Source organism: Neomonachus schauinslandi, chromosome 5, assembly GCF_002201575.2.
Source record: "Neomonachus schauinslandi chromosome 5, ASM220157v2, whole genome shotgun sequence".
Lineage (NCBI taxonomy): Eukaryota > Metazoa > Chordata > Mammalia > Carnivora > Phocidae > Neomonachus > Neomonachus schauinslandi.
The window spans coordinates 10547159-10615560 of NC_058407.1; the positions used below are offsets into that span (position 1 = coordinate 10547159).

Below are 68402 nucleotides of genomic sequence, written 5' to 3' on the forward strand. Positions count from 1 at the left end.
TGGCTGGAGTGGGGGTTGGGGTGGGGGGTTAGTCTGCATAGCTGGGGGAGGAAGGCTGCAACCCACTCCCTCACCCCGGAGGAGGCGCTGGTCTGGGGTCTTCATGCCATCACTCAGCTAGAGGGACCCTTGGAGAAAGCTGCCTTAGGGCTGGGTTCTGGCAGCCTGCGGGGAGGGGGTGGCGGGGTGGGGGGGAGGCTAAGCTGCACAGGAATGCTGCTGCCGGCTAGGAGGTGCCTGGTATGACCACCCCCTCCCATCCTGGGCAGGAGGGCTAGGCCTTCCTGACTGGGGGAAGAGGGCACCCACTGGGGAGGGGGTGGGCAGCTGCAGAGAGAGGCCCTTTGGGCAGGACAGAGTCGCACCCACACTGTCCCTCACATCTAGGATTCTATGAGTTTGTTCTTTCCCCTCAGCCCCCTCTGCAAGGTACCCTATTCCGCCCTCCTCACCTAGGGGCAGGGGGAGAGGGTCTGTGGGCCTCTGTCCCAGGGTCTGGGAAGAAAGTCTAGCTTCCTCTAGCCTCTGTCACCCCCTGGACAAGGAGATATGATCTCCCCCAGGATGCCGTGACCCCGCATAGCGAAGGGGACTTACATCCTGCCCCTTCGGCCACACCACACTGGAATTCACAAAATGAGCATTCCAGAGTTGAGAGGGCCCACCCCAGGTCCTCCTGCCCAAGCCCCCCAGCAGTAGTAGAACAGCACCTGTTTCTCAAGGTGCCCGCCCTCCATCCCCAGGCCTTGTGCAAAGTGCTTCACACCCAGGACCTTGGCCAATCCCACACCCACTGAAGCAAGCATTATCATCCTCATCTGATAAGCAAAGAAACTAAGGCTCATAGAAGTGATTTGCCCATGGTCACACAGCTAGCCAGTAGCAGAGACTGGACTCTTCCCCCTCACTACACTGTTGCTCAGTTTGCATACCTCCAGCCCCAGGGAGCTCACCCCCTAAGGAGGCAGCCAGCTCTACCTGCAGACAGCTTTGATGATGAAAAAATTTTTTCTTTCCTTGAACTGAAGCTCTGTGTCCCTCAAAAGCTCTATTCCTGGGGCGCCTGGGTGGTTCATTCAGTTGAGCATCTGACCCTTGGTTTCGTCTCAGGTTGTGAGCTTCTCCTGACTCCTGGGGTCAAGCCCCAATCTTGGGCTCCTCAAGCAGAGTCTGCTTGTCCCTCCCCATCCCCCTCTAGCCCCCCCCCCCCGCCCTGTCGCTTGTGTGCTTGCACTTGCGCACTCTCTCTCTAGGATAAATGAATAAATCTTAAAAAAAAAAAAAAAAGAAGAAGAAGAAGAAAAAGCTCTATTCCTACTTTTAACTCCATCCTCAGGGTTGCCAGGAGCAGCAGGCTGATCCCTCCCACACCCCAGCCCCCGAGAGTTTAGGGAGAGAGGTCACAGCCTTCTGAGCCTGTGGTTCCTTGGGCCTCACTTCCGAGTTTGTAAATCAAAGAGCAAGCCCCTGCCCTGGGCCCTGCCTGCCCTCTGGGCTTGCCATCCCCGGACCTCATTTGTTTGAGGGCAGAGACTCACGCTGGCCCCTCTACTATCTCCCCCAACTGTACCACCCCAGGCTGCTGAACGAGAGTGACAAGCGCCCCTTCATTGAGGAGGCTGAGCGGCTCCGGATGCAGCACAAGAAGGACCACCCAGACTACAAGTACCAGCCCCGGCGGCGGAAGAATGGGAAGGCGGCCCAGGGGGAGTCAGAGTGTCCTGGCGGGGAGGCGGAGCAGGGCGGGGCTGCCGCCATCCAAGCCCACTACAAGAGCGCCCAGCTGGACCACCGGCACCCGGGAGAGGGCTCCCCCATGTCAGACGGGAACCCCGAGCACCCCTCAGGTGAGCGCTGGGCTGATGACGAGCTGTGGGTGGGGAGAGCCTGGGCACCGGGGAGAGGCGAGGGCTGGCTGCTGTGAGACCCGGACCCACAACCGGCCTGGGGGCTGGGGAGGCTGCCAGGCTGCACAGTAGCCCCAGCTGAGGTGCAGGGTCCCGGAGGGAGCTCAGTGGGAACTCAGACGCCAAAGGAAGTGGCTGGGCACGATGGCTCCGGCTGATGGAAGAGGGTGCAGCTGCTGAGTGAAGAGGCTAGTTAAGGAGGCCGTGGAGGCCAAGGGGTGAGTTACAACCGGAAAAGCAGAGACAGAATGATTTTGAGAAATGGGAGATCAAATGCAGGAGAGATCACTGCCGGCAGCCATGGCATGTGATGTTGAGCAAGTGCCACGGAAGCGCCAGACACAGGGCATCTCGTTGCATTTGCATTTATGAAAAGAGCACCTACTGTGTACCAGGCACCCTAATTGCCTTAGGTGTAATAACTCATTCAATCACTCTGAGCTGTGATGAGGCAGCCACACTGCCTGGGCTCAGACTTCAGCTGTGTGACAAGTGACTCCCATGTCCTAGATGAGAAAACGGGCACAGCTGAGTCTGAGCCCAGGCAGCTGGACTCTGGGGCCCCTGCCAGCACCACTGCTGCCCCGCTTACGCTCGTACAGCGTATAGAATATGCCATACGTGGGCTCGGGCACACAGGAAGTCTCCGTAAGCACAGCTCTGCCCTCAGGAGACATGCCCGAGCCCTCCTTTGTGCCAGACCTGGGAGCGGACACCAGGGGCACCAACAAGAGAAGCTCCCTGGTCTCGGAGGTCCACAGTCTAGAGGGAGGAACAGGGATGAAAACGAGTGAAGAAGAAACAAGTGTGCATGAAGCCTGTACCTCCAGAAGGAGGCCATGTCTGAGCCGCTCGGTATCGTCTCTGTTTTACTGATACGGAGACAGGTTAGAGAAGATGGGCATTTTCCCAGGATCACACAGTAAGTGATAGAACCAGGATTCAAGCGCAGGCGGCTCTCAAAATCCAGAGCACTTGGCCAGGGCAGGACCTGGCATTGCCTCTGGTCTTATGAGGGAGACACGGGCCGGCCCTCAAGGAGCCCCCAGTCTCACAGACCATGGACATGTTCTCTCCCCGATGGGATCCCCAGTCCGGCTGTCTCTCCCACACACTTACATACCCCATCTTCAGAGATTCAGGGACACACCACACACACACACACACACACAGAGCAGAAGACCCCAGACCACATACCATACAGCCACCTCAGAATATAACTGTGGGCATGGGCTTTTTCTCAGCCTTCAAGGCCAGCTCAGCTTCCTCTCCTCAGGGAGACCTTCCCCAGGTCCCCAGGACAGGGTGGGTGGCTTCCTCCTCTGGTCTCCTGAGCCCTCTGCATATCCTGTCACTTCTGATGCTGCCCTCCAGTTCTGTGTGTCTCTGGATCCTCCACCAAGACTCTTGAGCTTGTAAAGATAGGACCCATTTTATTTATGTTTGCATGCCCTGCACCTGGCACCGTGCCCCCTAAGCATTTGCTGAATGAATATGTGAACGAGAAAATAGAGGAACAGGGGTGGAGCAAGTCAGCTATCTAAGTGTCCTCCTGATCAAGCAAGGAAAAGCAGCTGGAAGGACGAGGGGCAGCACAGCTGAGCGAGAGGCCGGTGGGGCAGAGTCAGAGGGAAGGCTTCCTGGAGTGAGGGGCCCTTGAGCGGGCTTTGGGAGGACAGACGGGGCTAGAGGGGACACATGGCTGTTTGGGGGCCAAGGGCGGATGGGGTGGGGGTAGGAGGTACAGGCAAGCTAGCCAAAGTGAAGCAGTCAGTAGTGATGAGGGCAGGCGAGGTCAGCAGCAAGGAGAGCAGCGGGCAGAAGCCAAGCATGCGCTCAAGAGAACAGGCACGCACAGAGCGATGGGCCAGACCCATCAGGGCGGACAGCTAAGCGGCAGTGGGAGCAGGGAAGGAAGCCGACTTCAGCTGATCTGAGGAACAACTTCCCAACAGGGAAGGTTTTTCAAAATGCAGCACGCCTGTCTAGGAGGTGGGTGACAGAGGGAGTCCTGCTCTGGGGGAAGAGGCAGACGCACCCCTCAGAATGGGAAATTTCAGAAACAACTGGAGACCAGCCCTAGACCGTTACAGAATTAAGTGCCAACTCGGGCTGCCCAAACACGTAAAGCTTACAAGGTCATGCAGTGATCCATCCTCGGCCTCCTGGAGGCATCTTTTCTGATGGTGAACCTTCAGAATCCAGAAGCCTCTGACCTCGCTTCCCACTTTCTTTCTGTCTCCCTTTCACCCAGGCCAGAGCCATGGCCCACCTACCCCTCCGACCACCCCAAAGACAGAGCTGCAGTCGGGCAAGGCAGACCCCAAGCGGGATGGGCGCTCCATGGGGGAGGGCGGGAAGCCTCACATCGACTTCGGCAACGTGGACATCGGTGAGATCAGCCACGAGGTAATGTCCAACATGGAGACCTTTGATGTGGCTGAGTTGGACCAGTACCTGCCACCCAACGGGCACCCAGGCCACGTGGGCAGCTACTCGGCAGCCAGCTACGGGCTGGGCAGCGCCCTGGCTGTGGCCAGTGGACACTCCGCCTGGATCTCCAAGCCACCAGGCGTGGCTCTGCCCACGGTCTCGCCACCCGGTGTGGATGCCAAAGCCCAGGTGAAGACGGAGACCGCGGGGCCCCAGGGACCCCCACACTACACCGACCAGCCATCCACCTCACAGATCGCCTACACCTCCCTCAGCCTGCCCCACTACGGCTCCGCCTTTCCCTCCATCTCCCGCCCCCAGTTTGACTACTCTGACCATCAGCCCTCAGGACCCTATTATGGCCATTCAGGCCAGGCCTCTGGCCTCTATTCGGCCTTCTCCTACATGGGGCCCTCGCAGCGGCCCCTCTACACGGCCATCTCTGACCCCAGCCCCTCAGGGCCCCAGTCCCACAGCCCCACACACTGGGAGCAGCCGGTATATACGACGCTGTCCCGGCCTTAGAGCGAGCCCCGTCATCACCACCCTGCCCGGCCCCTCTGGGTAGCAAGCCCCTTCCCCCAGCCCTCGTGCCCTGTTCCTCACCCATCTCAGGCCTGCTGGTGGCTGTGGAGGAGGCTGCAGAGGCTGACAGCTGAGGGAAGGCTTTCTGTCTGGCTCACCACCTTTGATGACCCCACCCCGTCCTATCCAGGCTCCAGCCCAGGCAAAGCCCTGGGCTACTAGGCTGGGCAGAGGAGAAGGAGGTTGACTGTCGCCCCTAGAATGAACGATGAGGGGCTGCACCTTCCCCCCAGGAATGACCCTCATCCCAGGACCTGAGAAAGACCCGCTCACCCTCCTCTGGGAGTAGGGGAGGCATCCAGGGTCAGATGGGAATCGGAGGCCCTGCCACACCTGTGCCCGTGTTCGCGCTCTCGTGGAGAATGAGGGGTCTGACATAATCCGTGCCACTTGGGCCACGTGCCTAAGATCAAAGCCGGCCAGAGACCTGCATCAGTGCCTACAGTGGGCTACAACTGCCCCTCGGGGGCTGAGGACAGTTTTGAACAGCTTTGGGGGGGATCTCAGAGGGAGGGCTCCTCATCCCCTCAGGGCCCCCTCCCTTTCTGAACACAGGGAGGAATTGGCACAGAGGCCTCCAGATGCAATTCTGTGCCAATCACTTCATTCTTTGTCTAACGGAGAAAGAGCACCCCGGCCCTACTCCACTACAACCTCCCAGACCTTGAGGCACCTCCCGGATGAGGAGGCAGGGGCTCCAGGAAAGGATTCAGAGACAATTCACAGAGCCTTCCTCCCAGGCTCCCCGCCAATTCCCTCTCCCCTCACCAGGCTCTGCGGTCCCTGCTCTGTCAGCCCCAACTCCTCGGGCTTCCCAGAGCGTCATAGCTGCTCGGGCCCCAGCCCTCAGCTCCAGGAGGAGACACAGGGCCTGGCACCCAGGTTGCTGGCAGCAGGCTGAAGACACTAAACTCCTGACATGTACGTTCTGCCCTGGCCTTTTGCCCTTTGCCTCCCAGTGGTATTTGAATAAAGTATGTAGCTCTGTCTGCCCCCTATTTTCCTGTTCTGCAGCCCCCACAGTCCACATGTAACTCATTACTGCCCCCCTTATTTATCTCAGTAGAACCCTCTCCCCTCTCCCCTCCTCCTAGGTACTCCAGCCCCTATTAACTCTGCATTAAGCATTCCACATAATAAAATTAAAGGTTCCGGTTACCTGCTTGGTGGGCCTGACCTGGCCTGTCTCTTGGTCTCTTATCCCTGCACCTGTGCTTCCTCAGAATCTCTTTCTGGAAACAGCTAGGGGGTAGAATGCAAAGGACAGATAATGCAAAGGTCTCCTCTCTCCCGTGAGAAGGTGGGGGCCCTGCAGTGTGTTGGGACAACTAGCATCCCAATGGGGTCAGTGGGTGCCCAGGGTTGAGGCCTCCGCTGGGAGCTCTCTCCAAGCCCAGCTGTGCCCATACTGTAGGTGGGTCACTTGCTGTTCCAGCTGGAGCTCAGCAAGAGCACCTTCCGAGTAGCCCCTCTCACTTGCCCAGCAGAGGGGTGGGGCTTGAAAGAACTCAAGGCATACGTATTTGAAAGAGGTGGGTCAAGCCTGATGTCTGGCTGTCTGCAGCCAGCAGGCCTGTCCGTTAGGATGTGTGGACTCTCACTGCCCCCCTCTCTGTGCCTCCCCTCCTCCAGCACATATACACCCCTTGGTCTGCTCCGGGATCTAGCCAAGTCTTCCTGGCAGTTGCCTGTGTCTGGGTGTGAACCCAGGATGGCAGACATGCAACCTCATCCTTCAGTGCTCATTCCCTAAGAGCTCTCCCCTCAGTGGAATTCCAACCTGTGCTCAGGGGCAGAGGCCACTCCTCAGGGACAAGGGAAACCTCTTTACCGCCATGCTCCACTCATGGATGGCTCTGGGGTTGGAAGTCTCCCTTAGACCTGGCTCCTAATGACAGGAACAGCTCCCGTGCCCTGAGTGCTCCCTGACCAAGTGCTCTGTCGAGCGCTTTATTATCATTCAGGCCCAGGAGAGAGTGGGTCCACTCGTTATCCCTATTTTCCAAATGGGCAGCTAAAACTTTGAGAGGTTGATGCTAAGAAGCACTGGTACCAGAATCTGCAGCCAGCTGACTCCAAAGCTTGTCACCTCTTTCACCCTGCCCATGGCTTGCAAGCCTCACTTCTGCTTGTCATCGGGAGTGATGCTTCTTCCGCTGCTCCAGACCAGCATCCCCAGCTCCCTTATCCATTTCTTCCATCCGTGGGCTCCAGTCCCTCACCGCCTAGTCAGGACCTGGGGTTGGGCAGGGAGCACCAAGAACTAGCCCAGTCCCCCAGGCTGGCCACACTCCCGTCTGGAAGCTGCGTCATGTGGGCTCTTCTGCCAACTTCAGCCACAACCACTGGCTCCCATGAAGCTTAGTGGTAACTGCAAACCCCTGTTCTTATAGATATATCTGCTGCCAAGTCAGATCACCCCAAACTGTATAGAAACTATTTTCTGGTGTTTTCTTTCGTTGTGTTGTGGATAAAGGCAGGATTTTATACTGATTTTTAACAGATTTCATCTTGTTGGATTTGACCATTTTCCCACCTATACTCACTCTTGGAATTCTGAATCCAACTTACTGGCGCTCCTTCTGAGCTTTAAATATCTGCAAACTTGAATAACCTTATTCAAGTCACTAATAAAAAAAGGTTGAAATGAAGAGGACAGGCCCACATCCACAACTAAGTACTTCTCCATCATCAATTCTATTACCTACACTCTTAGGGAAAGACTGTCCAATCAATTTTGAATCTAACTATATCGCCACAAGTACAAACTTCTCCATCATAGCTACATGGAAAGACTGCCTGATGACTTGCTAAAATCAAGATTCGCTGCATCTGTCGCATTCCTCCAACCTACCAGACCAGACCTACCAGACTACTAACCTTTGAGAAAAGGAAATTTGATTCATGTGGCAATGTTCTTAGAAACTCTGCTAGCTCCTGGATCTCCTTTTTATTTACCTGTGTGTTCTCAAATACGCAACAACCTATTCTAGAATTTTGTTAGGGATCAAGGAGTACTAACCTTAGGTGCTCCTAATTTTTACGACCCACCCGTTCCCCTCTATTGCAAAGCAGGTTGTTAGTCCATTTCCAGGTGTTCACTGCTCCTGCTCTCAGTGGGGTTGTGGACACAGAGCCAGCAGGGCAGAAGGGAGGGGCTACATCAAGATGAAACCAACACTTCCAGGACCTGCGTCTTAAGAGATGGAGATGGGGATATGGGAGGAGGTAAAATGGCCCCAGAGAGGACAAATGACCTTGGAGAAGTCGGAAGACCTGGCTTGTGCTGACCCCTTTAGACCTAAGGTTCTGGATGTGCTTGGGCCTCAGTAAGGCAGTGGCTCCATGTGTGGAGAGATGGAGCCAGGTGTTTCTGGAAAGGATTAAAGAGGCTGTGCCCAGGCCTAGCCAGCTGAGCAGCAAGGGACTGACTCCATGAAAGAGCAGGATGGGACGGGAGAGATGGGAGGAAAGCCACCCCTTTCTCCATCTCCCCCACACCCTATCCCCTAAGGGTTAACCCCCTACTCCCTCTCTCAGCCCCTTCTCTCTTCCCCCGCCCAAACCCCATCTCCCTTTAATCACATCTGATACTGAGCGGCCCAGCAGGAACAAAGAGACCATTTAGAGAATCGGGGCCGAGAAAGTGACCCCGCACTCCGGGGCGGCCGGCTGGACGCCAGCACAAAGGCGGCATTTCAGAGCTGGAATTTCAGCACCCTACTTGATTAAAGGACTCCACAGGCTTGGAGGAGGGAGGAAGGGGGTGCAGAGTCCACTGCTCCCTGGATTAACCCTTCTCCAGAGCTGCAGACACCCCTCCCACTCCTGGGGACACTCGTCACTCCCACTCTGTCCACGGTGCGCCCACCCCGGAGGCCCTGCCTCTTGCAGAGGTCAGGCAAGCCCACTCCTCTTCTTCCTGGAAGGGAAGCCGGCAGCAGAATGGAGGTCAAGGCTGGAATATTCAGGGAGCCAACTTTGCCTCTATCTCTGTTGGTATCAATATACACCCTCTCCCTGTCCCCCCAAGGGAGGGAGAAAGCAATGGGATTGGTCTTACTAAGGGTTGGGTAAAGCAGGGTGAAGAGAGCAGGACCCAGAACCTAGGGCAGAGGAAGCGCCAGTCTCGACTTCATGTCACACCTGGAACCCGGGAGCCCTGTTTCCCTGCCCACCGTCATCCCAGTCAAGGCCTTGGAGGGGCACGGGCCCTACACAGAAGGGAAAGGACATCCTGCAGAGGTGGGGAAGGAGACGGGATGGGTGTGGCAGACCAGAAGACCATGAAGGACAGCGGCCTAAGGAGTGGGGACAGAGTGAGGACAGGTGTTCGGTCCTTGCTACAGCTGCTGCCTTGCCCAGCAGGGCTCTGCCTGGGGAGGGCGGGAGATCACTGCATCCCCAAGCTTCCTGCTGGGGCACTAGCTCCTGAAAGGGGATCCGAGCCCACGATAAGAGGCTCGAGGCAGGTCCTCAGGAAACAATGGGTGGCTTGATGAGACCTGCTCTGTGATACTCCTGAGAAGGGAGAAGCCCCTGCAGCCAGTCCCCACTGGAAAGGAAATTGGGGGTTTCCGTGGCAACCAGCTCCCTGGGCACAAAGACTCGTCTGTCTGCTGGGAAGGCAGCTGAGGTGTCTCCCTGCAGCAGCCTTTGCGCTGGTGAGCGGGGAGATGGAGGGAGGGATGCGGGGGATCCACAAGGAGTAAGGCCCCTGGTGCTCCTCAGTGCCGACGGTCACGGCGCCACACAAATGGCAGGCAGCGGGGCAGTAACAGGGAAGGAGCGAGTGGGCATCACAGAGAGCTGGAGGCAGAGCGGGGTGAAAGGTTGAACAGTTTATTATTTACATGTAGAAAGAATGTGAAAATAGAAATTAGGATGAGGCACAGGCAGGAAGATGATTCCAGCTCAGTCGGTGATGATGAGCTCGTCTACCCCCCAGTCTTCATAGCTCCCATCTGGCAGGTAGCGGCGAATGATGATGGGGATCTTTCGGGCCCTGTGGCGGGGAGAAGTCACAAGTATATGAGGGTTGATGACCCCAGTTCTACAGCAGATGGGACAGACTGTGTGCACAATGCCAAGAAAGAGAAGTCCTAGCAGCATCCTTTTGGGACTATGAGGGCACTCTGTGGGAAAGAAATTACAATAAAAAGAAAGTTCCTGCATCCCTGAGTGTGGGACAGTGGGTCCAGAAAGGCTCTGCCATCCTATGGCTTAAGGGAGAAAGAGGAAGCGGGGAGGGATACTGGTAAAGCCAAGGGCAGGAGGAAGAGGGAGATTTCGACAGACAGGAGAGGACCGTGTCTCATTAAAGCCCTCCCCCTTCACCTGCCCCTCCCACCCCTCTTCGTAGCGGGCCTCCTTAACAAACTAAGGACCGACAGGAACAAGAATCACACCTCCCCAGTCAGGGATGTGGGGGTGGGGGTGTGCAGCAGGGAGGCCAAGGGATGCCTCCCAGGGCTCTGAGGCAGTGAACCACGGTCTGGGCGACTTACTTGAGCTCTTTCATGGCGATGAGCAAGGGATCTGTCTCCCCCTCCAGCTCCACCATCACAGGGGCACACATCCTGTAGGTATAGGGACACATGTTGGGGGAGAAGGGCCCAGCAGGAAGACGGGGAGGGGTGCTCACTTCACAAACAGGATCAGATCAGCACCCCAGTCCTCCCTGAGAAAGGTCACCTTCTAGGGAGGCAGGCAAGCGTGGGGGGTGGGAAGGGGTTCGGGGGCACTGCCGTAGTGACTATAAGCAAGTGGGAGCCAGAATACTGGATTTAAATTTTGCCTCCAGAGACACTGAATTTCTCTCCAAATTTCAGTATCCTCACTCAAAAATGGGAGACAAAGAGCCCTGACTTGCCTACAATGACATGAAAACACTACTGACTAACCTAGTCCCATATGCTGTTCTCAGCTCTTTCCATAGAGGATCTCATTTGAGGTGAGGACTGCTGTAATTTCCATTTTACTGAGGAGGAAACTAAGGAACAGAGATCAGTGATTTGCCCAACTCACAGAGCCAGTAAGTGGCAGAGCCAAGACCGGAATCCCATATGCTCCTACCCACTATGCTGTAACACCTCCCATTAATAAAGATCCATCAACTTGGGGGCGCCTGGGGGGCTCAGTCGTTTAAGTGTCTGCCTTCGGCTCAGGTCATGATCCCAGGGTCCTGGGATTGAGTCCCGCATGGGGCTCCCTGCTCATCAGGGGGCCTGCTTCTCCCTCTCCCTCTGCCACTCCCCCTGCTTGTGCGTGCACTCTCTCTCTGTCAAATAAATAAATAAAATCTTTAAAAAATAAAAATAAAGATCCATAAACTTAAGAAAGGTACTGTGAACAGGACGCATGTAGGCTTTCAACACTGGGCCATATGACATTCTTCTTGTCAGCTCCCTTGCTTGCCAAGGGCCTTCCACAGACTCCTGAGCCTGGCCCCCACAGCAGAGTATTCCAGCACAAAGGATTGGCCATGCAGAGGCTAGCTCTAACCCAACTCCTCAGGCCTGCCTCAGGGCCCAGCCAGAGCTCATTTTCCTCCTCTATCCAGGCAACACCCCTCAGGGTCTTGGTCTTCCAACCTCCACACAGGGCCTGTGGTCAGGTGCTCACCTCTTTACAACCCTTCCACGACACCCCACGGCCATCAGGCAGAAGCCAGTCTGCTCACCTTTCTGGTAGCACCTTCTCATGCTACTTGCCTATACTTATCCCATGTTCCCACCATACCAAACCCCCAAGGTTCCCCGGACACACCCTGCTGGCTCCCTTCTGCATCCTCTTATAAGCTCTTCCTCTCCTTACAAGCCTGGGAGAAGCTCACATTTCTCTACTCTGGCAATCTCTGCCCTGGAAATCCCTACTCTGGCAATGCTCAGCGCCCTGACACATTTCACATAAGCTTCTCAATCTCCCTGTACTGTAGTTGCTTATTTGAAGTCTTCTGCATTAGACCATGAGCACCTGGTGGCCCGGGACCACACGCCCTAATACAACACTCGGCCCGCAGCAGAGGCTCTCAAAATGAACAGGAGGAATGCCAATTCTAGGCCTACCTCCTCTAGGAAGCCACCATTCATGATTTCAACACAAGTTTACACGAATGGATCCCAAACCCGACAATCATCAGAATTACTAGGAGAACATGCTAAAAATACAGGCTCTCAGGTCCTGCTCCAGACTCTCTGAATAGAAATTCTAGTGAAGCCTGAGAACCTGCATTTGAAAGCTCACCAGGTGATTGTGATCATAGCCAGTCTGAAAGCCACCAGTTTACACAATGTAATTTACTAATTTTATTATTATTTTGATTTCTGTTACTCCCAAAAGCCTGAAAATTTCCCAGGGGCAGAGACCAAATGTTTAACTTTCCCCATATCCCCTCTCAAGTATTTAAATTTAAAGCTTTAAAGAATGTAGCGTATACCTTATTTTCCTGATCTGAGTACACCTTATTTCTTTCAAGATATAAATAATTTCCTGATCTGCGTACACCTTATTTCTTTCAAGATATAAATAATTCAAGTCCATTCATCCAGCCTTGTGCATACAATGTGGGAACCATGAGTGTGCCCTTGGGTATTTTGTCCTGCACCAGGGACCCCACAAACTTGGCAATGATCCTCAGGAAATGGCTGTGGTAAACACCAGCCGCCAGGTGGTGCTAATGAACCAGAGTGAGACTTCAAAAAAAATCCAAGAAATGTCTGTTCAGCACCTACAAGGTGCAGGGTCCCATGCCTGGTACTAGGTGACAAGATACAGCCCTGGCTGTCCGAGGGCCTACAGCAATCGGGGACCACCAGACAGCGTCCTAGCCCTTACATAGAAGGAGCACAATAGACCCAACTAAGCTGAACCAAGCTTCTCTCTCAAAACAAAGCAGGACACTGGGACTTGGTAGTGTACTGAATGTCTGCCTCCCAACTTTTGAGTGCCCCACACTGCCCACCAAATGCACGCTGATCTTCTGAACTTGTCACTCAAGGCACCAGTGACATCTTTTCCAGTCTTCTCCAGCCCAGCTACTTGCCATTCCCCCACCACAATCCATGCCTTGCCTGCCCCTCCTTGTGCTGTCTCTGGCACCTGGTATACCCTCAAAACCACCGGCCTTTACCCATCCTGGGCTCTCCCAGGCACCCCTACAGTGACTCCCTTCCCTCCTTCCTCGTGCCTTCTCTAAAGCACAGCGCCCGTCTGCTGTGGGTTCTGGTTCTTTGTGAGCCATCTCCCCCCAGCAGGCGGCGAACACCTGGAGGCCTGGGGGCCTGGGGCCATCTGTAGTCAGCTTCACCTCCGCAACAGGTGCAAGCACAGTACCTCACTCAATGCTGAAAGACTTTAAGCTTGCAGAGAATCATTCACTTGTTTGAAAAATAATTTAGAAGTTATTCTTTCTGCTGGATCATTTTTAGCCTGGACAAGCGCTGCCCACTGGAATGTTCTGCAATGATGGAAATGTCCTCTATCAGCACTATCCATTATGGAGCCGCTAGCCACATGTGGCTACTGAGCACCTGAAATGTGGCTAATTAGACTGAAAATCTGAACTTTTAGGGGCGCCTGGGTGGCTCAGTCGGTTGGGCATCTGCCTTAAGCTCAGGTCATGATCCCAGGGCCTGGGATCGAGCCCCACATCAGGCTCCCTGCTCGGTGGGGAGCCTGCTTCTCCCTCTGCCTGCTGTTCCCTCTGCTTATGCTCGCTCTCTCGCTCTCGCTCTCTCTGACAAATAAATAAATAAAATCCTTAAAAAAAATTTTTACTTAACTTAAATGGCCACATGTAGCTAGTGGCTACCATAATTGATGGTACAGACCCAGAGGATCCTGACCCAAAAATTATCAAAATTATCATAGTGAGTGCAGCTCTAATTCCACCCAGACCAGCCAGGAGTACCACCAGGCTAGAGAGGTCTACTACTTTGAAGATGAGGAACAGTGTTGCCCACCCATAAAATCCTGTTCAAAGTGGATACGGTGGTCATCTTTACCCCGTAGGACTAGGGAGGATAAAGCCCAATGCTGTTTGAAAACAAAGAAGGGAACACAGATTAGAATCTCCTCCAGCATGCAGGACTCCACAGAGCTGACCCCAGCTTTTCTTTCTAGCCAATTTTCCACTATTCCCTACTTAAAGCACCCATTCCTCCAGATACCCACCATTTCTCACACCAGCTTATAAGATGTTTGGGGTGGGGGTTCATTTCCTCAGCCTGTGTTTCCCTGGGGAGGACATTCTATTAGAGTAACCAATAACACTTCTGCCCCCTCTCTATCCCCCGACTCACTCCTCCCCAGGAAGGAGGAATAACTCCCAAGAGGAGATTCTGGGAGAAAAAGCTGTTACCTGTAGCTCAGCATCGACAGTCCCCGCTTTCTCAAAGCCACCTGCCTACAAGGGAGGGTGTTTTCAGGTCTGTTCACCCACAACCTTGGCTTGGCAGACACAGCTCCTGGATGCCTGCACTGGCTATGGCTGACAGGGTGAATATGCAATCATCGGACATTTTGATCTCTGTCTACTGGCTAGTTCCTAAATCTTGTTATTCTTCACCTGGCTCCAAACTTGGGAAGAAAGGAACGGTCTGATCTGCCTCTACGTGGAGGGGATCCCCACTCCTCGGGGCTGGCCACAGTCTACCTCGAGTCAAGAACCACCTTAAGCCAGACAGGTGCTGCCACAGCCCCCTTGACTAACCAGCCCACAAGGGTCTATGGCTCCCTGTATTCACACTTCTTTCTTTCTTTGTTTTGCTTCACTAACCTGACAGGCACTCAAGTTCTGTATTTTTATGTTCCTACTATACTGTTATCTGGCTTCTCAGATGGTCATGTTCTATTTCTCCCATTGGATCACAAACTCCCTGAGGGCAGGAGTGTAATATAGTGCCTGGCACACAGAGACAGCACCAGCCTTGTTTAGCACATGAGAGCAGGGAGAGTGTTTTCAGGTGTCTGCTGGGCCACATCAATAGCTCGGAAGCTCACCATGGCCTGACCGACGGAAAAGACCATGAAGGGACATACACTCACGCGATCTGGAGGGCGCGGGTGCCGAGTACACGCGCTCGCTCATACTTCGTCATATACGGTGTGGTGATTCGCTTCTGGTTGGCCTGTGGTCGCTCTCCAGAGGGGAGGATCTCAACATTCTCCTGGCCCTCCTGGACACCAAGACAGAAAAGACGGAAAGTCTCAGGGAGTATGTTCTGGGTTGAGGGGGAGGATGATGATGACAACGATGACAATCACCGCTACCATGATCGCTTATTACATGCCAGCGCTCACGCTGCTGTAGTTAGTGACACCTCATTTACTCCTCACAGTAACGTTACACGGTATGGTGACAGTGCCCATTTCAGAGGCTCAGAGTGGAAGCTAACTTGGCCAGAGTCTCAGACCTAGTGAAAGAGAAGAACCATGATTGGGATTCCAGAGCCAGCTGCCTCATCCAGAAGAGAGAAGCAGACAGCCTGGAGATGGGGTGGTCCCAGAACATTAGCTGTATGCAAAGTCCTTGAGCACAGACAACAAATCTCTCTAAGCAGGAGGCAAGGAGAAAGCACTCCATCTTTCAGACAGGTAACTGAATCAATAGGTCAAGTGGCTAAAAAGTCAAAGTGACGGCAGAAATATACACACATTCACATGCATTCAACAATTACCTATCAAGCATTTGTCATGTGCCAAACATCATCATAATGGGTGATAAGAGAGCAAGCTAAGCAGTTCTGCTCTCAAAGAATTCAGTCAGAGGGGGGCCTGGGTGGCTCAGCTGGTTAGGCGACTGCCTTCAGCTCAGGTCATGATCCCGGGGTCCTGGGATCCATCGGGCTCCCTGCTCGGCGGGAGGCCTGCTTCTCCCTCTCCCACTCCCCCTGTTTGTGTTACCTCTCTCACTGTCTCTCCCTCTCTGTCAATTAAATAAATAAAATCTTTAAAAAAAAAAAAAAAGAATTCAGTCAGGAGAGGAGACGTGCGTAAACAAAACAGCAGGTGCTACAAAGGGATGCAAGTGTGCAACAAAATTAACAAGAAGCTGGGGGTTAGAAAGACAGTCCAGAGATGAGACTTGAGCTACTTAAGAAGAATGAGTAGGAGCTGCCAAGCCAATGAGGAAGAGAAGAGCATTCTAGGCAGGCCAAGTTGCATGCATAAAAGCACAGGGGTGGGAGAGAATGTACTAGTTGTGAAGTATGATTAGAGCAAAAGGTGAGCATAGCGTTTTAGGCAGGAGAGTAAATTCTATAATAAATAATTAGGGGCACTTGGCTGGTTTGGTGGGTAGAACATGTGACTTTTGATCCTGGGGTCCTGAGTTAGAGCCCCACGTTGGGTGTAGAGATTACTAAAATAAATAGATAAACTTTTAAAAATAACAAAGAATTAAGTCAACAAATATTGAGTACTTACTGCATGTCAGATAGTGTTCTAAGTGCTTGAAATAGAAGAGTAAGACAAATAAAAATTCTTTCCCCTATAGAGCTGATGTTATGAGAAGAAATAACAAAATTAACAAGTAAAATATGTAGTATAAAAACAAAAGAAAAAATAAGTAAAATTAAAAACAAACAGAAAAAAAGACAGGGAGTGCCAGAATGGGTGTGTTGGAGGGGGAGCACATTGCCACTTTAAATAAGATGGTCATGGAAGGGGCGCCTGGGTGGCTCAGATGGTTAAGCGTCTGCCTTCGGCTCAGGTCATGATCCTAGGGTCCTGGGATCGAGCCCCACATCGGGCTCCTGGCTCGGCGAAGAGCCTGCTTCTCCCTCTGCCTCTGCCTCTCTCCCTGCTCATGCTTTCTCTCTCTCTCTCTGTATCTCTGTGTCTCAAATGAATAAATAAAATCTTTTAAAAATAAAATTAAAAAAAAAAAAAAAAGATGGTCATGGAAGCCTCACTGAGGGGACACTTGGACAAAGGCCTGAAGGAGGTGAGCAGTAGGTGATGTGCATATTTACAGGAAAAGCATTCCTGTAAGAGGGAACCGGGTAATCAAAGATCCTGAGCAGGAGTGACCTGGCAGGGACAGCAAGGAGAGATGAGAAAGCAGGTGGCCAGAGCATGGAGAACCTTGTACTTCTGTTTGGCACTTACTCTATATAAGACGAAACCCCTGGATGAGGGTTCTAAATAGAGGAGAGACACAATTTGACTTAAGATTTAAAGGTATCCCGACGCCTGGGTGGCTCAGTCGGTTAAGCATCTGCCTTCAGCTCAGGTCATGATCTCAGGATCCTGGGATAGAGTTCTGCATCAGGCTCCCTGCTCAGCGGGGAGCCTGCTTCTCCATCTCCCTCTGCCCCTCCCCCCTGCTCGTGCACACACGCTGTCTCCCTCAAATAAATAAAATCTTTTAAAAAAAAGTAAGATTTAAAGGTATCCCTATAGGTGTTCTGTTGAGAACAGTCTGCAGAGCGCAAGGGCAGAAGCAGACCCTCTAGGAAGACCAGTAGTAATCCATCAGGTAAGAGAGACCACTCTGGCAGCAGAATGGCAAATCAAGCAGCGTAGCAGGAGACTGAAGGCAGGAAAACCAGTAACATTTCCACAACAAAGTGAGTGAAAAGCAATGAAGACCTAAAGCAGGCTGAAGCACTAAGAATGGAGAAACAGAACCAGGGCCGGACCATGTGTGGGAAGCAGAATCAACAAAATAGGGATGGAAGGGCACCAGGAGGATGGAGAGGAGGTTTCTGACTCAGTGAATAGGTACCTGAGAATGCCATGCAGAAAGAGAAAAACCAAAAAGGGCGGCTTTGGCTTCCAAGCCTAAAAAAATTGAGGGATCGTTCACTTTACGGGAGCCATAAAGCAGTTCTTCCTCCATCAGTCACAGGACAGAAAGCTCTGTCTTTCATGAAGTTAGCAACCCATCCACCTGGTTACGCAAGCCGGAAACCTGGGGGTCGTCTTTGTCATTTCCCACTTTCTTAGCTCCATATCCAATCCACCAAAATATGTTTCATCCATTTTCTCTTCACCTACATTATAAGCACCCAAGTCCAAGCCACAGGTCTCTCACCTGGATGGAGAGACTCTAATGGTCTCTTTTATTCCTGCTTCTCCCCAACTCACTCGTCACCCTGGGGCCAGAATGCCCTTTCTAAAGTGTAAACTGGATCGTGCCACTCTCTGCCTCAACACTTGCCAGTGGCTTCCAGTGCCTTTAGGCTAGAAAATCCTGCCTGATGTGGGCCCTTAGCTCTCCAGCTTTATCCCAGGTCACTCCCCCGCTTGGCTCCTTACATAAACCCTGCCCACTGGGCACCTAGTACATAATAAACATTCAACATATGCTTGCTGAATGAATGATAATATTTCACCCATCAGCAAACCAACTGCCCCAAAAGCCACAAGTTATGGCCCACCCTGTAGGACTTTTTCACTACTCAGTACTGGAACACTGCTCACTCATTCAGGCAATTATCACCGACGCTTATTTGGCAGCTTGGGCTGCAGAGAAAGGGAGCCCACAGCTAAATACTCACCTCCTCGGCATTCTCCAAGTCACCTAGCCCTTCATCCTCCTCCACATCATCAAAGTCGTCACCATCAAAACTGTATAAGAAGAAGGGATCAGTTAGTTGGAGCATCACACTACAATCAAAGAAAGAAGAGATCTCTGTCTCATCTGATATGTAGAAAGGGCTCAATAATAAATAACTAGTTAATGAGTGAATCAAACTTCTGTTCCGTTTTACTCCTTCATCCATACCCCATCAGCCCACAAATTTTGCTAGGACTCATTCATTCACCATCACTGTTTCCCTCTCTAGTGGATCATTCCCATCAACGTATAAACATGTAGTTATTTCCCCATCTCAAAAAACAAACAGGGGTGCCTGGGTGGCTCAGTTGGTTAAGCGTCTGACTCTTGGTTTCGGTTCAGGTCATGATCTCAGGGTCGTGGGATGGAACCCTATGTGGAGCTCTGCGCTCAACACAGAGTCTGCTTAAGATTCTCTCTCCCTCTCTCTCTCTCTGCCCTTTCCCACCTCTCTCTCGCTCTCTCTCAAATAATCTTTAAAAACAACCAAACAAACAAAATTTACTTCTCTTATACCACCCAGGGCCCTAGTTCCATGCTTCTCTTAGAAGCAAAATTCATGAGAGATGCCCATCTTCCCTGTCTCCAATTCCTCTCTTCCCATTCTGTCATAATCTCACTCCAGTAAGACCTTCACCTCCACAGTTCCGGCAAAACCACTCTTCTCAAGTTCATTAACGACTGCCACGTTGCTGAATACAATCGACAATTCTTGTTCTCATTTGGCTTGATCTATCAGTTGGCACACTAGACCACTCCCCCACTCCCCCCCACCACCACTCAATATACTCTCCTCACTTGACTGCAAGGCCTCCTCTCTCTTGGGGTTCCCCACCTCACTGGCTGCTCCATCTCGGTCTCCTCTGCTGGTTTCCCCTCTTTTCCCACGAGTACTCAATGCTAGAATGCTCTAACAACTCGATCACCAGCCATCTACTCTTCCCTACTGACACTCCCCTGGTGATCTCACCTGATTCTTAGTTTTGACTAATATGCTTATGCTGATGATTCCACTATTTTTACCTTCAGAAGAGACTCTCCTCCGATCCCGCACATCCGGAAATCTTCGCGCCCTAGCTTCGAAATCAATCCAGAATTCAAAACCACTTGTCACCACGGCTACTAGCGTCACCCCAGTCCAAGCCACTACCTTCTTTCACCGAGATTACTGCAACCCTTCCAGACCTTTACCACCCCCGGGTCTCACCGCACTCTCCCCTGGATGACTTCGATACTACACACTTCTACCGCGTACTCTCACACGAGCCCGTACTATCTGTTTCTGGGCCTGTCCCCTCTCCGGTGAGCAGGGACTATGCCGGATTCACCTCAGTACTCCCATTACAAAACACACAGCCCGGCCCGCTGGAAGTCTGCTGAAAGACCTTTTTCACTGCTCCTCTCTGGACCCTCGAGTCGGGCCTTTCCGTGCCCAGCCTCCGGCGGGTCTCTGCTCCTGGCTCCCCGCCCTTCCCCTCTCCAGTCCCCCCGAGCCCCCTCAGCACCCACAGTCCCCTCAGACACTGCCCCTCGAGCCTGGCTCCGCAGCCTCCTTCGGCCCAGGCTCCCGCTTCACCCGCTCCTTCCGAAGCCCCCGCACTCACTTGTCCTCGTTGTCTGACATGACGCCCGCACCGACGCGACACGGCTCTGAGCCCAAGACCCGCGCGGAAACCCGCAAACAGCGTGCCTGCGCCCCGCGCGGCGCCCCGCGTACTCTGCGCCTGCGCCGTGACCCAGAGGCAAGTACTTCCGGGAGGCAGGCCGGAGCCGTAAGTGTGCGCACGCGCCGAGAGGCGTGTGCCCGTTACCATGGTAGCCAGAGCAGCTGGCAGCGGCTCTAGTCGCCGAGATTTGCCAGTATTTGTGCGGGGCCCAGGCGCCGTGCCGCTGCGGAGCTGTGGTTACGGTCTCCCGAGCCCAGCCGCTCTCTGTGGCGGGGGACAGCCAGCCGGGGTCTTACTTTAGGGTGAGGTTTCAATTTCGGCGTATGCCCCAACGGGCCCTGTCCGGACCACTGCTATCCTAACGCCCCCTTCCTCCAGAGACGCTTCCCTGCCGCAGGCGTCGGGTCAGGATGAGGTCTCCGTTCGTGTGTGTGGGTCTGCCTGTGTATCTGTTCGGGGTAGGAGGATAGGGCACTGTCGCGAAATTGACGGCGACGTCACGATTCTCCTGTGGCTCCACCCCCGCTCCCAGACTTTGGGTGGCATTGTGGGGTGCGCGAGCAGAGATTGGACCTGGGAGACGCGGGTTGTGCCATTGCGTTTTTCCCTCCTCAGAGCCTTCCCATGGCTTCCCAGGAAAGGGTGGAGGCAGTGACCAAAGGAACAGAGTTCTGGCGCGGCCCCAAGCCGGGCACTTACACCCCGGGGACCTGCGAGCTGCTCAGAGGTCAGTGTGTTTAAAGGACAGGAGAAGAGTGGTGGTAACAGTTACCCTCTGTTCTCCCCTACATGACCTGTGGCTTAGCAATTGCTATTGTCGTTTTGTAGATAAAAGCCTGGGGTTCAGAAAAGTTCAGGGATCCTACAACTTGCAAGTGGCCAAAAGTCAAAGAAATTAGAATTTTAAAGAGATGGGCTCCTGTGCATCCCTTAGACCACACTTTCAGTTTCCCCGGGAAGCCTTATCTCCTCCCCACCCACCATCACCACAGTGGTTCCGCCCTTTCACACCACCAAATACCTTTTCCTTCAATGGACAACACAACCTGTAGTCAGGTATTTAGTTGTCTCCCATTGGATTAATATTCATCTACCCCTCTAGACCATGAACTCCATCAGGGCAGGGATTTTGCCTGTTTGGGCTCACAACTGTAGCTCCAGCCCCTGGCACATGCTTAATAAATATTGTCCATTCATTCATTCACTCAACAACAGCAAAAATTTTAAACCTACTTCATATGCTTTAGACATTGTTCTAAGTGCTGAGGACACAGCAGTTAAAAAAAAAAAAAAGGAAAACAGCAAAAATTCTTTCTGTCTCATGGAGCTAATATTCTAGTAGGAAGGGGACAATAAATAAGTAAAATATATAGAATTTTGATGGTAGTAAGTGCTCCAGAAAAAAACAAGGAGAGAAGGAGTACTCAGGTGCAGAATGGGGTTGGGGATGATACAGTTTTACACTGGAATAGGGTGAGATGAAGGGCTCTGCCTGCCACCCAGGAGACCTCATAGAGGTGCTTTATCTTTGCAGTGATGATGAAGGAATCCAAGCTGACTAACTTCCAACAGCGCCACATCATGGACACCATGAAAAGTAAGAGGCAGTCCACAGAGGCTTCCTCGGTAGAGGGACTCTGGACCACACTTTTAATCCTCTTCCATATTAAGGGGTAGGGAAGGGACTTCATTTAAAAAGACCAAAGAAGGGGCGCCTGGGTGGCTCAGTTGGTTGAGTGTCTGACTCTTGGTTTAGGCTCAGGTCGTGATCTCATAGACTGTGAGATTGAGCCCATGAGGGCTCCCACCCAACGGGGAGTCAGCTTGAAGGATTCTCTCCCTCTGCCCCTTCTCCTATGCTCTCTCTCTCTCCCATTCTCTCTCTAAAAATAAATAAATAAATCTTTAAAAAAAACAATAAAAAATTAAAATACCAAAAAAAAAAAATTGAGGAGTATTTCTGACCCCTGCTCCTGGGGAATTGACCTTTTAGGGCTTTTGCTTCTTCCCAGGACATGGGTCCTAGCACAACAACAAGCCTCTTGCGGTCTATCTCTGGCCAGCCTTCTGAGAGATCACAGCCCAGTCGAGACATCCTGCCCAGCCAAAATAGTCTCCACATGGTCATGTCTGCCATCTGTCCCTTCCTGTTATACACATACCACATGAGCTCTCTGGAGGAAAGGACTGTGTGTGTGTGTCTTACTCATAGTTTGATTCAGTCACAGCTTAACTAGCAGAAACAAAACAATTGGCAGAATTCCAACATAGGAAGAGTGTACAAAGGCTTCCCACAGCTCACCTCTGGCCACCCACCGTATTAGTTATTTTGAAGAAAAACCAAAAAGTGGAAGGACATGAGTGCGATAGGAAGGTGCTCTCCAAGATCTTGAACACTACCTTCCTGAGCTGTAACTGAATCTGCACTTAATGGATCAGAACAGAGACCTGGGAAGTGGCCTTGAAGAGAATGTCAGAATCTTCTCTACTGAGTCTACCAGAAGTGATGGCCTTAGGTGCCGAAGGATGTGCTTGTGGGAGGACACCCTGAGCAGCCACAGGAGCAAAGGGGAGGGAGAACCAGAGAGGCAAAGATGGGCAGTACGTGTCCAGCAGTGGCCAGGGCAGGCTCTGCCATGCCAGCACAGGGGTCAGATCCTCCTCGTTGGGGACAAGGACAACTCAGGCTGTCAGAGCCCGGAGCCGTAGCACATCCCCACCCCGTCACTCCCATCTCTGCACTCGGCAGTCCACAAATAATCTGGTGCCCACTGCCGCATGACTACAAAGAGAAGGTGCTAGAAATTCCAATAAAAGTAAATTCCAGGAGACCAAGGACTATGTCTGCCTTGTTCACCCCAGTACCCCCAGTGCCCAGGTGCTGGATATTTACTAAAGGACTGATTTGATTAGTGGGGAAACCAAGGTAAGGAACGGGTTTGCTGGACAGTTTTACTCTCCTAAGTTTCCTTTTTCTTATTTATTTATTTACTTATAAAGATTTATTTATTTATTTATTTTAGAGAGAATGGGAGGAGGGGCAGAGGGAGAGGGAGGAATCTCCACGCTCAGAACAGAGCCCCACACGGGGCTCAGTCCCAAGACCCTGAGATCACGACCTGAGCCAAAACCGAGAGTCAGACTCTTAGGCAACTGCACCACCCAGGTGCCCCCTTAGTTTTCTTTTTTAAAAACTTGCCTCCAAGCATTGGTGTTGAGACAGCTTTCTTCTAGAATCCCCTCTCTTTTTTTCTCCTCTTAACCAAATGCTACTTGTTGCTTTGCGGCTTCATTCGGATTCCGTTGCAAGCCGCAAATGCCTCTCCTTCACCTGAACTCCCAGAATTACTTGGGCTGTAACCATCTGCTGAGGACGGGCCAGAGGAGGTAGCACTTGGCCCTGGGCAGGCGGACATAGGGCGTGGAGGGAGCGGGAGGGACATTCTAGGAAGCATAACATCTCTTCAAAGAAGAGCGGGAAAGGTGTGGTGGGGCTCTAGGTAGAGGCTCTGGGAAGGGGAGGGTTAGTGGGATGTAACGGTGACTCCATGCTTCCAGGCCCTCAGGACAGACACCTCGGAACCATCCTTGACTCCTCTCGTTCTTTTTTTTTTTAAAGATTTTATTTATTTATTCATAAGAGACAGAGAGAGAGAAAGGGAGAGGGAGAAGCAGGCTCCCCGCGGAGCAGGGAGCCCGATGCGGGACTCGATCCCAGGACCCTGGGATCATGACCTGAGCCGAAGGCAGACGCTTAACCATCTGAGCCACCCAGGTGCCTGACTCCTCTCTTTCTCCTAGACCCCACATCCAACCCATCTGCGTGGGTCGGCTTGCCCTTCAAACCATATCCTGACTCTGACCACCTCTGCCCTTGGTCCCCACACCGTATTTTCCTCAGCAGCCAAAGGACCATGTAACTTCTCTGCTCAGAACCCTCTGATGGCTTCCCACCTCAAAGTAAAAGTCAGTCTTTCCAGAGGCCTACAAGGCCCTATACTTCTCTTGCCCTCCCTGACCTCTGACTTCTGCTCCCACTATCCCCCGTCTTGCTCACCCCATTCCCGGCACCCTAGCCTCCTGGCTGTTGCTCAGACCCTCAAGGCACATTACCACCTCACAGCCTTTGCTCTAGCTGTTCCTTCTGCCTGGGATGCTCTTCCCCAAAGTATCTGCACAGCAGAGCTCCTCACCTTTGGGGTCTTCTCTCCAAGTTTACCCTCTTCATGAGGCCTTCCCTGCCTATCCTATGTCAAATTGTAAATCCTGCTCTGACATACTCTGTTCCATCCCTGTACTGTCACAATCTATGTATTTTACATAATCATCATGCACACCCCTCCAACCCCAAATGTAAGTTCCCTGAGGGCAGGACTTTGTCTTACTTTACTACTTTACCCCCAGTGTCCGGGGCCTGGCACAGAGCAGATGCTCAGTATGTCTTTGCTGAGTGGATGATACAAGGTCGGAAAAGTAGAAGAGGTAGATGGGAACCAGATCAAAATAACGGGTGGGGCCTGCTCTGAGCTGGGCTTTGGGGCGATTGAGAGGGACTGGTGTGTATTACCATCCAAACCATCCCTCCCTGCTTGTGGACCAAGCAGGTTTTAGGAATCCATCTATAGAAATAAAAGCACCAGTAGAGAGGCTTGATGCACAAGAATGTTTATTGCAGCATTGTTTGAAGTAGTAAAAAAAAAACAAACTGAGATTAGGAGACTAGTTGAATAAAATAAATAATGTGTCCATTCTAAGAACTAGTATATAGCTATAAAAAATAAGTTATATATAAATGGAGTGATCTGGAAGGTTGTCCATGATAAATTGTTAAGTGAAGGGTCTATTACTGAATATAATACAGTATGATCCAGTGTTTGAAACACGAAGGTCATATACGCACATATCTTTGAACATGTTTGTATTAACATCAGAGAGTCTGGAACAAGACCACCAAATTCTACCAATTGCTCATTGTGGGGTGGGGGTGGGGGTGGGGGATCAGAGGGCAGAAGGGAAGACTTCTATACTCTTTGACTTGTTGTAGCAAGGCAGTATCACTTATAAATTAACAAAACACAACACAACCCAGGTGGCTTCCCACCCCCAACCGCGCCTCACCCGAACCTTCCTGCCCCAGGAGGAGACACTCTGCCCCTACGGTGCAGCCCAACATCCAGCCAGAGGATCTTGCCTTCCAAACAGCCAGCCTCAGCCATCTACCTGCCTCCCATCCTGGCGGCCCGGCCCCACCTCCGGCCTGCCAGCTTGTGCCAAGCCCGCGGGGCCTACAGCCGGGAACCATTCAGGCCTCAAGCCCCCCGTAAGTGAGAGGGCCTCGAGAGCCCCGATTCCCCCTCCCTCCCCGAGGGGGCCAGTGAATTCTCATGCTGTGTATACTCATGTGCTTGAACCTTGGCACTTGTTAGCTTGGGGTGTTTGGGGTACGGGGGAAACCAGTCAGGTGATCCTTTTTTGTTTTTTTAGAACTCAGTAATGATTAACTGGAGTCCACCCATCCCTGAGGAACGTTTGGCTGTCAGGTCTCACGGCCACTGCTCTTTTAAGGTCACACAGTTGCTCCAATACAGAGCTCCTCTGCATGCCACCCTCCTCCACGGAGCCTTTGTCCCCCTCCCTACCGGGCGTCCGATGTGACTCGTGGCCCCGACCCGCCAACAGCTCCCTGCAGCCTTGGTACCCAGGCTGCCATCACGGCAGTCACGTTTTCTTAGCCTCGCTCTGCACCCGAGCCGCTTGTGGGTTCTGACTTCCATTCCCCCAGCCCTTCCCCTTCCTGCCTGTCTTGACACAAGCTCAGGGGCGCCCAGGGTAGAAGGCGCCCGGTTTGCGGAAGCCCGCTCCGTGTGGCCCGGGGGCCCTGGAGCAAGCGTGCGATGAAGGGGGTGCCCTGCCTGCCTTAATGAGGCCGTTTCTGGGCCCTACAGGAGATCTGGAGAAGGAGAAGCGAAGACTCCAAAATATTTTTGCCACTGGGAAGGACTCAGAGGAACGGAAAAGAAAGCCCCCTCCGGTGCAACAGGAGGACTCGGCCCCTGAGCCGGACCGCTTTGAAGAATGTAAGCCACTGATGGGCCACTTATGCTGGGGTGGGGGGTGTGGAGGGGCCCACAACCTGCGGCCAGAGTGAGAAACACTGGCCACAGAACTGCTTCCTCTCCCCACGAGAGGCAGCCTGTTGCCCACACCACCCATCCCAGGAGCCTGCTGGCCCCCTACTGCCCTGTACACGGACAGCCCTTCTCCCCCGCCGTCTAGTGGTAAAGGAAATCCAGGAGAGGAAAGAATTCCTGGCCGGCATGGAGGCACTGGGGCAGGGCAGACAGTACCGAGGGATCATCCTTGCTGAGATCTCCCAGGTAGGAGAAGCAACAGGGAAGGGGTGGGGGAGGGTCGGCCAGGAGTGCGCAGCGGAGACTGAGTGGACAGGGCAGCTGCGGCCCAGGTCTGGGAGTCCACTCTAGCCTCACATCAGCAGCGGCTCCTCAAGTTCCCTCCCTGATCCCCAGCTTTCCCTGATGCCTTTTGCAGAAGCTACGGGAAATGGAAGACATTGACCGCAAGAGAAGTGAGGACCTTGGGAAGGCTCTTGCCACCCCTTGATCTGTCTCCAGAGACAGGGGCAGAGTAGCTCATCCTGGACCACTGGAGCCCACCCCCTGGCCAAGCAGAGTCACCCCCCGGTCAGCCCACCTACCCTGGCCTTCAGTCACATCAAATGGTCATGCAGCACTGTCCTGGCCCAGGGGACCCTGGGCACACACGGCACCCCAGAAAATGGGCCAATCTCAGGGAATGAGCTGGTTCTCCTCAAGACTCTGCCCAGGGAGCCTGGGTCAGCTGAGCTGCTGAGACCCACAGTCACAGACACAGACACGCACACCACACACACACACACACACACACACACACAATCACACACACGACTTCTAGTCTTTTCTCGGGGGAAAAGCCCATACACAGTGAAGGCAAGGCCCAATCTCACCATTTTGGGTGTGTGTCCGAGGGCATCCAATGGGCCTCTTCCTCCCCTGCCCCAACACCCGCTGTGTGTCCTACATGTTTTCAGAACTTCAGAATGAATACGATTCCTTCCTTCCTCCTTGCCTTAGGACCTACTTATTTGACTTCTTACAGCCTTAGGCAAATGTTTAACCACATGATTAATTGGCCAGTAAGACACATTTAACGTAGGTCATTACATACACTGTTTTGTTTTCAGAAGGATAGACTTATTTGTTCAAGGAGTTAGAATTTTTCAAGCACAGATGTGTTTTAGCTGTTTGCAGATCTCAAGTGGAAATGAGAACCAACACTTCTTGAACACCCCAAGGCCGGGCACTGTGTCGGGCTGAATTTCACTTGGTTCATTCTCTCAGTAAAACCCTCCGATGACGGTTTGCTCTCCCTGTGTGAAACCTGAGGCTCTCCAAGACACTGTCACTAAGGTCATTCAACTGGCAAGGAGCCCACTCAGGGTTAAAAGTTAGTTCTCGGGCTTTCCACGAACCCCCCAGCCCACAGAAACACAAAGGTGGGAGAGAGTTAGACCAAAAGAGCGTGGCTTTGGAGCTCCAATCCCAGCCTGTGCCCTGGGAGGCTGAGCAGCACCACAGCCTCAGCTCCGACTGCTCACGGGTGGGGCCCTGCCTCGGAGGGCTAGGGAGGCAGCCCTGGGACCACACGGAAGTCCCCATGTCTTCTGGCAACCACGAGCCCTGCACTCTCCAGGAGTCTCTCACTTCCCTATCCCCATACATCAAAACAGTTTGGAAAATTCAACCAACACTCCCACCTGGAGGGATTCGTGTAATCCTACAGGCCACATGACCCAAGTTTGGGGCTGCAGAGCAAACATGGCCCCACAGCTTCGAACAGGTAAGCGGAAGGGGCCAGATCAAGGGCTGGTTCAGGGCCATTTCCATGGGAAGCCTGTGTCACATACCCTCCAGAACCTGAGGGCAGAGGCTACACCGTGGTGAGGACAGCTCTCCTCCACCTCCAAGGCCCCCTCATGTAGCTCCGAGGCAGCAGACTGGAGAAGCCCAGGACACCTTGGGCCCACCCGTGACAACACAGCCTACCCTTGATTTAAATTCAGATTAGTTGCCAACACTTACAAATCACACACACAATCTGGATTTCTAGCTTCTTTTGAAAAATGGAAAGCTCTGGCCACACTGGGCCCGCATTCCCACAGGCTACAGTGACTTAAGGAAGGAAGAACTTCCCCCTTGAGTTGGGGCACAGATACCCCAGTTCACCTCAGGCCCCGCTACCTGAGTCTCCAGACACAAGACAGCCTGCCAGAGCCACCCCTCAGGTTACACCTAGCCTGGTTAGGTGTGTGACCTGCCTGGCCCTGAAAGCCTTTGAGGTTGCTGACCAGCTCCAGGTCAACGGGCATGTTTGGAAGGAGACCACCAGGGGCTGTGCAGGGGCGGGAGCTGCCCCTCCCGGCAGAGGAGGAGTCCTGCCCACTGGCAGGCCCTGGAGGCCAAGGCCCCTGGCCGTGGACAGCCCCACTCGCCCTCTCCCGGGCGACCAGAGCGGCCCGGCCACGGGGCATGGCGGAGGCAGGGAAGAAGGCGGACCCGGCTGAGGGCAAAGCGCCCGAGGCTCCGGGGCACTGGCAACTGAGGTGGTCTCCATTTATTGTTGGTGAGGAAAATCCTCGCGAGTTAATACAGTGCGTACTCTCCCCAGAGGGGTGCTGAGGGAGGGGGCCCTAGAGCGCCCCAGAGATAGCTTATACCAACAGGGCTTTGACCGGGGGCTGCTGGACACATTCCCTGGGGAAAAGGCAAATGTCCCCATCGGCTCCTCCTCTCCTGTGGCCATCAGAGGGGTGAGTGGCCATCAGTCCTTCGGGGGGACAGGTCGGGAGAGAGCGGACAACAGTCAAGTGTGAGAAGACAGACTGGTGATGACCATACCCAGGGACGGGTCCACCATCCCCCAACCCTGGGGTGGCGGGGGGCAAGTCTAAATGAGGGGTCAGACTACAGCGTGGTAAGGAACCAGGATTAGCACCTCCATGAAGCACAGCTCCCTCCGCTGACGCTCAGGGACCAGAACTGCCCCTGGGGCCTGTCTCCCAGAGGCCCTCCCTGGGGACTCAGCTCTAGGGCACCCACCCAGCCCAGCACGGCCACCCAGCCCCCATTCCTGGGAGCTGAGGTTTCCGATGGAATGAGCGGGGACAAGAGAAGCACCTCCTAGAGCTTTGAGGGACAGAGGGAGGCATTTGTCCATCAGGCCCATTCGTGTCTGAGGACACAGTAACAAGCTCAAACCTAATTAGACTTCATAAATAGAGCTCCTGAATGAGGAGAAACAGATTCAGGGCCACCTGCACTGGAAGGAAAAGGGGGACTCGGAGCCAGGGCTGGGGCGGGAAGAAGCCAGGGCGGCCAAGCCAGGCTCGCGGCCTGCCAAGAGCAGCAGAGCCCTGAAGGCAGGAGACCCGGGCCAGAGGTCCACCACGGGCAGACGGCGTGAGTGGAAGGAACTTCGGGTCAGAACTTTGCCAGCCAACAATCCCATCTGGACATGGTACAGAAGGGAAGAGGGACCCAGGGGCTGCCCGTCACGGCAGGCGGTGGGTGGGACGCAAGGCAGGGGTGCTCAGCCCCCGCCGCGCCCTGGACCCAGGGCCCTGCTTGCTCCTTGGGTCAGTCACAGCATCCAGAGTCATGAGAACCAGACCGGGCAGGGCTGAGCCACAGCTGCGTGCGGCCCCGAGAAGAGGGAAGAAAATTCTTTGGCCCAGACCAGCCAGAGGACCCTGAGGAGGGAGAGGCTGTCACCCAGAGGCCCCCTCCCGTGACGTCATCTTTCCCCGGGACTGATCCCAATGGGAAGCAGGGTGCCCCCCCAGCAGAGCACAGCCCAAGGGCTCCGTGCTCCGGGGGGGGGGTGGAAGTCCCAGCTGGTTGCCCTCGCTGTTAGCTCTTGTCCCCTGGGGACTTGCTCTTGGTGTCCCGCTTGTTTCCTAGCAGCTTCAGCACCTTCATGGTCTTGAACTTCCCCTTCTTCTTGCCCTCGGGTTCAGCCTCCTTCTGGAACTCTGCAGAAGAGAAAGGGGAGCGCTTAGCACGTGGGGAAGGGGGGGTACGTTGGGGCGGGCCAGGGGCAGTGACGAAGGCCTAGCTCCTCTCCTCCAGCTCATCTGGAGTCTTGGGCATGTCACTTCACCTTTGTGAGCCCGCAGGACGGGGACCGTGCCCCTGTCCCAGTGATTTGGCAAGGATCCAGAAATAAACAACTGTGGAAGCAATCTGGAACTCGGAAGCATGGCATGGATTTATGACACGGACACTGACAGAGCTAGAAGGAACGTCAAAAATCATCTGCCTCACCCTCAGTTTTCACAAGGCAACCGTGGGCCTTTGAAATGGACTAACACCCGCTGAGCTCTATATGGGCGCCAGGCCCAGGGCGAAGCACTTTCTGTGCACCATTCCGGGAACGCTCTGCACCCCCATGCTGCAGCCGAGGAGGGGGAGGCCTGCACGGCTGAAATGACGGGCTCCAAGTCACCCAGATAGTTAAGTTCCAAAGCTGGGCCTGGAAGCCAAGCAGCCTGACTAGAGTCCAGACCTAACCACAAGGCCACAAAATGAGTCACTGGTGGAACCAAGATGAAACCAGGTCTCCTGACTCCCAGGCCAGTGCTCTTTTAGCTGTTCCGGGCACCATCTTATCTCCAGTAGGCACGGCTATTTGAGCCCACAAACTTCTTTTTTTTTTTTAAGATTTATTTATTGAGAAAGAGTGCATGTGCAAGCACCCGGGTGAGGGGAGGGACAGAGGGAGAGAATCCCCACTAAGCACAGAGCCAGACGCAGGGCTCCATCCACCACCATGAGATTGTGACCACAGCCGAAATCAAGAGTCAGGGGTTTAACTGACTGAGCCACCCAGGCACCCCTAGCCCACAAACTTCTCCAAGATCAGCTGCAGATATCAAGGAGGAACTCCTGACTTCAGGCAGCTGCCCTGGGAAGGTGCTCCTTGCCCACCCCAGCCCTCCCTGTAGCCCACCCTCTGAGCCCAGGCCACAGCCTTCCTGCCTCTAGGCTAGCCTGCCTCGGCACACATGGCCCTCCCTTCAAGAGAGAGGCTAAGAGTTTGCACACACCATCCCTGGAGCGCCCGCTCCGACCCTCTGTTCAACCTGCCCCCTGCCCTCCCACAGTTCGGGGGGACCAGAGCCCTGGGAGGGGCCTCACCTTTCCTCCTGATCATGGCTTCCAACATCTTGTCTTCCTCCTCCTCCCTAAGATGAGAAAGGGAAGTCGAGTGTCCCACAGGAAGAAGGACACATATTCTCTCAGTCCCTTCCAGCCTGAGTCCCTCCCACAAGTTGAGGGAGGGTGTGCTGGAATTGCTTGCTGTGAGGGCAGAGCTGGCCTGGCCCGTTCCGGGCCCCTCCTGCAGGGACCTCCCCCCTCCCCAGCCACCTCACCTCTGCCGGTCCTCATCCAGGCAGTTGACAATGGCGTTGCGCTGCTCGATGAGGGTCATGAGCTCCCGCATCAGCACCTTCTCTCGGCCCCGGTCCTCCTCTGTCCAGTCCTTTTCTGCCCAAGGAGAAAAGTTGGGGAACTGAGTCGGGGGGAAGCCCTCCTGCCTTCCCAGGAAGTCAGGGACCAACGCCTAAGTGCTGAGGTGGTTGCGGCCTAGCCACATGCTGGATCCTGTGAGGACAGGAAGGAGGGCCCACCTGGGGAGGGATGACAAGTTTTGGGGGAAATGAAGGTTGTTCAGGAAGAGACCAAGGATACTAGGCTGCCTACCAAAAAACCCCTCAAGGGGGCTCCGGAACGGCGAGCACAACACATGTTCTGAGAATAGAGACCAGCTCTTGCCAAAGGGGCTCCTGCTTTTGCTCATTCATTCAACGAATGTTCACTAGATGGTTTCTTGGAGGCAGGATTCAGGCTGGGCCTGCTGAGAGCCTCCAAGGGCGGGCTGGCCAGAGCAGGGCAGGGCTGGGGAGGTAACAGGGGACCCCAGGGGTCCTTATGCAATAGAAACAATGTAACCCAAGTGGCATATTGGGATCTTCATATAATGCCATGAAGGAGGGCAGATTAGAGGGGACAGGACCCTGGAGGTGGTGAGCCCAGCCAGGAGGTGTCCCTGAAGTGTCATATACCTGCTGCCCCACCAGCCTCAAGAACCCGAGCCATCCCAAAGGACCACCCAAGGGCCCACCTGCACCTTAGTTTCCCTTTCAACCAGCCCATAGGCTCCCAGGGGAAGGGTGCCCACACCTAGCCTTCCCTCTATCACATCTGCCACCACAGGCCTCCCTATCTTGAAATAAACATCCTGAGGACACCCCCCCCAACCCGGTCATGTTCCAATGTCCTTACACCTCACCTTCCAGAGCTCAGGAGCAGGTGGCCCAGCATAGTTCTGGGGACAGCATGGGAGTCACCATCCCAATTCAAATCCCTCTGCTACTTCCCAAATGTGGGGCCTGGGGAGGTCATGTCCCTACACTACATGTGGGGAAACTGAGGCTCAGGGAAGTTGGGTCCTTGGCCAGTGTCACACAGCAAGGGTGGAGCCAGTCTTTGATCCTGGGTAGCTTGACACCCCCAAGCTTCAGCCCTTATGGTGTTTTATGGGTCCCTAACCGACCTGGGGCCTTATAAATCAGGCCCACCCTGCAAAAGCAACCTCCGGGACAGGATGACAAGCCCAGAACGTGCAGCCATCACACAGGCTAGAAAAGCAACACAGTAAGCCCAGGGCCAGGCTGGCCTGGGGCGCACACACAGGACGCACTGCGCCCACTCCAGCCACAGGGCCTCACTGTGGCTCCCTCTGGTGGGGGCCGTGCCCCAGCCTCCAGGAGATGTGGGCATGACTCATAGAGGGCGGTGGAGTGGCCTCCAGAGACACTTCTGCCTCTGCGTCTTATCTAGCCTCCCAGGTTCCCTAGTCGGTGGAGAAGCAGGGCCACTGTCCCAGCAGGCAGGAGGGGCTGCGTGCGCTGGGACAGGCCAAGTCAGAGACAGGGATTAGAAGCCCAGCGCCACCACCAATGGGCAAGACTCAACCTCTGGCTCTCCATCTCCTCACCTGTGAAATGGAAACAGTGAAGCCCACGGTCTGGGCCAGAGGAAGTGGCCAAGAGCCCTGGCTCCTGTGGTCTCTCTGCCTGCCTGTGGTTCAACTACACATCAGGGCCACAGACCCCAACTCAGCCACATAATAACCATCAACCACCAGCCCCTCGGGGGGCACGGAGTGTTTCCACATCCGCCATCTCCTGTCCCAGGAATACCCTACAAGGTGGGTACCTTCATCCTGTCTTACACTTGAAGCCACTAAGGCTCAGTAAGGCTAAGAAACCTGCCTAGCCCCCGCTCCCCGGCCCCTGCCTCCAGCATGTTCGCGGTGGAACACGGCAGAACACAGGACTACGTAGGACTATGTAACTCCACACCCAGTCCCACCCGCTGCCCCTCCACCATTCTGACCCCATTCCGCCCGGCACCCCCAGAGTCCTTCTGAGCCACAGTGTGCACGGGATCCTTCCACCTTCCCTCCCACCGCTGGTGAAGTCTGGCTGTGCTCTGGCCTCATGGCCATGAGCCCCGACCTACCTCTGCTGTCACCCACTCATCTGGGGCAGCCCTGGGCCCTGGAGCCTGAAGGCTCTCCCCAGCGGGGACCTGTCTACCCACAAGTCCCAGGAGATAGGCCAGCCTGCTCCTGGGCCTGGTGCTCTCTGCAAGCCTGTCTTCCCTGATGCCACATGAGGCCACACCCCCACACTGGCCATGCTGTTCCTTCTCCTGCCATCACTCGAGCCTATTTATCACCTGCTGGGACCCAGACTGCACCTCCTGGCCCTCTCGCCCCTCGGGCCCTGTTCCCAGAGCCTGCCTGTGCGTTCCCATCAGGGCCGGTAGGGTAAGACCTGGGCCCACTCGTGAATGTCACAGGCCCCCAGGCAGGTGCCAGAGGAGTATGGGGGTGGGGGGGGCACGCTCACCTGGCTTGTTGAGAAGACAGCGGAGCTCGTACTCCACATCCGCCTGGCGCTGCTCCAGGTTCTGCTGCTTGAAACTAGAGGGTGGGAACAGCCAACTCTTAGCCCTGCCCCGGGGCCGTCAGTGAGGAGCGAAGGCAGGGAAGGTGCTCCGTGCTGAACTCCACGGATTCCGGGGAGCGGAGCAGGGGGCCGAGCGGGGAGGACTCACACATAGATGAGCTCAGACTCCCGCCGCACCAGCAAATGCTTCTCGTGGATGAGCTTGAACCAGTCCACCAGCATGTCGTCCTCACGGCCCTCTGGAAGCCAGATGCCCACTGAGGCCAGGGCTGGCAGCACCTGCAGCCCTCAAAGGAGCCGTAGGGGAGGGAGGCTCCCGCCACCCGAGCCCCACCCACCAGGCCCTCCCAGCAGCTCCCGCACCAGTCACTCCGCCCCGCAGCTTCTCCTCCAGCAGGACCCCACGGTGTTCCAGGGCATCCAGCTGGCGCTCGATCGTGTCCATCTCTCCGTGGATGTCCTCCTCGGGGATGTACTGGTCGGCCTGGACCTGCCCGACAACGCCCCGGTCACCGGAAGGACAGCCCACCTGTCCCACTTGCCCGCTGCCGGGCGCTTTGCCATTTCGCGGGCCAGCACTGGACTCCACAGACCCCGGGCCTGGGCTCTGTCCCACACCCCAGCGCGGCCAGGTGCAGGAGCCCGGTGTGTGTGGAAGGGCCGCTCTGGAGAGGGGCCCCAACCCCTCCGTGCCCCCAGCCCCAGGGCTGAAAGGCACCCCCAGAGGGACGCACAACCTCCTGCCTCTCGTGGCAACCCGCCCCCCTCCTCTGCCACTCCAGAACTGATATCACAATGTAAGAGAGTGACCCTAGCGGAGAGAGAAACTCAAGAACACTCTAATCTGTTTAACTCCAAGTGTATCATGTGAGTGCTTCCATCCTTGAACTATTATTAGTAACAAGTGAAATGCACCAGCCACGCTCCAGCTTGAGAACAGCTGGTCTGCTCAAAATCCCCCTGGCTGCAAGTTAAACCTTCCCATCGGGGCCCCCCCAAGTGCCCCTCTCGGCACCCCCAAAAGCAGCTGCCCAGACAGCCCATCCTCTCAAGAGTCCCCAGGACACCTGAGGCGGCCAAGCGCCTGCGGGCTGCCGGCCGGTACCTTGCGCTTGATGAGCGGGAAGCCGTGTCCTGGGGCAGGTGGTCTGGCTGGCTTGGATCCCTTGGTGGTCTTCTTTGTGGTTGGGGATGCTGTGGGTGACGCCTTCCGGTTAAAAGGGTTCTCCTTGCAGGAAGACTAAAGGCAGGAAGAATGGCAGAGGATAAGTCTGGGGAGGGGGGGACAGTAAGACCCCCAGCAGCCTGACTACATGGGACTAGGGCCTGGAGGCCGGGAGGGGGCAGCCCAGGCAGAGAGAGAGACTCCCCTAGCACTCCAGCTCTGGTGCACAGAGGCATTCGACAAACATTTTCCTTTCCACAGGCTTCCCGCCTCCAGTCCTGCACTGGATACCTTTATACACGCTTTTCTCCCAACCTCTCTGCAAAATGGGTATTGTAATGCCATTTTATTGTAATACCATTTTATAGCTGAGTACACTCAAATTCAGAGAGCTTAATTAATTGGCTCAAGGTCATGCACTTCCTAAGGGCCCAAGCTAGGGCCGGGGCAGCCATCTAGCACCGGGGGCAGTGGTCAGGACGTGGAGTTTAGGGCCAGATGGCTATGCTCACTCACTCAGGCCTCACAACCACCCCTTTCTAGCAGGAACTCTCAGGCTCAGAGAGGGAAATGAAGCTCCTGGCCCATGTCACCCTGACAGGAAGCAGGGATCCCACCTTCCATCTGGCCGGGAGATGGAGGAAAAGAGTAGCTTCCTTCCTCCCTGTCCAGGAAAGACCCCTCCCCTCTGCTGCACCCCGCTCCATGCACCCCAGCCCTGCATCTGTCTGACCCTCTGTGGAGAGCCTGCCCCCTGAGGTCAGCACAGCCAGACAGCCGGGACGGGGCCTCGCCTGCCCCACGGGCAACGCCAATGTCCTCCAACTGCTTTCCCCAGCTCATCTGACACAGTGTCGTCGTGACAAGCCCCATGGAAAGGTCTCGCTTGAGGCCTGCAGTGCTCCCAGGAGTGTTTACCCAACTTTCACCCAGCAGCTGAGGGAGGCTGGAGGGAGCCCTGCTCACCCCACCCACATTAGCCCATGGAGAAATTCTTTCAGGCAGGCAGTTGCCCTGGGATTTCTGGAGCAGGGAAAGTACCAGGGCCTGAGTCCAGGCATGGCAGGGTTTGGTTTCCACAGGGCAGCACCTGGAGGGGCCCAACCCCAGCGACAGGGTTGCCGAGGGCAGCTCTGAGTGTGACAGGCGGGTGGTGTGCAGAGCTGAACAAACGAGTGGAAGGGCCCAGCAGGGTCAAACAGCCCGAGGCCCCTGAGTCCCCAAGGGTTCTCAGCCTTTCAGCCTGGGTGGCTCAGTCTGTTAAGCGTCTGCCTTGGACTCAGGTCATGATCCCGGAGTCCTGGGACCGGGCTCCCTGCTCAGCAGGAAGCCTGCTTCTCCCTCTGCCACACCCCCTGCTTGTGCTCTCTCGCTTTCTCTGTCTCTCTCCCTCCCTTTCTCTGTCAAATAAATAAAAATCTTTTAAAAGATTAAGTAAATAAATAAATAAATAAAAGGCGCCGCCTGAAGGTGGAGGGCGGGGTGTCCAAAGTTGACCTCTTCCCCCACCTGCCACCACCAGGGAACCCTGGGCCTCCTCAGAGCAGTCTGAGGCCCACAGAAGGGGCAGGGCCTTCTCAAGGTCACACAGCAGGTGGGTAGCAGAGCTGGACAGGAGGCTACTGGCCAGGTCAGGGCAGGTGAAATGTCTGAAAGGTGCACAGGTAAGAGCTGGACCAACAGCTCAGCCCCCTCCCCAGACTTAACCTCTGTCAGGTCCATCAGACCATGACTACCGCCGCCCTACCTGAGCTGTCTTGACACCCTCCACCCGGGGCCACATGAGCCTTGGGCTTTCAGGGGCTGCAGAGTGTGCACAGACGTGGACAATCAGAACCTGGTGGCCCAAAAGGACTATGGCTACAAGAGAGGCGCCCTCAGGAACTAGATGCCCAGAGGAGTGTCCTGGACCCCTGATGACCCCCAGTTCCCGGTATGGGACTGAGGAACAATTACACGAACAGCCACAAAGGTCACCTGGAGAACGAGCTCCCTGAAATGGGTGCCCCCGAGAAGAGACGGAGTGCAAGGAGGGCCTGGGAGGGGGCCTCGGCATAAACAGGGCCTCGTGAACAGAAAGGATGTGAAGGTGGATGGTGGCTGGGGAAATGGGTCCCGGATGGGCACGTACACGGGATAGGCAAGTAAACAGGTGCCCAGACGCATCACTCTATGAAGGGCCAGGCAGGTGGACAGGTGAAGAGATGGATGCGAGGACGGATAGATCAATCTGTGCCTCAGTAAACTGAGTCAGGAATGGGCAGATGGACACAGCAAGGTCAGAAAAGAAGTCAGAGGCCAGCAAAGATGGAAGACCCTGGACATTCCCGCCCTGAGACCAGACAGGACAGCAGCTCTTAGCAAGGGGGAGGACTCACCTTTACTTGGAGCTGCGGGGACGAGGTTCCAGGGGAAGGCACGGGGCTCTTGTCTCCAACCAGTAAGAGAGGGGTGGGGGCAGCACCACTGCAGGGCTTGGCTGGCTGGGGAGCCGGGCTGCCCCTAGTACCAGGGGCAAGGCCAGGGCTGGCCTGAGGTGTCTGGTCTGCGCTGGGCTGCACCAGTTCCCCAGAGGAGGACAGGGAGGAGGAGTCGGCAGAGAGGCTGGCAGAGGTCCCAGGGGTGCCAGGGGCATGGACTGCAGGCTCTGAGGAGCTCTTGGGCACAACTGGGGTCTCCAGAAGCTCCCCAGAGGGGGTCCGGCTGGAGCTCTCAGAGGACAGGCTCTCCACACTGAGGGCTGGTGACGGAGTTGCCGAGGGCGGCTCTGAGTGTGACAGGCGGGCAGTGTGCAGAGCTGAACAAACAAGTGAGCACATGAGCACCCCGCGAGGAGGCATAGACCCCCCAACACCGTCCCCTCTCCACAGAGTGCTTCCACGTGCAGACAAGGCCGGGGCCCAGAGAGCAGCAACGGCATGACAGGACCAAGGTCAGTAGCCGCCGAATTGTCCACATTCAGCGCCCACCCTTCGGGATCTGGGGCACCACCTCAGGGCACATCTGTGGTCCTGGGTTCCCTCACTGCCCCTCACTTCCTCCTGCACGTGCCTGCTGCCTCCACTTCCCCTCCCAGGTCTGATCTGACCCAAAGCAAAGCCCAGGGTAGGAGGCGAGGCTGCCGGGGGAGGAGAGGGCAGAGAGAGCCCAGGCTGGCCCGTCCTGTGCGTCGGACCAGGAGGAGAGGGGAGGAACCGGCAGCCCTCGCAGCGCCGGCCCTGGCCAGGCACCGCCCCGGGCCGCGTTAATCCTCTTGTGGGTGATGGATACCATGCTCCGAAGCATCGCCATCTATGTTTTCCAGATGAGGCTGCAGACTCAGAGGGAAGGCACTTGCCCGGGAAGGGCCGGGGCTGACACAGCTGTGTGTGACTCAGCACTCAGCGTCCTGCAGCTGCCCACCCCCCGTAGCTGGAGGGTCCTGGGGTTCCGGCAGGGGCCAGAGCGGAGAGCCCCGGGCCACCTGAGCCCTGCTTCCTCGCATCTCTCATGCACTCTCAGCCCCCCTGTCCGAGGGGCTCCAGCTGAGGTCTTGGAGGCGGCCGCACCCCAGCCATGATGGCAGGTGACCAGGCCTGAGGCCTGAGAAGCCCGCAAGATGGTGACAGACAAACACTGCAACAGGGGGTGCCTGGGGTGGCTCAGTCAACTGAGCGTCCGACTCTTGATTTCAGCTCAGGTCATGATCTCAGGGTCCTGGGATCGAGCCCCGAGTCGGGCTCCACGTTCAGTGGGGAATCTGCTTGAGATTCTCTCTCCCTCTCTCTCTCTGCCCCTCCCCCACTTCTCTCTTTCTCTCTCTCTTTCTTTCTCTCTTTCTCTCCCGGTCTCTCTCTCTCAAATAGATAAACAAATCTTTTTAAAAAACAACTACAACGAGACTGGATGAGTGGGCATGGTTGGAGGGAGGCACAGCGCCCCGAGACTGGCCCGCCACCACTGTCTTCCAGATGGGGACACTGTAGCAGACACGGGGAAGGAGCTGCTCAAGGTCACACACAGCCAGGTCAGGGCCCAAGGTGCCCGGCGACGGGAGGGTAGTGACTAGACAGGCAGGACTCAAGCGAACCCCGGCCACACGCTCTCCAGGAGCCGGGCGGTGCTGAGCCCCTCACTGAGGCACACATTGCATCCTCACGCACCTTACCGTGAGGCGGGTCACGGAGGGTTAGGAGGAGAGAGCTTGGAGCCTCTGGCCTCCTGCCTGTCAAATCTTGCCTCTACTGCTCAGTGCTATGAGGCCTTGGGCAAACCCCTCTCTGTGCCTCCTTCCTCACCTGCAAGATGGGTGCATGCTACCTACCCCACAGGTGTGCTCTCGAATTAGCTGCGAGGACACACGTGGCCCCCGGCCTGGTGGGGACCCCACTGCACCACACAGCCTTCCCCAGCCCTGGGCTGACTCCGGCCCCCGAGCCCAGCATTTCGTCAGGAAAGCTCCCAGAGATGGCACTCACCGAGTGGGGACGCGCTGGGCGCGCGGGGGGCAGGGCGCTTCTTCGTCTTGGGGCTGCTGGTGGGGGTGATGCCATACCAGGGGTGCAGGGACTTGGGTGTGGACTCGGCCGACTGGGCCAGGGCAGGGCCAGCGGCCAGGCTGGGTGCAGCTGAGGGGTCCTCCTCCTCCTCCTCAAAGGGGTTGTAGGGCTTGGGCTCCGGGCCACCTGTCACCTGGCTCTGCTGGGCTGCCTCCTCCCTGCCTCCATTCTCCACCTGCCTGCCGTCCCGGCTCGGAGGTCCGGGGCTGCTGCTCGGGGGTAGGGGGGCTGGCTTCTTCTTTGGCTCTGCCTGCACCAGTGTGATCCATGGGGGGTCTTTCCTGGGGGCTGGTGTCCTGGAGGGAGGTGGGAAGAGGCAGAAACCACTGGGTGGGGGAGGGAGGCAGCATCCTCCTCTCTCTGGAGAGTTTTAAGTCCATTTCAAAGGGAGTAGATGAGAAACTGCACCCTTCTCCCCCAGCCCCGTGGGGTTAGTCTGGGCCCAAAGCTGAAATGGGGAGAGTGAACCTTCACATCATAGCCTCTGTCAGCCCGGCCCAGGAAAGGACCCACAGGGGCTCTCTGTGTGAGGCTGAGAAAGTCACCTGGCCCCTCTCCATAGTCGCCCACCTATGAAATGGGGACAGTAACCTTCACAAGGGCATTCTAAGGCTCCAATGGGCACAGGGCCTTGCGTACAGCAAGTGCTCTTTGAGCATTAACTACTATTACAGCTGGGGCCCACTCTCCCAGGGGACGCACAGCTCCAAAGAACGGCTGGAAATAGCTGTCCTCACACGGGACACAGAGTCCCAGGCTGGAGGGCCTGAGCCAGGTACACAGCGGAGCTTTTCTGCGTCTTTCTAGACCCAGCTGCCACTTCTCACAACAGCTCTGTGAGTGAGGCCTACGTCTCCCACGTCACAGAGCAGCAGGGCCGTGGAGAGGTCCAGGGGCTCCAGAGGCACTGTCTCTACCAGGAGTCCTCCCCACAGGAGTGGGGACCCCAGGGGAGCCCCGGGGAAGGAGATGTGGGCCCAGCACTCAGCCCCAGTGTCACCCACCCAGAATGAGCCTTGCACGTCCTCGGGAGGCTCTGCTGGTGACTCATGTGCCCACGGAAGCCTTGCCCACCCCCCAGACCCCAGGGGCACCCCCATTCCCAGCACGAGGGCCTCCAACATGGGAAAGCCTCTCCGAGCCAGCGTACCTCTCTGACAGCTTGGGCGTCCCTCTCGGCTTGGGGACAGGGGGCTCGTGCAGCCTTCCTAGATGGGAAAGGAGAGTCAGACAGGCCTTCTTCATGGGCGGCTGTGGGCTGGGCAGCAGAGCCGAGCACTGGGGAGCCACGGCGTGCTCTCCCTTTCTACCTGGCAGAGCCGGGACTCCAGGTGGCCAGGGCCACCTCACCTCCCACCTGGCACCACCCAGCACTCGGGGAGATTAGATAAGCACCAAAGGTAACAGGTAAAGAATGGTCATGGGGGCAAGGCCAGGATTCCTGGAAACCCCATCGGCATTTCAGCCGAGAAGGGGGGACCCAAGTGTCCCTCGGACACTTCCCAATGTGGACAGGAAACACTGCCTTAACTCAGCCTAGAAGCCTCCCCTGACCCCCGTGTGTCCCCCATGAAACCCACAGTAGCCTCTGCTTCCCCTATCTTAACAGCCTTCCACATTCTATAGAAATCTCTATTATCTGTGCTTGTCTCCCTGCTGAGCCTGGCAGGGCCTTGAAGGCACAAATAGGCCTGAACAGGACTGTCTCCAGGGCCTGGGCTTAGAGCGGGCCCCCCCACCCGTGGATGTGGAGCTGAACAAGGCCCAGAGAATGCGGACACATGAATACTCCCGATGCACATGTACATTTAAACACCAGACGCGCCCCTGCAAGTGCCCGGCCCCCGCTGGACCCTTGCTCACCATTTACTAGGCCACTGCTGCCACCCTGCTCGGCCAAGTTCTCGTGCTGCAGACTGGACCGGGGCCGGGGCGTGGGGGGTGTCAGGGCTGGGCTCTCGGGGGCCTTCCTCGGGGCAGGCGTGGGGCGGCTGGCCGGGGCGCTGCCCAGGTCCTGTGGTTTGCTTGGAAGCCGGGGCTTGGTGGGGATCTGGGGCCGGGCCTCGGGGCTGGCCTTGGGGACAGCCACCTCAGCCCCTGCGGGCGCGTTACCACCCGTGCTGCCTCCGTCCACATCCCTGACTTCTTCTGCAAGCTGCTGCTGCTTTGGCTGCAGATGGGGCCCGGCCTTGGCCCCCGACCGCCCCCCCGGGCCCAGCCTGGCACAGTGCTCCGCGCACACGAAGGTGCCTTCCTCAGGCCCACTTCTGTAAGCTCCAGGGAGCAGGGTGCTGGAGCACCGCCGACACCTGCCAGGGAGAAGGTGGGGAGGGGGCTTAAACGGAGCCAGGCACCCGGCCCGGGGCACCGGCTCCTCCTCCCCCAGGAGCCCCCGCTGTTCCTGCCCTCCCTCCTCGCGTATGCCAGCCTGGATCTTGTACCCCGGACTTCCCACAGGAGGAGGCGAGTGGTAACCGCCAGAAGCACAGAACAATAAAATCACATGAAATCAAGCAACATAAATGGTGAAACATGCCTTCAGCTGTGCTGCAAGAGGAAGCAAAGGTTTGCCCCCGCGCGGAGGTACCAGCCAGTGCCGGGGCCGTCGGTCACCAGCGGCTCAGGAAACCGACTGAGTTGTTGTCAACCAAGCAAGGTTTTTTTGGTTTTGTTTTTTATGAAATAGAGTAAAATACAACATATCGGAGTGCACCGCACAAGTAAGAATATACTGTTTGAGGAAATTCTGATTCCAGTTGTGCGTCTATTTACACGGGGTCTTATTCAGGTGTGTATTCACAACTGGTCACAGTGTCAAATGTATTTCTTACTGGGGGTCCCTGGAAAAAGTCCTTAAAATGCTGTCCTCATGGCCAGATGTGAATGTGTTAGTATAAGGGTGCCCCTGCTTGAGCTTTGCCCTCGTGACGCCTCAGTTCTGCAGTCAGGCCCCTGGGGTTCCAGGCCTGGCCACCACACCCCCACATACCCCCACAGACATACACAGACACACAGAGACACACACCCACACACACACACACACAGACACACACTAACCCATAGTCGAATGCATGTTGGAACTCAGTCGCTGGCTTCCCTTGACTATTTTTTTTTCTTTTTTTTTTTTTAAGATTTTATTTCTCTTTTGACAGAGAGAGAGACAGCAAGAGAGGGACCACAAGCCGGGGGAGTGGGAGAGGGAGAAGCAGACTCCCCGCTGAGCAGGGAGCCCGATGCCAGGCTCAATCCCAGGACCCTGGGATCATGACCTGAGCCAAAGGCAGATGCTTAACGACTGAGCCACCCAGGCACCCACCCTTGACTATTTTCTGCTTGCTTTTTTGCAACATATAAAATGTTTTCAGGGTCGCATCAGTCAGTTCAGTGTCTGCCTTTGGCTCAGGTCATGATCCCGGGCTCCCTGCACGGGGCTCCCTGCTCAGCGGGGAGTCTGCTTCTCCTTCTCCCTCTGTCGCTGCCACCCGGCTCCTGATTTCTCTCTCTCTCTCGCTCACGCTATCTCTCAAATAAATAAATAAAATATTTTTTAAAAAATGTTTTCATACATGTTCTAAGTTATTTGTCTTTTCCCTGTCTCTTATTCCATTTTCTTTAAACTTGGCTTCTTCCGGGAGCCACACATTGAAAGCAAGTTGTTATTGTGATTTTTTAAAAAATCCCTTCTTTTTTCAAGGGCTTCTAAAGCAGCTCCTCAATCGTCATCAGGTCGTTGGCCTCAGAGAGCTCCGGCGCGGGAGGCAGAACCCCTGAGCTCAGCTCCTCTGATTCTGTGACTGACAAGGCTTCTCCCCTCACTAAGCCTTAGTTGGCTCATCAGTAAAATGGGTTGATAAGCAAGATGCTCCGGCATGAAGGGCCCCGCAGTGTGCCTGGCACACTGTGATGCTGGATCCACAGAAGCTCCCCTCCTTGGAAATGGGGTGCTGGGGGGCTCGCCCCCCCCCACCCCCCAGGCTCCCACGGCCACTCACCGGAAGCAGTGGCGGTGGTAGAGCTTGCCCTCGGCCAGGTAGCGCTGGACCAGGTGCACGTGCTGCTGGCAGGCAGCACACGTGCTACTGGGGGTCCGCTGGGCGCCCCGCTCTGACAGGCTGCCCGACGACAGCTCCTCACCCTGCAGGGAACAGGGCGGGCAGAGGGGCGCGGGGCCGTGGTCACCAGCCTCCCTGTTCTAGAACAGCCCCCTTCCCCTCCCAGCAGCCGCTGTCCCCCAAGTGCACACGAGCTTCACGGTGCTAATGCACATCATCAGAGCCCCGGAGGAACAGAGGGAGGGACACAGTCGCCACTTTGCGGATGAGGAAACTAAAGCCCAGAGTGGGGGAGAAAGACTTGCTCAAGGTCACTGAGTCAGAATGGAAACAGAAATCCTGACTTCCAGTTTCTGGGGCCCTCTCTGCCAGAAAGACGGCTGCTGGCTGTGTAACCTCCCTTCCCCTCGGCTGCTCTGACCCCTGTCCCATCCCTGCAGGTTGGCCCCTGACGCCTGACCTCGTCTTAGGCCCACCTCATCTGCCTTCTCTTCCTCCCCTCCTACAGCTGCAGCAGGGTTTAAATCCCAGTGTCTCCACTTCCAAGCACTGTGACCTGAGCAAGCTGCTCACATCCCTTGGCCTTGGGTTCCCAGCTGCCAGTGGAATCCCATAACCCCTGCCTGTCTCAGCCCCACCTCACTGGGCACCCACGCCGGGCCAGGCTCCCCGGGCCCTCAGGAGCTCCTCCAGCAAGGACAAATCGGGGAGCAGGTGGGAAAAGCCCTTTGCACCCCGGGAAGTGCTATCCAGATGTGAAGGGCTGGTGTCACTCTAAGCATCTTGGAGCGGGGCGCTGACCTTAGACAAATGACCAAACCTCTCTGAGCCTCAGGGTTCTCATCTAACAGGACTCATACCACCCACCTCCCAGGGTTGTTGAGAGGACAAAACGGAATCACGCTAGGAAGCTAAAAGCTCTGTCTTGACAGGAATCAAGGAGAATATTTGCTACATTACATGTGTAAATCCTGTCAGTGCCAGGATGACAAAGTCAGTGTGGCAGACTGTCTGATGCCCCCTTCCTAGGCTTGGTGCCTCCTGATCCTGCCCCAAGCCCTCGAGAAAGAATGGAGCTCCCTGCCCACAGAATGGGACCGGAATCTGGCCCATGCCCCCTCAGCCTGAGGCTCTACTTCCAAAGCCAGTGGGGAAAGGACCAAGAATCAACACTGCAATGGTACCCACTCAGCCTCCCCCCGGCCAGGCATCCACCTACCTGAACCCTGTCTTCTGGTTCTGCTGCAGCAGGTGCTTCGGATGGCGGGGAGGAGGGTGCCTGGGCCTTTCTAGGTGATGAGACACCAGCTGCCAAGAGACAGGAAAGAGACCCTGAGGAAGGTGGAGACCCTGGGGCCCAGGAGGCCCCCAGCCGGCCTACAACTTGAACTCCCCAGCTATGGCCTTTGGGAAGACCACCCAACACCGCCAGACCAGAGCAGGCTCCCACTTCACACAGGCCAGGAGACACCTCCTCTTCCAAGCCAAGGGCCAAGGGCAGGCTGCTTAACCTCCCCGAGCCACCACAGAGTAGGACAGTGACTGACCACACGGGGTCAATGGAAATGCTAGGGCAACAGTAAAATCACAGAATGGGCAGGTGCCCAGCACGCGGCAGGACCAGGAGCTTCCGTCCCAGCAGGGTAAGGGGATGGGAGGGAAGGCAAAGAGAGGAACCACGTGGTGCTGGCTGCAAGGTTCAGGAAAATGGGCTGGTGTGGCCGCACGCCCTCACGGCAGAAGAAACCCACCCACCCCAGCCCACCAGCCCCCTCGGAGACTCCACTCCTTTCTTACTTCAGCAAATATTCACGCAGCACCTACTCTGTCCCCAGTGATGAAAATAAAAAATGAAAATTCAGAAAGCCGTATACCCCAAAACATCAATTTTACCATTTGATGATTTTAGGAATAAAATCCAAGTTCCTTACTGTCGTCTAAAATATCATTTACCAGGGTGCCTGGGTGGCTCAGTCGTTAAGCGTCTGCCTTCGGCTCGGGTCATGATCCCAGGATCCTGGGATCGAGCCCCGCATCGGGCTCCCTGCTCCGCGGGAAGCCTGCTTCTCCCTCTCCCACTCCCCCTGCTTGTATTCCTTTTCTCAGTGTGTGTGTCTCTCTCTCTGTGTGTCAAATAAATAAATAAGATCTTAAAAAAAAAAAATTTAAAATATCATTTACCAAACTAGATCACAATCCGTTAGCGGACCCGGAAATCAAGTTAGTGGTTACAACCAACACATTTAAAAGGTGAAAGAGAAAATATCTCCACGCATCACATGTTGCTGTGTTGTTTTTTTGTTTTGTTTTGTTTTGTTTTTAAGATTTTATTTATTTATTTTGACAGAGAGAGACACAGCGAGAGAGGGAACACAAGCAGGGGGAGTGGGAGAGGGAGAAGCAGGCTTCCCGCCGAGCAGGGAGCCCGATGCGGGGCTCGATCCCAGGACCCTGGGATCATGACCTGAGCCGAAGGCAGACGCTTAACGACTGAGCCACCCAAGCGCCCCTGTTTTGTTTTTTTTTTAAAGATTTTATTTATTTTTCAGAGAGCGAGCGAGAGAGAAACAGCATGAGAGGGGAGAGGGTCAAAGGGAGAAGCAGGCTCCCCGCTGAGCCGGGAGCCCGATGCGGGGCTCGATCCCAGGACCCTGGGATCATGACCCGAGCCGAAGGCAGACGCTTACCGACGGGCCCCTGCTTGTATCACGTGTGGTAAGAGGAAGAACCGTTTCCTGCAACTTGTTTCAGTGACACACGTGTGCATGAACTTGGACTGTGATGCGAATGTGTGTTATGAGTCATAGCCAGAAATTTTGGAAGCCCGCAGTCTCACCAAGTACCACTCCCCACCACCCCTCTGTCCTCAGCCCCTCCTTCCTGCTCAGTCCCTTGAAGCACACAAGCCCCCCCTGCTGCCCCTAGCCTGGAACATTCCTCCCCAGATCTTCAAATGGCCTCCTTCTTCTCCTTGTTCAAGGTTTAGCTCAAATGTCACCTCCTCAGAGAGGTCCTCCGTGACCACTCATCTAGAATAGCCACTTCATCCTCCCACTGCTTTTTTTTTTTTTTTTAAAGATTTTATTTATTGGGCGCCTGGGTGGCTCAGTTGGTTAAGCGACTGCCTTCGGCTCAGGTCATGATCCTGGAGCCCCGGGATCGAGTCCCGCATCGGGCTCCCTGCTCGGCAGGGAGTCTGCTTCTCCCTCTGACCCTCCCCCCTCTCATGTGCTTGCTCTCTCTCATTCTCTCTGTCTCAAATAAATAAAATCTTTAAAAAAAAAAAAGATTTTATTTATTTATTTGAGAGAGAGAATGAGAGAGAGAGAGCACAAGAAGGGGGAAGGTCAGAGGGAGAAGCAGGCTCCCTGCCGAGCAGGGAGCCCGATGCGGGACTCGATCCCGGGACTCCAGGATCATGACCTGAGCCGAAGGCAGTCGCTTAACCAACTGAGCCACCCAGACGTCCCCTCCCACTGCTTTTTATCCCATCGTTTTGTCTCCTTCATTGGACTCCCGTGAAATTATACTAACTCTTCATTTGTGCTCTCTCTCTCTCTCTCTCCCTCCTATTCTCAGCTCTCCCCCCAGCACCTGGTACTTACTCATTCATTTAACAAATATTTATTGAGCCCCTATGGTGTGCCTGTGCCGGGAACTGTGCTAGGTGCTGGGGGTTACGTAGCTGGGAACCAAACACAGATGGTCTGCAGGGGAAGAAGGAGGGGTGATCCAAATATTTTGACCAGAGTCTTATGTGTTCACCACAAGGCTGGGGGCCGCAAGAGCACCTGGGGTAAATCAGGGCAGGCTGCTTAGAGGAGACAAAATGTGAAGATCAGAGGATGAGTAGGAAAGAAATGTTTGTGGGTGGGAGACGTGGAACAGAAAATGGAGTTCGGGGCTGGAGGATCACCAGGAAGAAAGGCTGAGCAGAGAAGGAATATGATGTATTCAAAACACAAAAAATTTAGTATGCCTACGGCTGGGGCAGTGAGTGGCTCAAGGTAAGTGGAGAGAGACCCTCAGAGGCGCCACTAAGAAGTTGCACTGGGGGTTAAGCATCCGACTCCTGATCTCAGCTCAGGATTCGATCTTGGGGTTTTTGAGTAGGCCCCATGCCCAGCGCGGAGCCCAACATGGGGCCTACTCAAAAACAAAACAAAACAAAACAAAAGAAGCTGGATTTTATCTGGATAACACTCGCCCTGCCCCCCCCCCGTGACTGCAATTTCACACAGCCCCTGGGTGTCCTTCACTCACACTCTGGTCCCAGACCACACCGTGGCTCCTGGAAGGAAGGGTCAGTGGCTGGGCCCAGGGTCACTGGCACCATAGAGCCTGGCACCAGCGAACACTCAGCATGGTGCTGTGTCTTAGGCCAGGGCCAGGTTCCAGAGCGACCCGGTCCAGGGAAAGTCAAGTCTGGTCCAGATTGCCCCTGAAATCCTTCTAGTCACCCAGAAAGTACAGCCCAGGACCATCTAGGGGAGTCTCACAGCCAGCTCTGCCTCCAGGGTGGGAACACACTGCTGTTTCCTCTGGTGGAGCAGTGGGTGGGATACAAAAGGTTTGCGTTTAGAGGCCCAGTTGTATGAGAAGCACAAACTGTACCTTTATCAATAAGAACTCCCGCAAGCCCGGGGGGGTGCCCCCTCCCAGGCACGGCTAGGGGAGCTGGGTCCACCAGGGCTGCCCCGTGAGGACCCAGGAACCCAGCGGGCACCACCAACAGTACTGTGGGGAGCCGCTGCCCACCCCTCCCGCCTCGCAGGTCCCCGGAAGGGTGGCCGTCCAGAAAAGAGCTTAGTTGAAAGAGATTAGGGTTTGGAGACAGGGAACCTTCCAGAAGGCGAGACTGAACTGTGATTCTAGGTAAGCAAGCTACACTCTAACCAGTGAAATAAAGGAGTCATAATAATGTGAACCTTGAGCCCTAAATAAGGGCCAGACACAGGTGCACACTTCCTCACTTACTCTTCACATCAACCCTAAGAGATGGGGCACTGTTCTTACCTGCCTTTCAAAGGAGAAACTGAGGCAGACAGGTGACCATGGTGGCCCATTGTCATCCAGATAGTCAAGGACGCCCATGCTCTTAATTTCCACCCTACTGCCTCTCACCAAAGACTCAGTGGCCAGGAAATACTTTCATTTTGATTTCTACTAAAACACACATAATGTTATTTGTTCAACTTTAATACTGATCTCTATCGTTGGGGGGGCGGGTAACAGGTTATCTTAATTTTTATGCTCTTTGCTATGTTCTCAATTTTCTACAGTAAGCATGGTTTGCTCTTAGTAAGAAAAAAAAAATAAAAATAAAAATAAAAACCCTGACTTAGTAGAACACTTTTTCTTAAAGAGACAGGCTGAGATTGTCCACATGGAGAGCCAAGGCAAGGGGGAGGACCAAAACGGGACAGGGGAGGGGCAAGGCCCCCAGGGACCCAGCACAGGTGTGGGGACACCTGGATTCTAGTCCCGCCATTCAGCTTTCCTGTGTGTGACCTTGACCTCCTTGCTTCCTCTCTGGGCCCCTTTCTTCTCTGCACAAGGAGAGGCCCAGCTGTCCCCAGGAGAGATTCCTGCAGGAGGATGCCCCAGGTGGGAGGCTCAGGAGCCACCCAGTGATGACTCAGAGAAGCACCCTGTGGTTCCCTCAACCCCCACCCCAGGTCCCCAGCCTCTCAGTTCTCAGACCTTGAAGGTCATTTCAAGGGGACAACGCTGCACCACAGCCCCACAGGGTCACTTGCTGGCTTTGGAGGAAAAGCCCCAGGGAAGTGCCTGCAAACAGGAAGGGGGGGGGGGGGCGCCAGAGAGGGGAACTCACAGCGAATGAAGGAAAGCGCACCCTGCTTTGTCTACCTTTACTCTCGTTCAGTGATTGGTTTCGGGGTTTGCTGCCCAGAAGACTGTGGGCTGCACGAGGACAGCCAGCACCCCCAGGGCCCAGCACAGTGCTGTCTTACTCAATCCCTATTTCAACGACCGAATGAATGATCCAGTGAATAAATGATGCGCTGTTTTCTGAGCTCCGCAGCCCGGCACCTCCCCAGCCCCACGCCCAGGGCCAGCCTCCCTCTCACCTTGGCCAGGGCCGGCGAAGTGGTTGTAATACTGGGACACGTAGGTCATGATGCTGAGGCAGTCAGGGACACTCATGGAGACCATGTCATTGGGGTCCAGGAGAGCGGGAATCCCCAGCTCCTTCTCAGCCACTTCAAAGGCCTGGGGTGAGGGCAGGTGCAGGGGGTGGGGTGAGGGGAGTGGGAGTTGGGGGGGCAAGGGTAAAGTGGGGGAAGGTGGGGGGATAGGGGCAGGGGTGGGAGTGGGGGCAGGTGCAGGGCGGGGGGAGGGGGAGGGAGTTGCGGGGGGGGGGGGGGTGCGAAAGCGGCCACAACAGGAAGAGGAGGAGGCAGGGTTAGGGTTAGTGCCCTGCAGCCTATGCCCAGCTTCCCTCAGTGGGATGAAGGGTCCAGGGCTACGGGCTCCCCTCAGCTCTGGCCGCACAGGGTGCCCCAGGCATACATGGGCCAGAAGGAAGAAGGGGGGTGGGGAGAGGAGCAGCAAGGGCCCCAGTGCAAAGCAGCTTCTCAGAGAGCCGGTCCAGGAGCCCCTCGCCTCAGCTCCTACTCTGCAGAACCCCTGCCCACCCCGTCCCCCTCCACACACTCACAGCCTCTAAGCCTTCCATCTGTTTGGGGACTCACCAAACGGTTATTCTCGAAGACATTGTCCTTGGAAAGCGAATCAAAATCTCTGCAAGAGGTAAAGGGGAGGAGGAGCATTGAGGAGGTGACAGGGGCAGGGGTGTGGGTCTGGCAGGAACGGAGGTGACCTCACCCCAGCCAGAGTGGGCCACAGCAGGGTTGGGGGAGGGGTCTGTGGATGGCCAACGAGGAAACTGAGGCAACACGCACAGGCTAACAGAGCCAGGCCTGCCGGGTGGGCGCAGAGCAGGAGCTCATGGCCCCCCCGCCGCCCCAAGCATCCAAGCAGAGCCTGGAAATCACTCTGAAGGGGCGGGGCTCAAGTCCAAGCTTTTTTTTTTTTTTTTTTTTTTTTTTAAGTCCAACCTTTCAAGTCTAAGATCTCTCACTATGCTGGCAAGCCATGTCCTGAGTCAGTGGCAAAGACAAAACCGAGACCAGGACTAATGTAATGACCGGGACGGCCACGGATTGCTGACCTCACGCCAGGCACTGTGCTGAGCTCCTGTCGGGAGTTTATTTTCATAGCAACTCTCTTGGCAGGTACTGACCCCATTTTACCGATGAGGACACTGAGACCCAGAGAGGGGAAGCCACCCAGCCCTGAGGATCCACAGTTCTGGACCTTCCACCGGCTATCACAAACCCAGAGGAGCCACACCGACTTGCCGAATCCCCGACCCGGCCCAGAGACGAATGTAAGTTTTTAATGGGGCCAGGAATAGAAGAACAAGTCTGAATCTGACTGGAAACTGTACATACTCCAGAGCTACTGAGAACGTCTGGCCGACCCACTGGGCCACTCCTGGGGACCCCTTCCCTTGGGGGAGCAGTAAAGGGTTTCCCAGTTTCTAAGCTGGGACAGGTGAGGGGCAGCGAGGCCTGCCCTGGGGATCCTGGTGGGAGACACCTGGCCAGCCTGCTGCCTCTATCTGTCCCCTTCCTCCCATTCAGCGCCCCAGGCTGCTCAAGTGGCTGAACTGGGCAAAGGCACCACAGCCTTCTGGCTCAGCAGCCTCCTGGGGGCACCCGCCCAACGTCTTGCCCTTCTATGGCTGAAAACTGCAGCCTTGACTCTCCCACATGGTGGGCCCAGAGACCAGAACAGGCTAGCACCACCTCCAAGCTCAGGGTCCCAGGCTCGGCTCTTCCAGGCCTGGCTGTGCGACACCTGGGGCAGGTCAGCAGTCTTCTTGGCCTTCATTCTCCCATCTATAAGTTGGGGGAAGCTCTAGCACCCCCTCCCAGGTTGGTGGGGAGGGCTGGATGAGTATGGGCTTGGGGAAGGGCAGGTCTTACTGATACAAGGGCGCAGGCAAGCATGCCTCCCGCCTCCTGCCCCCAAACTGCTCCAGGCAGAGTCCAGGTATGATGAGCGATGAGCGAACAGATGAATGGTAGGCCGAGGCGAGAAAGGGTAGCTTGAGAACCCCAGAGGGAGGTGCCCCAAGGTTGGGTGGACTAGGACAGGGGAGCTGACTAAGAATGAGCCTCAGCCCATTTGCCACCTCTGGCCAGGCCGCTTCCCTCCCCCCTCCCCCCACCCCTGCCCCTACCCCCCACGCCACCCGAGCTGAAGCTGGGTCCCTAGGCACACTTGCTTTGCCACTGCCTAAGAGTGTGACCATAAGCAAGCTATTTAGTCTCTAAACCTCAGCCTCCTAGTCTGTGACCCTGTGAACAGGTGAGGGGACACCAGCCCAGCCACAACAAAGGCTTGTTCAGAGACCAAAGGACACAAAAGCAACTTGCCTTGGCAGTTAACTTCAGTCTCCCCCACAGTGTTCCTAGAAGGCTGGGCTCACGTTTTGTTCACCCTGTGCCCCCAACACCCTATGTAGTTCCGGGTACTTAGTAAGTGCTCAACAAATATTTATTAAATGAATAAATTCTGGAAAATAAATTCTGTGAAAACTGTAAAAACCCCGGAGACGCTGATTTTTCCTGCAGCTTCTTCCCCACTCCCATCTCTGTCCCTAATCAACATCTGGGCTTTGGTCACACAGATATTTTCTGAGAGTTTTCAAAAGCCGGGGAAGTTCTATTTGGCTCTGGGGGAGATGAAGTACACAAAAATGAAACCCACATGGTCTCTGCCCTCAAGGGAGCTTAAAGATGCCTGGATTGGGGGTCGGAGGGGTGGCCAACAGTGAACCAGGCCCCCCAGCATGACAAACCCCGCCCCCCAGCAGCAGCAGGGCCCACAGCTCCAAGAGCTTGAACCCCTTCAGATGACTTGCCCCCAGCCCCTACCCTACCCCTACTCTCATGGAGATCCTCCCTATGCCTCCTGTGGCAGCTGGGCCTCAGTTTTTCTTCTGCACAATGGGCTGGTAGCCAGGCAACTGGCCCGCTCCACAAATGAACGTCTACACATGATTCTGAATCTCTTCTCAGGAGGGGAGCTGCCCTCCCCTGCTTAAAACCCACAAAGCTCCGCATGGCTCCATCCACCCTCCTTAGCCAGCAAGAGGCCCTGGCGTTCCGGGCCAGCTGCATCTCCTGGTCCTCCCTGCCCCATGCTATGGGCCCCAGCATGTCCCTTGCCTCCTGCCTCACTGTCTGCTCCCCAGCCACAACCGAAGGCCCCTTGAGCCCTCTGCTCCAACACAGGGGTCCAATCTGGGCGCCCTTCCTCCAGCCTTCCAACTCTCGCTCCTGAGCTCCCCTGCCCCCAGCCCATGGTTGTGTTAGAGCGGCTGCCACCCACCCCACAGCAGGCAGGCGCCCATGGACGTCTCCACCTCGTCTTCCTTCGCTTCTGCAGCCGCACCCCCCCAAAACCCTCTCCTCCACGGCCCAACACGGGGCTCGCCCCAGCACCCAGACACGGTAGCACACAGATGGGATCCTTGAGGCCATTCTCTCCTCCCTTGTCGCCTCCATCAGGGCCCTGCCAGATGCCATTAGCGGGAGCACAGGTCTGCAGTGGGACAGACACCCAAAGACCCCAGACCCGGCCAGGCTCGGGGAGCCCTGTCGGGGGCACTGTTGGCAAAAGAGGCAAAGACCAGGTCTCTGGGTCTCAAGTTGCAGATGAGACAGGAAGCCCAAGGAATGGTGGGCCCCAGCTTAATTTTCACTCCGTGTTTGATGAATGAGTGAATGAGTGAATAAATGAAGAGGTTCCAGAGTTCAAGGCAGGGCCTTGAGAGAGAAGCCTCAAGTCGACTGCTCTGGGGGTCTGAATAAATATCTCCATGAGAACCTCACCTGGCAGCTGGGGGCAAGAAGGGGCCATTTCACACCCTGGAGCAGCGCCCCGGGGGACTGTCAGTCAGACCTTGGGAATCTTCCCTCAGCCTCCCTGCCCCATTGAGGACCGTAGGGCTGTGGGTACACACTTGGGAGGCAGATCTGTGTCCTAACTGGGGTGGGAGGTAGGGGGTGTGGATCCATTCATCCAACCACTATTAACCCAGGGTCTCCTCTGTGCCAGGCATTATGCTAGTGCCCCGGACACAAGACGGCACGGGGGGGGAGGGGGGGGATCAGAGAAGTGAGCCAGAGGACCCCCCTCCCAGAGGGCCGAGCCTCAATGCCTCGCGGAGAGGGGGTTGCTCAGTGCGCCTGTTTGAGTGGTGCGGGAAAGGCCCAGGGTCCCCAAGGAGGGCTAAGGTGCCTCTTTGGCGGAAATCAGTGCCCTGTGGGCGGGGCCAGGGCCCTCGGTGCAGGGACCAGTATGGGGGGCAGGTTCAGTGTCCCAGTGGGCGGGGGCGGGGCCTCGTGAGGAAGGGGTCCCTCGGGGGGGGGAACGGGTGCTCGGTGACCCGCGAGTCGTTGAGGTCCCGTCGGTAGGGTCGGCGTCTCGGTCTCCGTGGGGGCGGCGCCTGCCACCGCCCGAGCTCCGCGTCACTGAGGGGGGCGGGGGTCCCCAGCTCGGGCCCGCGCCGCCCTGCGCCCCGGCCCGCCCGCCGCCCCTCCCCCCGCCCCCAGCACTCACAGCAGGTCGGGCCGGTGCCGGTGCAGGATGGCGCAGAAGGCCAGGCCGTCCCGGAAGGAGCTACTCAGGTCGCGGATGTCCACACCGCCGTAGCCCTCGCACTGGCGGCGGCACCAGGCCAGCAGCGCGCCCCGCGGCCCCGCCATGAGCCGCGCGGGGCTCGGGACAGGCTCCGGGCGTCTCCGGGATCAGGCTTCACCCCCGGGCCCGACTCAGGCCGGTTTCCGGCTGCGGCTCCAGCTCCGACTCCGGCGCCGCTCCGAGCTGCGGGCGCCGACCCGCGGGCGGCGGGCGCAGGGCGGGGAGGAGGCGGGGCCGCGGCCTCGGTGTCCGCGCTCGGGCTCCGGCGCGGGTTCCCGGCTGGGCTCGCTGCTCCCCGCCCGGCCCTGCCCGGACCTGCCCGAGCAGCCGCCGCCCGCGTGGCCCGGCCGGCCGGCCGCCGCCTACTCACCGCCGCCCGCCCCCCTCGCTGTGGGCCGGCCGCGGGCGCGGGCGTCCCGCTGGCTTCAGTCCCCGCCCGCCGCCGCCGGGAGCCCCGGGGGCCTGGCGCCCCACCCAGCGGCGGCTCCGCCCCCAGACGCGCCCCCGCCCACGCGAGGGCCGGACACCCCGCAGTCCCTCTGCTGGGCGATCGCGGTTACCGCTTTTCCTCGGGAACCCCTCAAAGAACTCCGGGACAGCCCCTGGACCCCTCACCCACTGCGAACTCGCCCGTCCCACAATGACGTCTTCCACCCGACTACCTCCACCACGCTGCCCACCTGGAATTCTCCTTCCTCCCAGCCTGCCCTCTTCCCACTCTTTGGCCTAAGGACGTGCAGATCCCCCACACTGACTTCCCTAAACCCACTCACCTCTCCTGCCTGAAACTTTGGGCAGGCATTCCCCCCCACCTCAGGCCAATCGGGCAGTTGCCCCGCTGACCCCAAAGCACCCCAGATGGCCTGATCCAGGGCCCTTCCCTGACGCAGTCTCACCACTCCAAAACGCCCCTGACCTCCGTAGTTCTATCTGCCACTATCCCCTTCCCCCATCGCCTGCCAGGGAGACTTCATGCTCCCACCCCACCCCCATCAGTCCAGGTGTGCACTCCGCGATGTAGTGAGCCTGTCGACTGGTCCTTCAGAGTTCTCCTCTGCCCCTGTGTAGGCTCAGGGATCTCCTCCCGCCCCATTAGAAGGGTGGTGGGTGGGGCCCCTGTGGGAAGAACCCATAGGAAGCAGGCTCTTGTCCGGTGGGGCTCTGGGTCTCAGGCCTTGGAACCCCAAGCCTCGTTCTGCTTCCCTCCCCAAGACCTGGCTCAGCCGCTCCTCCCCAGAGGTCCCTGCTGACCTCAGATGAATCAGCCTTCCACTCTGGCTGCGCTGGTGGTGACATCACTCTGACCAGTATAATAGTGAGCTGGGGTGGGTCTGTCGCTCCACCCCCCATGGGAAGGAGCAGGGTCTTAGTCACCTCTGTCACCCCTCAGCCCTCAGAGGTTGGAAAGAGCAGGGCTTTGGGAGTCCTAGGCACCCAGGCTGGAATCCTGTCTTTCCCCACTACCTCAGCCGTGTGATCTTGTGCCTCCTCCTTCACCTCAGTTTCCATACCTTAAAAATAGGGATAATTCCTGAGTAATGTATAGAATTGTTGAATCATTATATTGTTCACCTGAAACTAATATAACACTGCATGTTAATTATTCTCCAATAAAAAAAATAGGCATAACTCTAGCTTTACAAAGTGGCTGAGAGGATTAAGATATAATGTGCCTGACCTTTCAGTTATCACTCATAAATTCTAATTCTTGTTACCTGGTAACCTGGTATTTAAACGTGTGGCAAAATGGATTGAAAAAAAATTTTTTTTAAGATTTTATTTATTTACTTGACAGAGAGAGACACAGCGAGAGAGGGAACACAAGCAGGCTTCCCGCAGAGCAGGGAGCCCGATGTGGGGCTCGATTCCAGGACCCTGAGACCTGAACCGAAGGCAGACGCCTAACGACTTTAGCCACCCAGGCACCCCTGAAAACATTTTGTACCCAGCTTCTCACGTGGGCCTTTTGAGGAAATTATGGAGGAGAGAAGCCCACTTGGGGATTGCCACCTCCTCAAGGACTTCCTAAGCCCCAAGTCCAGAATGCCGTTATGACCCCAACTGGGCCAGCCTGCCATCTTAGATCTGTTCAAAGCTGGAAGGCCCATTCTTGACCCAGAATGTGGACTCTCTCAGGCCACCTAGGAAGTGGCTGCCGTGGGCCAGGTGGCCTAGCGAACCCTCTTGGCCCCTCACCAGCCTGTGCTTGCCACCTCCTGCCCTGTCCCCTTTGAGAAAGCAACTCCAGGAAAGGAAGGTTCCTTTCATTAAATCAGAGACTGGTCCTCAGGACCCACCTTGGCCTTCAAAGACCACCAGGACTCTTTCCTTAAAACCCAGGAGGGATTATATCCCTGTCCTCACCAGCCTAAGGGGCTCCCCCCAGGTCCCCGAAGACAGCTCCAGAACAGACCTTAATCCCGTTGCCGTAATAATAACTTATATGGTACAGCCCTCTGGGTCCCCGTTAGCCCATCTGTGGGCTTTATAAACTCATTATCTGAGTCAGCTCACCGCAATAGGAAATAAGGACCTGCATGAGCACAGCTGTGTCTGCAGGCCAGACAGCTCGCCCCTAGGAACCCCAATTTCCTACCTTATAACATGGGGATAATAATCTTTGCCTTGCCTGCAACCCAGGGGTGTGGGTCATCAGCTGAGATAATGGATGACAAACTTGCACACGGGGCACCTGACTGGCTCAGTCGGTAGAGCGCTCGACTCTTGATCTTCAGGGTGGTACGTACAAGCTGCACACTGGGCATAGAACTTGCTTTAAAAAAACGTGCTGGGCAGACTGTAAATCTAGGGTTCAGGTGAGTGTTGGGACTGCGTTTACAGGTGAGGTCAGAAGCCACAGACGGCTAGGCAAGTCAAGTCACTGGTCCCAAATTATACCATAATTTCAGGATTAGGACTGAGGGATCTGGGCCCTTAATTCAGTGTTTTTCTTTATTTTTTTAACTACCAATTAAGGGATCCCATTCTCCTCATCAAAAATTGAAAAATAAAAGCTAAAGTTCCTAGTTGCCTCCCTCAGTCCCAGTCCCCTTCTAAGAGGTAGGCACAGTTGTCAGTTTGAAACTTATCCTTTCGGACCTTGTACATGCGTTTGTATTCACACATGGATTCAACACAGATTTCCTGAGCACCCGCTTCCCAGCTTGGGCATTCAAGGGGAAAGAAGAGTAAACAAGACAGGGTTCCTGCCCTCATGGAATTAACTTTCTAGCAGGGAAGACAGGCAGGGAACAAGAAAACAAATCAACGAAGATAATTTGAGATGGTGAGTGGTGCTGGGGCAAAAAATAGAAAAGACGCTGTGAGAGAGCCGTGGAGACAGACAGGGCCACCAGGGAAGGCATCTTTGAGGTGGGGACATTTGAGCTGAAGAACACCCATCCCACAAAAAAGCACATTGAATGCAAGCCAGTGAGAGATGTCCTTGCAGGTAGAGTTTGAATCTTTTCTGGTTTAATCCAGGCTAACAGCTGCAGGGGTCCCAGTGGTGGGGCAGGACTAGTCTGGTGAGTGAGACAGACTACTGGGTGATCTTTGTCCAGCACGATAAAGGGCAAGGGAAAGGAAGGTGTCCAGGGGAGCTCCCGGACTACTTCGGGAAAGAGCACCTTGCTTTCTCCACTGGCCATTCTTTCTACCAACCTGTTTTGCAGGAGGGCTGTGGAGAGGCAGAGGCAAAGACAGGATGAAAAACCAGAACCCACTGGGGTAGGAGAAGCTAATATAGGATGAACACTGGTGGGAACGAAGAGTGAGGGAATGACCAGGGCCTAAGGTTTACATTTGTCTTCCCATGCAGATCTCACAGTCACTTTCAGAAAGATAAAAGGGAGAGGGATTGGGGGCGCCTGGCTGGCTCAGTCGGTAGAGCATGCGACTCTTGATCTTTGGTTGAGTTTGAGCCCCATGTTGGGCAGAGAGATTGGAAATAAAAAAAAAAAGACAGCCTTAGAGGGGACGCCACTAGGCACCTCTAGCTGTTGAGTTCATCTGATTCTGCACCTGCTCAGAGGCCGGTGGATTGCTTCTCTCTCAGAGCCAGAGAACTCCATGTATGTATGTGCAGTTCCTGGGGGTGGGAGGGGAGGCCTGGTTGGCCCCATTTCACCCACCACCCCTCTCTGCCACACACTTGCCTGAAGATACTGGACAAAGATGTCATCTGCCCAAGTTCAACATCAACATCTATAAAAGGTGGAGGATTCTGTCCTCCAAAATACTATCCCAGGGGCCTTGAGATGCACACACAAATATGGTCTTTGTTTGCTAACAGCAAACACTGGAAACATGCTAAATATTCATTAGTAAGGGACTGGGTAATTATGATTCAGCACAGCTACATGACAGAAAACCACACAACTGTTAAAAAGAATGTCATGGAAATACATCCTCGAAAGAAGTGAAAAAAGCAAACTGCAGAATAATAGGTATAAAAGGATCCCATTTTTGCAAAACAAAACTTATATGTATGTGATAGATATTTCATATCATATATACTTATGTATCTAAACATTTCCATGAGCATACATATGGAATTTTTAAACATCAGGAAGAGGGGCGCCTGGGTGGCTCAGTCGTTAAGTGTCTGCCTTCAGCTCAGGTCATGATCCCAAGGTTCTGGGATCGAGCCCCACATTGAGCTCCCTGTTCCGCAGGAAGCCTTCTTCTCCCTCTCCCACTCCCCCTGCTTGTGTTCCCTCTCTCGCTGTCTCTGTCAAATAAATAAAATCTAAAAAAAAAAAAAACAAAAAACTTGAACTCCGTATCAGAGCAAAAACTGGAGCCAACTCTTAAAAAAAAAAAGTCATTATGCTTTGAATTTATGACAATAGGAGGTATAACTTTTTAAAATAACAGCTTTGAGATATAATTCACATACCATAAAATCACTCTTTTCAAGTGTACAGTTCAGTGGTTTTTAATATATTCACAGAGTTGTGCAGCCATCACCACTATTTAGAACATTTTTTTAAAAAGATTTTATTTATTTATGGGGCGCCTGGGTGGCTCAGTTGGTTAAGCGACTGCCTTCGGCTCAGGTCATGATCCTGGAGTCCCTGGATCGAGTCCCGCATCGGGCTCCCTGCTCGGCAGGGAGCCTGCTTCTGCCTCTGACCCTCCCCCCTCTCATGTGCTCTCTCTCTCTCATTCTGTCTCAAATAAAAAAAATTTAAAAAAAGATTTTATTTATTTTTTTGACAGAGAGTACAAGTAGGCAGAGCGGCAGGCAGAGGGAGAAAGAGAAGCAGGCTCTCTGCTGAGCAGGGAGCCTGACGTGGGGCTCGATCCCATGACCCTGGGATCATGACCTGAGCTGAAGGCAGACGCTTAACCAACTGAGCCACCCGGGTGCCCCTATTTAGAACATTTTCATCATGCCCCAAACTCTGTACCCATTGGCACTCGACCACCATTTTACTTTCTGTGTATTTGACTGCACTAGGTACCTCCTATAAGTGGGTCCTGCAATACTGGTTAATTTTTAAACTCTTGTTCTGGTCACGGTATTAACCAATCACTTGAAAACACTTTAACTTTCTCATACCAACACAACATTGTTTGCAATGTAATCAACACTGCTAGAAGAAAATAGGGCTCTGATTTTCAAGCAAAACCAGCCCCACCTCAGCAAGACGAAATTTGTCCACATGACGCCAGGACCACGGGGCAGATCACAGGAAAGACGAGAAATCTGGGTAGGTCAAGTGGGGCAAGTATAAATTTATAGATTAACAACTAAAATAACACAAGGGAGTGGGGCCATGGAACTGGGCCATCCCTCCCTGAGCCTGGAGCCTCAGCACTCATGCTTTTCTTATTCTAAGATCTCCTTCTTCTAAGCTTCTCTGCCAGATTCTACGATTCTCCAAGTTCCATGTAGGTGTGACGACTATGCGTTTCTGCCCAGGCTGTGCCCCCAGGAATCAGGGCCCTGCCCAGGCCCTTGGCTCTGAGCTGCTCCCTGGGGCGGCCTGGCAGAGCTGGTGGACAATGGGAGCATCGTGGGACCTCAGAGCTGGGGCCTGGGAGCAGCAGGAGGTGTGTGGGAGGCTCGGGTGGCAGAAGCGGCAGGTGCCTCATTGCTCATTGCTCATTGCTCTTCGTCCTCACCGGGCCAGAAGCATGCCCTGAGCAAGCCAGGACAGCATCCTGACCCCGGCCCGCCAGGGTGAGCTCGGTCCCCTGGAATCCCAGCTATGTCTGAGGATAGGCAGCTATCCCAGACCTTTCTTCAAAGGCCATGCCTCTCCCCACATACACACATTCAGCAAAATCCACCTGGGACTAGGCATGAGGGCTTCTATCCTTACCCTAAAACCAAACAACCTTCCCACTAAACTCTCCTGAACAGAGAGGACCACATGCTGCCTGTCACTGGGAGGGTGCTCTCTGAGCCAGGAAATACTCCTACTTTGCCATCTGGGTCTATCCCAGGAGGGGAGGCAGGTCAAAGAAGCCACTAAATATCCAAGCTGGCAAGGACTACTAGGGGCTAGCTAGCAAAGCCCCCTCATTATACTGACAGAGGAGACTAGAGCCCAGGGAGGGGAGGTGTTTGCCCAGGGTGGTAGAGGTAGAGGGGAAACTGGGACTGAACCCCATCCCCCTGACCCTCACTCTCTGTACTACAGGCTGTCACCCGGTCCCTCACCCCTTTCGGCTGCCCCTGAAATGCCTATGGCTGTTGTTCTAAATCCTGCACAGGCTTCAAGGCCCAGTGCAGACATCACCTCCTCCCTGAAGCCTTCCATGATAGGCCCAGACAGAAACCACAACTCCAGGCCTTCTCACAGAATCCCAACCTTGCTATTAGATGGAACCTAGAGGGGCTATCCTTGCCGATTTCAGGAAGGAATTTCCACATGCCTCCCCTGGAGGGACTGGCAGACCCTGTAGAAGACAGATATGTAAACAATTGCAATAAACATTCACAGAAAGACAAGGGATGCGATGGAGAAATGAGCAAAGGGCAACAGGGCTTCCAGAAGGAACCTCTCATCTCCTGCCTGGGGACTCAGGGTACATCCCCAAGGGCCACATGGAGGAGGTGGCATTTGAACAGTTGCTCACATTGTGTGGCATTTATTTGGGCATATATGTCTCTCCCCAGTGGACTGTGAGATCCTTAACGCGCGTTTTTGTTGTTAAAGTGCATTACCTCTTTGACTCCTCACAGCACCTCTATCTATGGGCTAGGGCCTATCACAGGATCCCCATTTGCTGATAAAAGAGAAGGCTTTGAGAGGTTAAAGCCTGTTTAAAGCCATTCTGCCTAGCTCTGACTTCACCAAGAACTTTCACCACAAAGATGTGTCACTGGTGTATTGAGGCAGGCTCTGTGTCCAATTCACCACCGCACACCTCGTTTGTACTACGGATTCACTCCTTCTTATCTACCTGTGAGCGTGGTGAGCAAGAACCCTCCCCGGAGCCTCCGGAGGCCCTGTCCACAAGGCTGGAGACCAACCCTGGACAGGGAGCCCCCAAGGCCTCCAGCCTTGCTGTGCTTGTGACTTTCCATCTCACTTCCAACTGCAGTCAACATGACTGATACTAGGATTCTTCTAGCAGGGTTCGTGCTTGGGTGCTGATATGGTATTCAAGATCCTAACAGTCCACAGGAGGGGCTCAGGGCAGAAAGTGGACAGGAAGGAGCAGGAGGGAGACTGGAAGGCCTGACTCAGAGTTGAGTCTGCAAAGCCCGCCCTGCTTATGCTCTGACTCTTCAGGGGTGACCAGGGGTTCTGGTGGAGATGAGGAATGCTGGAGCCCTCCCCGTGACACCTCTTTATCTACCTGGCCAGCTCTGCAGATGAAAAGCAGGCAGAGCAGAAAATGGACTCAGAGCCTTTCTGACACTGGACGGTCACCTCTCCTCTGAGGACCGAGTGACAAGGGAGGGGCTATCAGGCTGGCGAGAGTTCGGTTAGCCAGAGGTCAGACCACTTGACAAGGCTGTCAGACACTAGAAAAGGACTGCTTGTCTCCCACTTACCTATTTACATGGAACCGTGAGCAAGGCAGCTCTTCCTGTCTGAAACAGAAAGTGAGACTTTGCTGTGGAAGCTCCGAGAGGGAGTTGCTTTTTCCTCTAAATAGAACAGAGGTTAGAGAGGGTATGCCTCTCCTCCAGGTGACACAGCACAACACGCCTGGGGACGGATGTAAACCCAACACTCGCAGCACACTCCCCAGCTTTATATGCTAAGACTAAGAGGACCCAGGAGGCAGGTGGGGGATTTGACCAAAGAGGAAGCCGAGGCTCAGACAAGTTAACTGACGTGCCAGGTATGTCCCTGCTTGTGAGGGGGGGTGGTGTCAGGACTGGGACCTAGGCTCCCTGCCACTTCCTAACCATGACCAGAGAGGCGGCCACCATCCCATGTCCACTGGCCCCAGGGGAACATAAGGGGGTGGGGGTGGGGGCAGAAGGGAGGTACCTTGATCTTGATCAAGTGGCTCGATAGGGACAGGGTGGGGCCAGAAATAAGGAAAAGCTGGGATTTTCAGCTGCCGGCTGGACAGGAATGTGGAGCCACAGGAACCAGGATGATTTGCAGCTTCCCATAGCCCCTGCCCTCCGGAAAACATCAGGAAATTGCTGGTTAGGCTTTGGACCTTCAGAGTGCCCCTCCCCCGCAGCCTCTTCCTGATGCCCTCCCCCCCAACACTGGCGCGGCTCGGCCATCCGGACCCAGACCCCCAGCTCTGCAGGCTGCAGGCAGGCTGGGGGTGGGGAGGAAAGGCCGCTGTGGAGTCAGGACGGGCACACAGCTCCCACCGGCTGAAGCCTGCCAGATAGTACGCACATTCATCATTTATTCATTCTCTGCCTCTCCGTTCCAGAAAGGATGTAAGGCACACTCCCATCACTTATTCATACACTTACATTGTTTCATTCAATGCTCTTTCACTCACTTCTTCAGGCACTCATCATTCACTCAGCTTATTCTCTCTACTGCAAAGGACATGGCTCCTAAGTGCTGCTTCTCTTGCCTCTAGTGTTCGAGGGACTCCTGGCCCCTTTGAGTCCTAGGATGTTACCCAGAATGCTGCAGCCCTCGAACAGCTGGGCTCCCTACCTCATTAGGCAGATGAGGAGGTGATCAGTAGCCACCCAAGGTCACAGCCGGTCAAACCCCATCTTTGGTTTGCAGCCCAGCGCATAGGAAGCCAGACAGAGACACCGTGGAATGGTAACCAAGGCCGCCAGAGGCTGGTCTATGTACCGAGGAACCAGCTCTAGCCTTGGCGTCTGAAGATCAGGGTTCCAGCCCCAGCTATTCACTGCTTCTGCCTAAATTCTTACACCCTGGGCATCTCCACCTGGATGCCCCACAGGACCCGCAAACTCAGGCCCGAACCCAGTTCTCTACCTATCTACACACGCCTCCTGTTCCAAACCTGCTCCACCTACTCCCCCATCTCAGAGTTCACTATCTCCCCAGCTGCAAAAGCCAGAGGACTGGCCAGCTCTCTCCCCTCCGCCTCCACCTCCAGCCAACTACCAAGTCCGGTCCTCTGTGACTTCCCCAAATCGCTCTCGAAGTCTCCCACTTCCCCCCATGCCTGCAGCTGCCACTGCATGAGGGCCCGTTCCTCTGTGGCTGGCCTCTCTAGACAGGTGCCTCAGCCTTTCTGTGAAGCGGTCTCTTCAGTGCCTTTACACAGGCCTGCCGCTGAGGGCACCGAGAACAGGGAGTGGAGAAAGCCCCTGGATGAATCTGGAGGCTGGGAGTCCCAGCTCCACCCCGAACTAGCCACGCAGATCTACACAAGACCTTTCTGCCCCTGTAATCTAGCACTCTGACTTCCAAGGTCACGGCCAGCTAATCCCTAAACACACTATGGCCAGGTGCTGGGCTAAGTACTTTGCATAATCTAATCAACAGAACAGTTCTAAGGCAGGTGTGTGAGACAATGAGGTGCTAAGTAACTTGGCCCAAGATTACACAGCCCATATATATGGAGTTGGGATTCAAACCCAGATTGGCCCAAGCCCAACCCCACGCACTTTGCTATGCCGCCTTGTCTTGTTGGTGCAGAACTTTGGTAACGGGCACCACCCGGGGCTCCCCATTCCCTCACAAAACCCGCACTCCCTGTATGTGTGGGAGGCCCATAACCCTGCTTCTTCCATTCTGGGCAAGCTGGAATAAAAGCGCTGCAAGCTGGCCGCAGCTGCTGAATGCCCTGCATTCCTCGAGCGGTACCAGGCAGAGTTCAGCTGTGCCCCCCCCCCCCCCCCGCCCCCGAGGGCTGCTGGGTGCCCAGCACTGCTGCTGGGCCCAGACCAAGCTACTGGGAAGTGGCCCCAAGCCAGGCGCTCACACACTGGGTCTGTGTGACCTTGAGCTCCTGAAATGGCCTGTCCCCTGGCACAGTAAGGAGAGTGCTGAAAGGCTGTGTCAGACACCACACACCTTGACCTGGCATAGTTTTAATGATGGAGACAAGAGACTGACATGAACTATGAGACTCTGGAGTTGAATGTAAAACAAGTTAAGCCCAGGGGGCTGCTCAGGTGGGTCTAAATTCCTGAGCCATGAGAGCCGAACTTCAGTACTCACGGTGGGGGAAGAGCCTAAGGGCTGGTGCTGGATAGGCCATCCTTTAGGAGGCCGGGGAACCACGGACTGGCACCGCAGGGGTAAGGTCTGGCTGGCACTGGCCTGGCAATCAAAACGCATGGCAGGATCCAGACTCTGCCACTTGTCAGGATCCAGCAAGGTAACAGATGAATAAGTGCTTGGAAGGCTACCAAGAGCTCTGTGAATGTTTGGACTTACTACACATTAACAGAGGCTGCTTTTGTTTCTTCCCCCTTTGGGGGGTGGGGCGGAGTGGTAGGATGGTTGTCCTAGAGACAGCACAGGCTCGAACACTGGGCTGACCCGGGTTCAAATCCTGGCTCCACTCTAGCTCTTGGCCAAGTTCCGTGACCTGCCTGGTGAAAACCTCCCACCTCATTCAGACTCAGTCACAGTCCTTGTAGCCTAGAGATGACTGGGAAGCTTCCCCCGTCTCTGGCCCCTTTCTCCCTCCCTCCCTGGCTCACTCCGCTCCAACTGGCCCCTTCACTATGTTCTCTCAACACACAAAACATGCTCTGGCCTCATGGCCCGCACTTGCAGGTTCCTCTTTCTGAACACTTCCCCCAGGTAGCTCAACGGTTGCCTCCTCGCCCCCTTCAGGTCTCTGCCCAAATGACACCCATCAGTGTGGTCTTTGCTACCCTATTCAAAATGCTAACTCCTACCCTTGACTTACAAGGAGGGGCTTCCATCGAGAGCCATACTGGCACCCACCTCAGGGTGGTAGGGACCGCGCTAACACCGAGGGTAAGGAGGAAGCCACGCAGCTTACTCCAGCAAATGCCTACCATCCAAATCCCGACAGCACCTGCAGCAGGCCCAGCTCTGCCTGGGGGCGGGCATGAAGACCCCTCGAGGGCACTGCACATCAGCAGGCAACATCGCACTTCCACATTCACCCCTCACAACCTGGGGAAGCACCTTCATTTTCAGACTAGGCTACCAGCCCAGAGGAGCTACATGGCCTGAGTGACATGATTCAGACTCGAATCCAGGTGTCAGTGGCTCTTTCCATGTTCTTAAGCTCGTAATCCGAAAACTCAAACAAAACCCACTGCATACCAGGTGAGCACAAAGTCTAGCTCAAGAATTCCTAGCAACCCTGTTACCAGGACACACAGAGCAGCCTCGCCAGTCCTGTCCTGCCAAGTTCCAGGAAATACGCCTTCGCTTTAGGGCTTATAGACCATGCAGATTTTTACGGGCTATCTATTGCTCCTTCATCTCTTCCTACCAGTCTTAGGGCAGAACTTTGTAAGGTAAAAGTAGATGGGGGAAACAAAAGACCTGTTTTCACTATTACCTTGATCTTGGACAAACTATGTGATTATCACAAACCTCAATTTCCTCATTAATAAAATCAGGATACCAAGTCTACCTGGCTGCAGAATAAATGAGATGATGCATAAACTTTATGCAGACCTCCCTGAGGATTTACTCCTGAATACAAAGCTTCTGCAGCGACAAGAACAAGAGTTGTTGAGTAGGTCCGGTGAGATGCCTGAGGCAACCAGCTTCAGTGAAGTTTTCAACGATCTAAATTTTCAACAACGATAGATCTGTGTCTGTGTTTTGTTAAAAGGTTAGAAATTGGGGCACCTGGGTGGCTCAGTCGTTAAGCGTCTGCCTTCAGCTCAGGTCATGATCCCAGGGTCCTAGGATCAAGCCCCGCATCGGGCTTCCTGCTCCGCGGGGAGCCTGCTTCTCCCTCTCCCACTCCCCCTGCTTGTGTTTCCTCTCTTACTGTGTCTCTGTCAAATAAATAAATAAAATCTTAAAAAAAAAAAAAAGGTTAGAAATTGGCTCTGATAGTAAATAGTGTGGGCTGCCAGGTTTTGAGGTGGCTCTTCCCAGGGAAGTTCCCAAGATGGCAGAGACCCTCTGGGCGTTTAAGGAAGGAGTTGCAGAGAGTGAAAAGCACACAACTCAGTTGTGACTGGCCGTGAAGGTGTTGACAAGGAGCTGTTACCAAACTCACTGAGGGTGGGAGAGGCTGCACGCAACGTAAGTCACGGTTTTCAGTGTGAGGCATCAAAGACATGGGCAGCAGAAAATGGTAGGAAAAAGTAGTCGCTGGGAGCTTTTTTAGAACTATCTCCCTCTCTCTCGTTCTAACAAATAAATAAAATCTTAAAAAAAAAAAAAAAAAAAGAACTACACAGCCTTGAGCAGTCACTTTACAACCTGAGTGTGATTCCTCATCAGCGAAGTGGGCCTACGACTGCTAAGCCTGCGCCGTGAGGTGTCAGCAGCGTACCTGGCTTCCTCGCAGCTCGGTTCATGGCCACAGGAGGTGTTTAAGTTTCTGCCTAATACCCAGCACCTCTGCTAACATGCATGCATATCATAGCAGGGCACTTAATGCTCACAGGATTCTTGTGAGGTGCAAATAAGATACTGAATGTGAGAATGTCCTGCGAACTGCAAATTCAACTGAAACACCAACTGACGCATCAGGAGAAAAGTGTCACAGGAAATCACATATTGTTGCCCTCGACCACAGATTCCCCGCAACAATGATGAGATGACAAATCTGGCTCCAAAGATCTTTTACCGAGACCTATTTAAAGCATTTCAGTCCTTAATTCAAATAAACTTCAATTCAGCTGAATGGCTGATGGCTGATCTAGGTAAAGGCTTCACGGTGACAAAAATATGCCCACCTACAAAGACCTCAAAATAAGTTCCTAACAAGGGTGTGAATGTACTCAGGGTCTCTGTCCCATCTTCTTCAGAGTTCGGTTGAGCTAGAAGAAAAAGAAAAGCAAAATTAAATATGGAGATTTCACCAACCCTTTTCCTCCAGTGTGCACAATCACCAGGACAGACCCCTAGGCCGCCCCTCTGAAGTCAGGAAGGGGTGTCTCTGATGCGGGCACAAGTGTCCACCTTGGGTGCATAAAGCCCCAGTTAGGTGCTCCACTCCTGACACTCCTATGGCCCTACACAATTCATGCAGACCGTTCTTCTACCTGACACACACACACACACACACACACACACACACCAACCCCCTACACTGCTCCACTCCTGACACTCC

At 55.0% G+C, this 68402-nt stretch overlaps 5 protein-coding genes across 9 annotated transcripts in view; 2 read left to right on the forward strand and 3 right to left on the reverse strand.

Moving 5' to 3' along the window:
• The window catches only part of SOX10 (SRY-box transcription factor 10), an 8769-nt gene extending 3818 nt beyond the window's left edge, over positions 1–4951 (forward strand). Inside the window, exons 2-3 of the mRNA XM_021687659.2 lie at positions 1579–1847; positions 4162–4951. Coding sequence (XP_021543334.1) covers positions 1579–1847; positions 4162–4865 — 973 coding nt within the window. The 3' untranslated portion in view covers positions 4866–4951. The remainder of the gene's footprint in view (positions 1–1578; positions 1848–4161) is intronic.
• Positions 4952–9753: 4802 nt separating this feature from the next.
• Positions 9754–20312, reverse strand: POLR2F (RNA polymerase II, I and III subunit F). The gene is made up of 5 exons (XM_021687658.1): positions 20094–20312; positions 18431–18500; positions 14973–15103; positions 10433–10504; positions 9754–9930 (listed from the first exon to the last, which is right to left on the reverse strand). The coding sequence occupies exons 1-5, from the start codon at positions 20111–20113 to the stop codon at positions 9840–9842; spliced, it is 384 nt and encodes a 127-aa protein (XP_021543333.1). The 5' UTR covers positions 20114–20312; the 3' UTR covers positions 9754–9839.
• A 33-nt stretch (positions 20313–20345) lies between these two features.
• Positions 20346–26795, forward strand: C5H22orf23 (chromosome 5 C22orf23 homolog). Of its 2 annotated transcripts, XM_021687714.2 has the most exons (7): positions 20346–20458; positions 20772–20883; positions 21691–21753; positions 25294–25476; positions 26102–26233; positions 26433–26533; positions 26706–26795. In XM_021687714.2, the coding sequence occupies exons 2-7, from the start codon at positions 20781–20783 to the stop codon at positions 26775–26777; spliced, it is 654 nt and encodes a 217-aa protein (XP_021543389.2). In that variant the 5' UTR covers positions 20346–20458; positions 20772–20780; the 3' UTR covers positions 26778–26795. The 2 variants fall into 2 exon arrangements, with proteins under 2 accessions (XP_021543389.2, XP_044771269.1); XM_044915334.1 differs by lacking the exons at positions 20346–20458; positions 21691–21753 and having other exon boundaries at positions 20781–20883.
• Positions 26796–27167: 372 nt separating this feature from the next.
• On the reverse strand, positions 27168–55090 carry MICALL1 (MICAL like 1). 2 transcript variants are annotated; one of them, XM_021687411.2, is made up of 17 exons: positions 54666–55090; positions 50723–50771; positions 50099–50240; positions 45226–45314; positions 43947–44089; positions 41818–42263; positions 41105–41162; positions 39874–40250; positions 37795–38213; positions 35357–35491; positions 34615–34741; positions 34400–34490; positions 34192–34265; positions 31645–31759; positions 31409–31455; positions 30185–30243; positions 27168–29961 (listed from the first exon to the last, which is right to left on the reverse strand). In XM_021687411.2, exons 1-17 carry the CDS (start codon positions 54809–54811, stop codon positions 29764–29766), a joined length of 2715 nt encoding a protein of 904 aa, XP_021543086.1. In that variant the 5' UTR covers positions 54812–55090; the 3' UTR covers positions 27168–29763. The 2 variants fall into 2 exon arrangements, with proteins under 2 accessions (XP_021543086.1, XP_021543087.1); XM_021687412.2 differs by having other exon boundaries at positions 27168–30243.
• Positions 55091–67829: 12739 nt separating this feature from the next.
• The window catches only part of EIF3L (eukaryotic translation initiation factor 3 subunit L), a 26513-nt gene continuing 25940 nt past the window's right edge, over positions 67830–68402 (reverse strand). For all 3 annotated transcript variants that reach the window (XM_021687410.1, XM_044915803.1, XM_044915804.1), the window contains one exon: positions 67830–68109. In XM_021687410.1, the coding sequence (XP_021543085.1) occupies positions 68071–68109 (39 nt within the window). In that variant the 3' untranslated portion in view covers positions 67830–68070. The remainder of the gene's footprint in view (positions 68110–68402) is intronic.

Bases quoted from the DNA above. Each gene is read 5' to 3' on its own strand.
- POLR2F (XM_021687658.1), bottom strand. From the start codon at position 20,113: ATGTCAGACAACGAGGACAA. The intron at 10,505-14,972 runs GTGAGTGTATGT...CTATACCTACAG, and splicing joins ACCCGCGCCCTCCAGATCGC to GATGTGTGCCCCTGTGATGG. The intron at 9,931-10,432 runs GTAAGTCGCCCA...TCCCCGCCACAG, and splicing joins ATCGCCATGAAAGAGCTCAA to GGCCCGAAAGATCCCCATCA.
- C5H22orf23 (XM_021687714.2), top strand. From the start codon at position 20,781: ATGGCTTCCCAGGAAAGGGTGGAGGCAGTGACCAAAGGAACAGAGTTC. The intron at 25,477-26,101 runs GTAAGTGAGAGG...TGGGCCCTACAG, and splicing joins ATTCAGGCCTCAAGCCCCCC to GAGATCTGGAGAAGGAGAAG. The intron at 26,234-26,432 runs GTAAGCCACTGA...CCCGCCGTCTAG, and splicing joins GCCGGACCGCTTTGAAGAAT to TGGTAAAGGAAATCCAGGAG.
- MICALL1 (XM_021687411.2), bottom strand. From the start codon at position 54,811: ATGGCGGGGCCGCGGGGCGCGCTGCTGGCCTGGTGCCGCCGCCAGTGC. The intron at 44,090-45,225 runs GTAGGTGGATGC...TGTTCCCTGCAG, and splicing joins AACCAGAAGACAGGGTTCAG to GGTGAGGAGCTGTCGTCGGG. The intron at 41,163-41,817 runs GTGAGCAAGGGT...TTTCCCATCTAG, and splicing joins CAGCAGTGGCCTAGTAAATG to GAAGGCTGCACGAGCCCCCT.